The following is a 72,089-nucleotide window of genomic DNA, read 5'->3' as shown; positions in this document are numbered from 1 at the left end:
ATCAGGTATATGATATTTTTGCTTAAAAAATTTATAAAAGAAATCATACTTAATTGATTGAAACAATTTTTATAGAAGCAAATTATTGTTGCCTATAAAATTGACACTCTAAATCAAAAACAAATTTGAAAATCAAAATAAAATTGAATTAATTAATTTAACGTTTTATTAATAAGTATTTATATGAATTACATATATAAGAAAATTAAAAAAAATATATGGATTATACCATATTGAAGAATAAAATTATTAATGAAAGAAAATGTATTATTTTTAAGTAAACAAAATATATTGAAGAATAAGTTAATTATTGAATGAGAGATTATAAAATAATATATTATTTAAAGGTATGTAATTAGCTATGTATAAATTCAATAACTATGGATGCAAAATTATAATTATGGTTAAGAAAATCACCCTCTAAATTAGTTTAATTTAGGTATATTATTTAAAGGTAAATAATTAATTATGTATGAACTCAATAACTATGGATGCAAAATTATAATAATGGTTATGAAAACCACCCTTTAAATAAGTTTAATTAATGTAATCAATAACTTTAGTAGTAGTTTTATTTATTTATTAGAAATTTAGAAAAGTAGATAATTGTCATTTTATTATATATCATTTTGATATTTTTTATTGTATTTATCACATTATTAGTATTTATTATTATTCGTTGTTAAAAAATATATGATATAACATGATATTAGTGTTAATTGTAATTATTAAAAATGGGGCAAAAACAACCAATAAAACAAAGTGGGCGTTGGGCTAGTGGTGATGGACGCTGCAACTTGCATGCATGCACATGATCTTGGAAAAAGTCCACATTAAATTCAAATAATAGCAATTAACAAACCAATTAAAAAGCATAATATGGAAAAAGCAATCAACAAATCACAATTATCTCTCCCCAACTTTTATTTTATCGTCGATTCTTTCTTCCTCTACTGAGTTATGCTTCCAACTCAGCTTCTTTAAAAAAAATTGCTTTTTTTTAAACAACTTTAACAACAAAATACATAAATTATCACTACTAAACTTAATTCAAATGACCAATTTCAATCTATTCTACTAACGTGAGTCTAAGCCCAAAACTCTATGTCATGATTGGTCTAAAATAATAAATTATTAAACTCTATGTCATGATTGGTCTAAAATAATAAATCATTAACTAATTGCGTTATAGCTAATATTTTTAGATAAAAATTTTCTAAAATAATTTTTAGAAGAAAACAATGTGTTCTTTTTTCTTCATTTATACTTTAAAAAAGATGAAAAAAAGTCAAGTAGAATTATCACAAAAACTTTAAAGAAAATAAACACCAATAAATAACAATAAAAGCTCCAGATTATTTATTATTGAGTAAAAAGATTTCATAAATTAAAGAGAAGAAAAATGAACAATGTTTTTAAAGAAAATAAGATTTAATAAAAAAAGCAAGACCTTTTCTTTTTGAAAAAATTAAGTGGTATTAGTTCATTAGCCCATGAGGATATTTTTAAGCCCATTATTAAAACCAACCCTAATTATTCTTTCGTTCCCATTCCTAATTCCCAGTAGCCGCTTCATTTGTGTTATTTACATCTGGTCTTTGATCTACTTTCTTCTTCCCGTACTTACTTTCTTCTTCCAGTACTTACTTTCTTCTTCTCTCATCTTTCCAATACTGTATTTTATGACTTTTTCTCACAAAAACCGCCATCACTTTATTTCTATCCTTACTTTCTACTGTATATCGTAAATGCTGTAAAAAAATTGAGAACTGCACCTGCCAGCTCCTTAGTAGATCCGCCACTAACCTATACTGCTAATGAAAGTCCATCATCAAGAATATCTTTACTGCTACTGGGTTAGCTTTAGATCTAATTTTGTAATCTATTTCTGCAAGTAAAAAATAATACACAAAAGTGAAGCGGAAGAAGCAGAAGAAATAATGGTGGATATAGTGTAAGGTCTTAGGATTACTAAAGCAGACCGTGTGAGAAGAAATAGTGGTAGATGAGAAGAAATATTGGTGGATATAGTGTAAGGTCTTACGATTACTAAAGTAGACCGTGTGAGAAGAAATAGTGGTAGATGAGAAGAAATATTGCAGACTAATTTATAGACGATTGAAAGTTGTGCATAGGAATTGAAAAGGTTTTGATTGTTTAAAAGCAAAATTCAAATTTTTTAAGTTTTCAGAAGACTTACGTTTCCAAGGGTATACCATAAAAGGTGGGCTATGCAAACGTTTATTCCAATACATGGAGTAGTGAAAAACATTAATTAGTATGAAAATAACAGGTTACATTAATGTGCAGATTGGCAAGCCTGAGATTGTAAGCATTGGAACATGGAGAATTGATTTAATTTTTATTTCATTAGTGCAGTTTTTTTCATATTCTAATAAAGTAGTTTTGCATTAAATTGGCTGTTGGAATGTAATCATGATTAGATGTAAAATGACGCTCAGGGGTATGTAAAACCATGTTTAATTGATTGTGATTAGAGTAATTAAGGGAATTTGGTGGTAATTGATTTTTATATATTAAAATAGATGATGGATATCTTTGCATATTTCTCTAAGGCAACAGGGTTAAAAGCCAGTCCAACCAAGTGCATAGTTTATTGTGGAGGTCTGAGTGATGGAGCTAAGGAGCAGTTATTGGCAATTACCGGGTTCACTGCAGGTGATATTTCATTCAAATACCTAGGGGTCCCACTGTCTAGTAGGAAGTTAAATATTCACCAATGTAGGCCACTTGTAGACAAAATTTTGGGAAGAATTAAGCATTGGACTTCAAGACTTCTGAGTTATACTGGCAAGTACCAACTCATTAGAAGTGTTCTATTTGGAGTTACAACTTAGTGGATGAATGTTTTCTCCCTCCCTAAGAGTCTCATAAAACATATTGAGGCAATCTGTTGAAACTTTCTTTGGTGCTGCAAGGAAGGAAAATTGAAGAAATCTCCTATAACATGGAATTCGATTTGTAGCCCCAAGTACACAGGAGGACTTAATGTAGTGTCTCTTAGGGAATGGAATACTGCCACCATGGGGAAGTTATTTAGGAATATTCAATCCAAGGCTGACAAATTGTGGGTCAAGTGGATTAATGTATACTATATGAAAAACCAAGATGCAATGGACTGGAATCAGCACAGAGGATCTTGGATTCTGACAAGTATCATCAAGGCTAAGTTTGGGAGTTTGGAGGGGAGGGAAGGTTTTGAAAAATAGAAAGAATTGGGTGAAAATAGTAAAAACATTTTGGATAGGAGGGTATTGGAGAGTTTGATTTTATTCATAACACCAGAAATCTCATAAAATGGGGGAACTCAAAAATTATATTGAAGGAGGGTTTTGGAGGGCTTACATAAATTTTCCAAATATCTTTTAGTTTGTTATACTATTTTGAAAGTTAAAATTTTTGTAATGATAATGACTCTTTTATCATTCTAAACAAAATCATTTTTTTTAAAAATGTCAAATATTTTTCTATGTTTTTTTTTGTAAAAACTCGTTTTTGGAAGCCTTCTCCTCCCCTCCCCTCCAAACTCCCAAATATAGCCTAAGAGTTGTGATATTATTATAAGTACTGGTGCTTGGGATGAGATAAGTCAATAAGAAGTTTACCATACAACTGATGTGTTATCTACAAAAATAGTGCTAACCTTAGGTCAATGTTTTTATTATGGTTGTGTATGCAGGGGGCCATAATACCAATGATTGGCTTCTGAAATTTGGAATCCAAGTGGACAAGGGTTATGCCTTTTGCAGCGGAGTGAAAACCATGAACCATTTATTCTTTCGTTGCAAAGTCACCTCCAAGATCTGACACGATGTTCTCAATCATATTGGTTATGCGAGAACACCCATGGAGTGGACAAATGAAAAACATTAGATTATTGAGAAAACTAAGAGGAAAGGTTCGAAGAAAAGTGATAGGGATCGAGATAGAGATCGAAAATTAAGTTAAATGAAAAATGTAATATTTATTGAATTAAGAACTATTACAGAAACAAATGCCTATAATCTCAGAGCAAATGCTCCTTAGAGGAGATATGATTCTCTCTCTGCCCAAACCCTAATATGAAAAACAGAAAATAATAATAACCATACTAACTACGGCCCCATACACTCCTATTTATATGGGGAATACTAACTGAACTAACTCCTATTTATTTGGATGATAAAAACTAACTGATCGTACCTGATCAGAAGAATCGTCGTTGGCTGCTCGGACTGGATCTTCTAGGAAGGAGGAGGGGGGTGTACCTGCAAGGTACTCCGATGCCAAAGTGAGTAGACGAGCAAAGGAGTGCAAGTACGAGCTAAAGGTTAGAAAGAAGTGAATACCTGACCCTCTAGTGAAAGAGGGTATTTATAGCCCCCAGCGCTGGGCCATGATCTCGCTACTGGGTTGGATTTCCAAGCCCAACTAGGAGACTTCCAGGTTTCCTGAGCGGAAATATCGGAGGTGCGTGAATGCCCTCTGTCCTGGTTAACCGCTCCGAAGTTTAAGGGAGACGCGGTCTTTTAGGGGCCACGTTGGTTCCGTATTATTCAGAGGGTCGGATATGAAGGAGCCCTGCGAGGAGCAAGGTCCTCGGCAACGAGGGTGCTCGCGGGGAGCACTTGTGCCAGGCGTTGACTGGCTCGCAGGGGAGCAGTCCTGCCGGGCACCATGTGGTTCGTGGAAACGGACTTGCCGAGCATGTTTACGGTGGGCATCCTAGACACAGAGGTGGGCCACGGGGGAACCTAGGCCTCTGAGGTTTACTGGGCCGAAACTATGTTAGGCCTAATCTTGGCCCAGTCCAGAACAGGAGCCCCCCAAGTTGGAGCTTTCTGGTCAAGAAGTTATGACTTTGATGATGCTCGGACCCCATGACCTTGGTGATGCCCGGCGGTATGGATCCTCGTCTACCAGATGTGCTCGGAAGAACGATCTGTGGGTTGGAACGAAAAAGTCTCGCGTGCGCGACACGCGCTGACGTGGCATAGGTAATGATGGCCTAGGGTCTAGGAGGCGGCGCTTGTCAGGGGGCGCGACGTTTCGCCTTTTGAGCCTCTTTCCTATAAAAAGGGGTGAGTCCCCTCATTTAGGCGCTTTTCTCTCTCTGCTCACTCGCTCGGCTCTAGGCAGACGGTCCCCGGAAGCAGTTGTTCGTCCTATTGTTCGTTGTGTTAACCGCCGTTCACCAAAAAGGTTTCTCCTAGCCATCGTCATTATGTCTGCAAGTAAGTTCGCGAACCTCTTCGTTGTTTTATGCTTTTTCCGTAGGGTTTAGGGATCCTGCGATTTCTTACTTTCACGGTCCTCGCCATCAATGTCGGCTGAGTCTTACGCCCAGTCATTACTTCCTCCTCGGGTTATCCAGGCGATGCCCGGGGGTTAGTGTTAGTTTGCGGGATGGATGATGTTCGCGGTTAGGTCGTCGCGCCTGTTCAGATCCGACTTCCGCTGTGATGTCCCTTGTTATTTTTTGTGAGTCCTCGGCTGACGGGCGTCTGTCCTTGATGGGGGTTTAGCCGGGGGCTCTACTGCTCCTGCTCTACCCTTTCGCTTGCATAGCGGTGGAAGGGTGGATTTGGTGAACTGTCGAATTCACTTCTCCCTTCTGCGTGCAGGTGAATCTGATTCGAGTGCCAGTTCGGGGTCCAGTTCGGAATCTGACTCGTGGGCTAGCGGGTCGGAAGATACGACGGCGAGTAGCTCCGACGTTGAAATCGTCGAGATTCAAAATACGCCCTCCCCGACCGAAGATGACCATGCTGATTCCCCTGGTTCGGAGGCCGAGGGAGGGGTTTCCCCAATGCCTTTGTTCAGTTATGACTGCACGGTCGCGCTCGACTGGATAGCCGATGAACCTTTGACGGTCGTTTCTCGGTATACCGAGTCTTTAGATGGGGCTTTCAAAGAAGTTGAGGTTTTAGGAGAGGGCGAAGCGCCGAATTACCAAATAGGTTGCCCGTCCCCAGACGAACGTATATGTTCTCGGTTCAACGGGGACAGCTTTGCGATGTATGAATACGTATTCAAAGAGCTCGGTTTTCGGTTGCCCTTCTCCAGTTTTCAGACTTCGATGATGGCGTTTCTTGCTCTGGCGCCGTCCCAGTTGCATCCGAATGCTTTTGCTTTTATGCGAGCATTCGAGATTGTCTGTGATTATCTGGGTATCGGCGCTACGACCGCTCTGTTCGGCAGGTGTTTTCGTGTCCAAAGGCAGACGGCGGACGGGCGGTATAGTTGGGTCTCGTTCAGAAATGCCGATAGAAAGCTTTTCGGGATGTACACCGACTCGGTGAAAGGTTTCAAGGACCGGTACTTCCTCGTCCGTCCGCGCAGCCAGGCGGCTTATTCTGCGGTGTCTGATATGGTAGTTGTGCGGGACGAGGCCGGGGAGTTAGAGAGGGACGAGGACGGGCAGGTAGTAAGGGAATTCTGCACGGCGTTCCCGTTCTTTTGGTGGAAGGGCCACTTCTTGTCACCCCCGAAAAACTATGCTTGGGAAGACGGAGATCTGGACGAGCAGGATACAGAGTCGTACTCGGCCCTCTGTAAATACGTGGATAGTTTCACTTTGTCTCAGTGGGTGACGAAGAATGGGGATCCTGTTTTGGACGAGAATGGAGTGCCGATTGTGGAGCCGCGGGCTATTAACACTAAGGCCCTGTTGTCTTGTCGGACCCCCGAGGAGACTCGGGCGCTGTTAGGTCGTGTCCATTTACCTTGTTTTGCCCTTTCTGTTTGGTGTTCTTGCTAACCTGTTTGTTTCCCTTTTTCAGATGCCATGCCGGAGAAGGAGGACAAGCTCCTGAAGATGACTCAGGATGCGAAGAAGATTCGTCAGAAGAAGGCTCGGGGAACTGGTGCTGGAGAGAACTCGGCCTCGGCTGGCTCTCCTCGGGTGAACTTGAATGAGAGGTCTCCCAAGAAGCCTTGTCATGAGCCGTCGAATCTGGGCTCCGAGCGTGGCTTCGTACTGCCTCCTTGCTACAAAGATGGGTGTTATTTTGAAAAGTTTCCCCTGGTCACCTCTCCGGATGAAGCCCGCCGGGTCAGCGAGATGGAGCCCCCGGCCCTCCAGAAACAGCTGGCGAGCGATAGCGCCGCCGTGATGAGAGTTTTGGGGATGGCACAAGTGTTGGCCAGCGGTGGCTCGAGTTCGGCCGAGGCTCTGAAGAAGGCGGAGGCGGCTAGGAAGACTGCCGAGGACAAGCTGAAGACCATGGAGGCCGATCGTGAGAAGCTGAAGAAGAAAATTGATGCGGCTCTGAAGCAGAAGGACGGGGAGATTGCAGCGGAGAAGAAGAAGCTTTCCGACCTCCAGCTTGAATGGGCTCCCTCGGCCGACGAGTTACCGGACGTGGCTGCTCTAAAGTCCAGGGCCGAGCTCGTGGAGAAGATAGACAGCCTGAAAATGAGCCTCGCCGACATGGCTGAAGCTGGGTTTGACCGTGCGGTTCGTCAGCTGAAGCTTCTGAACCCTGGCTTGAAGGAGGATAACATTAGGCTTTCTTCGAAGATTGTGGATGGGGTTCTGGTGCCCGAATCTCCCGACGGCGAAGAATAGATAGTTTTATCTTGGGCCTGCGTGCCTGTCTTCTTCGGCCTGTGTGCCAGTTTATGTTTGTTGGGCTATGCCCGGATTATTTTGGGGCCTGCGTGCCCGGCATTTTTTGTAATATCTGGATATCGCCGACCAATTTGGTCGGCAGTTAATGTTTTATAATTTCGTTTACTCATGCCCATTTAGCCTTGTGTGTTCGAAATTTTATTGTTGCATGCTCGTATATTCCGGTGAGTGATCCCAACACTTAGAATATTAGATAATTATTGGTTATGCTCGGCCTAGGTTGATTGCCCGGGCGTGTTGTGTACGGGCCGGGTGCGCAGAGCAGGTGTGCGCTGATAGCGAGCACGAGACCGCGGTTGAGGCCAAGTGCTCGCGGCGTGAACGATCCCATCGCGAGCTGGGGTTCTGCCGTACAGGTACTTCCACGGAGGGTCTAGGTGTAGAATCCGCCGTGTGGTCGGTCCTTCCATTCTGTGGGGGGGTCCGACCGTTGCTGTCGTGGAGCACTCGCGTTCGTACCGATGGCGCGGGTCCATGCCCGGTTACCACCTGTGTTCGATAGAGGTGTCCGGGGGCGTTAGGTTGTGTCTAACTGTAATAACGTCTGAGTTTTTCAGCGTTCCAAGGTCGAGCAAGTTTTTCTCCGAGGAGATTCTCGAGGTAATAGGCGCCATTCTCGGTTTTATCGTAAACTCGGTATGGGCCTTCCCAATTCGGGGATAGTTTGCCCTCGCGCGAGTCTTTCATGTTTCGGCGGAGTACTAGGGCGCCGACTTCGAATTCGCGCTTGATAACTTTGGCGTTGTGGCGGAGGGCTATCTGTTGTTTTAGTTTTGCTTCTCGGAGGGAGGAGCCTGTTCGGATCTCCTCAACAATATCGAGCTCTTCCCGCATAGCCTCGTCATTGAGCTCTTCTTCGAGGGGTGATTCGGTGCGCCGAGAAGGTTCTCGGATTTCCACGGGGATGACGGCTTCGGTGCCGTAGGTTAGTCTAAACGGAGTCTCGCCTGTGCTCAAATGGGGGGTTGTCCTATAAGCCCAAAGTACACTATGTAGTTCTTCGACCCAAGCCTTTTTAGCTTCGCCGAGTCTCCTCTTCAGTCCCCGGAGGATGACTCGATTGGCTGCCTCGGCTTGCCCGTTCGTCTGAGGATGCTCGACTGAGGTGAAATGTTGTTTCGTGCCGAGCTTGGCCACAAACTCTTGGAACTTTCTGTCAGTGAACTGGGTGCCATTGTCGGTGATTATGGCTTGTGGTACCCCGAACCGAGCGAGTATGTTTCGTTTGTAGAAACGGAGCACGTTTTGGGACGGGATCTTGGCGAGCGCTTCGGCTTCTATCCACTTCGTGAAGTAGGCCACAGCGACCACAAGGTATTTATTCTGGTACGACCCGACCGGGAAAGGTCCGAGGAGGTCCATTCCCCAGGTGGAGAAGGGCCAGGGCGAGGAGAGAGATTTAAGCTCGCTCGGGGGAGCTAGATGCATGTTGGCGTGACACTGACATTTGTCGCATTTCCGGACATGTTGTTTGGCGTCCTGCTGCATGGTCGGCCAATAGTAGCCGGCTCTGAGAGCTTTTCTCGCTAGTGATCTGCCGCCGAGGTGTTGGCCGTTGATCCCTTCGTGAAGCTCTTGGAGTATCTCAAGTGCTTGCGAGGCGTCGACGCATTTAAGGAGAGGAATGGAGAAGCCTCGTCGGTATAGTTTGTTTTCGATGATAGTGTATGAGCAGGCTCGCCTCTTAATAGCTGAGGCTTCCTTCGCGTCAGCGGGAAGCTCGTCTTTCGTGAGGAAGTTATATACCGGGGTCATCCAGCAGTGGTCGTCCCCGATAGCGTATACTTGTAGAGCTTGCGCGTTATTGCTTATGCTCGTCCTGGGCAGGATTTCCTGGATTACCGACTTATTTCCTCCTTTCTTTCTTGTGCTCGCAAGTTTGGACAATATGTCGGCTCGTGAGTTATGCTCCCGGGGAATATGCGCGACGTCTGCCTTTGAGAATCTTTTCATTTTTTCTTTGACGAGCGTGAGATACTCGGCTAGTGTGTCGTTTTTGGCTTGGTAATCGCCGCTGACTTGGGATGCGACGAGCTGGGAGTCGGTGTAAATCATGACCTCCCGAGCACCTACGTCTTCGGCGAGATGCAGGCCTGCTAGGAGAGCCTCTTATTCGGCCTGGTTGTTCGACGTGGTGAAAGACAAGACCAAGGATACTTCGATGATGAGCCCCTCGTCGTTTTCTAGGATAATGCCGGCTCCGCTTCCCGAGTTGCTCGATGCGCCATCTACATAGATGGTCCATTTATTTTCGGTGGGAGTCAGGCAGTTGGATATTGAGGTCATCTCGGCCACGAAATCGGCGAGTGCCTGAGCTTTCAGTGCCTTCCTACCCTCGTACTGTATGTCGAACTCGGATAGCTCGAGGGACCATCTTAGCATTCTCCCGACCATGTCTGGTCGGCTGAGAAGTTGTTTGATGGGTTGGTCTGTCCGAACGACAATGGTGTGGGCGAGGAAGTAGTACCTCAGCCTCCTGGAAGCTGTTATTAGGGCCATCGCGACTTTCTCTATCTGTTGATATCGCACCTCGGGCCCTTGTAGGGCTTTGCTTGTGAAGTATATTGGCTTCTGTCCGTCTTCCGCTTCTCGGATTAAGGCCGCGCTGGCCGCCTCGTTTGAGACGGCCAGGTAGAGGTATAGAATCTCGTTGCTATCTGGTCGGGAGAGGACGGGCGGTTTGGAAAGCACTTGTTTGAGATGGGATAGTGCTTGCTCGCACTCCTCGGACCATTCAAAGGTCGCTTCTTTCCGGAGCAACTTGAAAAATGGGAGGGCATGCTGGGCGGATTTTGCGACGAAGCGGGATAGTGCCGTGAGCATTCCATTTAATACTTGGATAGATTTTTTATTGTTAGGGGTAGGAAGTTCAGAGAATGCTCGGCATTTATCGGGGTTGGCTTCTATTCCTCGCTCGGTTAGATAGAAACCGAGGAACTTGCCCGCTCGTACTCCGAAGGTGCACTTCTCTGGGTTGAAACGCATCTTGCAGGATCTGGCTTGCTCGAACACCCGTTCAAGATGTGCTGTGTGATCGGAGTCTTCTCGAGATTTGACGATCATGTCGTCCATATATACCTCGAGGGTGTCGCCGATTTCTCCTCGGAAAACCTTGTTCATCATCCGCTGGTATGTGGCTCCGGCGTTCTTGAGTCCGAAGGGAATTACGTTGTAGTAATAGTTACCCGACTCGGTCATGAATGCAGTGCACTGCTTGTCTCACCTCGCCATGGGGATTTGATTATAACCTGAATAAGCGTCCATAAATGATAACAGTTTATAGCCGGCCGAGTTGTCGACCAGCCTATCAATATTAGGCAATGGATAAGCATCTTTGGGACATGCCCGGTTAACATCGGTATAATCAACACACATTCTCCATTTTCCATTAGATTTTTTGACAAGTACAACGTTTGAGAGCCAAGTTGAATACTTGGCCTCGGAAATAAAATTTGCCTCTAAGAGGTCTTTTACAGCTTTCTCGGCAGCCTCCGCTTTCTCGGGAGACTGTCGGCGCCTACATTGAACTACTGCCTTCACGGCTGGATCAATGGAGAGGTGGTGACAGGCGACCTCAGGGTCGAGTCCGGGCATTTCCGCTGCGCTCCAGGCGAACAAGTCGGCGTTGGCTTGGAGACATGCTACGAGTTGCTTCCTTGGTAGATCTGGGATGTCCTTGCCGATTTTTACCGCTTTGCCGGGGTTGTCGCCCAGCGGGATGAGGTCGAAGTCCCCGTCTGGGACGGGCCGGACGGGGTGAGTCACCTTTGGGCTTGTCTCTTCGCCATTCTTAAGCTCTTCATCTGTGAATCGAGCATCCAGGTCGACTGAGCTGACGTCTGTTGGCGGGTGTTGATCTTCCGGATGATGTTTGTCTTCGGCCCTCGGCTTCTTGTTGGAGTCTGATGGAGGGGCGATCAGTTGCAACCCCTTCACGGAGGCATCGAAGATCCTTCTAGCGGCTTCGATGTCTGCGTTGATAGTGGCCACTCGTCCCCGCTTTGTGTAGAATTTCATCTTCAGGTGCACGGTCGAAGGGACGGCAGTGAGCTCGGCCAGAGTAGGGCGTCCGATGATGCAGTTGTAGAGAGTTTTGCAGTCGATAACTAAGAATCTCGTCTTGACCTGCCTGGATGCTTCCCTTTCCCCGAAGGTGACGATCAGTTCGACGTAACCCCACGGTTTGGTGGTAGCCCCGTTGAAGCCTTGGAGATCAGAACCCACGTAAGGAGTGAGGTGTGAGTCGTCTAGCTGGAGTGTTCGGAAGAGGTGAGAATACATGATGTCGACCGAGCTGCCTTCGTCGACCAGGACTCGACGGACGTCGAAGTTAGCCATTTTGGCTCGGACGAGCAGAGGGATCGTGGCGTTCGGAGCTCCGCCGGGCAGTTCTTCCAAGTAGAATGTGATCGGATCTGATTTTCCTTTGAACTTCCGCAGAGTAGGGGCGAGGTCCGAATTGGCGCTGATCAGCTCATCGAATTTTCTTTTTACTGAGCTGATGGGGAGAGAGCCGGGGTCACCGCCGTTGGAGATGACCATTGCGGTCGGGAAGTGTTCCCAGGTGCTGTAGGCAGTCGTCACACCGACCGAAGGGATGAAGTCTTCCAGTCGAGTTATGGACAGTGCGACTTGAAGCGGTCGGCTGTCTGGTGAATTGCCCTTGTCAGAGTTCCGAGGGGCTTCTCTTCGGGGAGGTTCTCCCTTCTTCGTGTACTTCGACAGGTGGCCCTCTTTAATCAGGGTCTCGATGGCATCTTTGAGATGTATGCATTCGTCGGTCAGATGCCCGTGACTCTTGTGGTACTTGCAGTATTTGGATTTGTCAGTCCCCGGTCTGGTAGGATTCGGCTTCGGGGGCCTGATGCTGGAGTTCTTGAACTCGGTGTTTTGGCAGTCGGCCAGGATTTTTTCGCGCGAGACGTTCAAGGGAGTGTATTCGTTGAACCGACCTGCCGGCCCTCGGCGCTCTTTGGCGTCACGGGACCTATCGTCTCTCCTCTTATCATGTCCTCGACGCGAGCCTGAGTCGTCGAGGTTCGAGCTGCGAGCAGCATCATTGCCCCTCGAAGCTTTGATCGCGGCTGCCTCGCCTTCCTCGAAATCGATGAATGCTTTTGCTTTGCGGAGGAGGGCGTTCATAGTGTGCACCTTCTCGATTTTAATGGCCTTCTTGAAGTCACTGCCGGGGAGAAGTCCTCGTTCTAAGAGGTATCTCTTCATGTAGTCGGCCGTCTGTACTTGGACGGCTTCCTTGTTGAACCTGTCGAGGTAATCCCGAAGGGGTTCGTTGGGTCCTTGTATCACGGCCTCGAGATTGGCTTCCGATTTTGGTTGCCGACGGGAGGCTGTGAAGTGGCTCAAGAAGAGTTCTTTGAGCTCGGTCCAGGAATGGATGGAGTTGGGACAGAGGTTTCTGTACCAAGTCATTGCTCCTTTCCTGAGGGTGGTCGGGAAGATGCGGCATTTGATAGAGCCCTTGACGACGTGATAGTCCATGACAGCTTCGATGCTCCGAATATGGTCGTCGAGGTCAGTGGTTCCGTCGTATTGGTCCAATACTGGTGGTTTCTCCATCCCCCAAGGGAGGCGGGCTCTCCGGATATTTTCGGACAGAGGGCTGCGGAAGTCCTCTTCGTCACTTGGTCCCGGGGAGGTTGAGTGTCTGCCTCGCCGGGGCTTTCTCTGGACATTGTCTGGGCTAGCGCGGTTGTCCCGGGGAGGGGGACGTTCGCGGGGTTTCAGCACAGCTTTTGAAGGGCCTCGGTGATCCCGTTCAGGGGAGAGGCTTCTTTCTTCAGTGGCTTCCGGTCTCTGATTTCTCTTGCTCTTTCGAGGTGGAGAGCGGGAATACGATCTCCGGCGATGGTATCTCCTAGGTGGAGAGCGTGAAGAAGATGGGGAATGCCGACGGTGTCTCCTCGGTGGTGAGCGTGGGGAGGAATAGGAACGCGACCGATAGCGCCTCCGCGGAGGGGAGCGGTGTCGTCGCTTCCTTTCCAGCTCGTGGATACGGTCGTCCTGGATTCGGAGGAGGCTGTTTGTCTTCTGCAGTTCTTTGAGCAGGAGGACAGTGGTGGGGTCGGCATCCTCGGGGATGTTGATTTGCTCTTCCTCTTCTTCGTGACGGACTCTTCGCCTGTCAGAGGTGTGGGTGAACGAGGAGGCAGCATGCCCGTCCCTGGCGTCAGTCTCATTCTCATTTTGGGGATGTTCTGGCCCATTGTGGGTTCGGGCCTGCTCGTCTTCTCCGTTCTGAAGGTGTCCCTCGGGAGGAACTTGTTCGACGTTCTGAACTTGTTGGAGGCCCTGCAGCTGCTGGATGTTCTGGATCTGCCGCCTCCTAGGTTGCGAGGTCTCAAGCCCGGGCCTTCTCTGCCCGGCGGGGGTATGCCGACTTCCTTCCTGCCTACGACGATTCGCCCCCTCGCGGGTGGACTCCTCGATTAGCTGTTGCAGGAGGAAGGGATCAGCGCTTGGGATGTTGTTGTTGTCATCCATGACGATCGTGAAAAGATTAGCTTTGATCTTTGTTTGTTAAAGATAGGGAAGCAAGTTTCCCACGGACTGGATCTTCTAGGAAGGAGGAGGGGGTGTACCTGCAAGGTACTCCGATGCCAAAGTGAGTAGACGAGCAAAGGAGTGCAAGTACGAGCTAAAGGTTAGAAAGAAGTGAATACCTGACCCTTTAGTGAAAGAGGGTATTTATAGCCCCCAGCGCTGGGCCATGATCTCGCTACTGGGTTGGATTTCCAAACCCAACTAGGAGACTGTCAGGTTTCCTGAGCGGAAATATCGGAGGTGCGTGAGTGCCCTCTGTCCTGGTTAACCGCTCCGAAGTTTAAGGGAGACGCGGTCTTTTAGGGGCCACGTTGGTTCCGTATTATTCGAAGGGTCGGATATGAAGGAGCCCTGCGAGGAGCAGGGTCCTCGGCAACGAGGGTGCTCGCGGGGAGCACTCGTGCCGGGCGTTGACTGGCTCGCGGGGGAGCAGTCCTGCCGGGCACCATGTGGTCCGTGGAAACGGACTTGCCGAGCATTGTCGCACCCCAATTTTTGACCTAGTCTTTTTTTTACTATTTTCACAATTCATTTGCATCATTTGTTTTGACTGTGTTCTGAATAATAATTGACTGTTGGTGAAGTCCATTGACATTGTTGGTGAAGTCCATTGACTCAGTCGTTTTGCTAATCTCGTCGCAGCTGAGTTGTGATCGATTTTCGCGCCTTACATATTCGTTTTCCTTGCATCATGTGTTAGTTGAATTAATAGTTAAATTTGTTATTATTGAAATTAATAGTTTCTTTAATAATCAAAATAATTATTAATTAAATTGACATTGTGAAGAATATTTGTATTTTATTTTAGTCAATTTTTGCTTTTTTTATTATAATAAAGTTCTGATTAGTGTGATTTTTTTTAGAGTTAAAAAAAAGAGTATATAATAATACAATTAGTAGTTTATTTTTTCTTTAGTGTTCCAATACAAGTTACTATGTTACAACACAGAAAGAAAAAACAAAAAAAACGGTCCTTCTTCATGTTGCTGCTCTGCATCTTTCTCCAACCACATAATGAGTCCAAATACTCTGCCTAAAGTGCTGTCCCTGCACGCTGCTCACGGTCCACTATGCTGCTCCACAACTCTGCTACACCACCTTGCCTGCTCTAGCCTGCAGCTCATGTCCAAAAATATGCACAAGCCAGTCCAAAGCTTTCACCAAAATGGTTAAACCAAAACCTGCATACAAAAGTAACAATTCAGAGTAACCACAATTGTTCAAATTGAACTCTAATTTTCCCCCCAATTTTGCATTCAAACCCTAATCTCAGTCTATATAAACACATTCATCTCAACAATAAAGGAGGGGCCACCGAAACCTCACAGGGCATAACACTAACAATCAAACCATAAACTACCCTTCAACTCTCAAACCTCACTCATATTCAGAACCTCACTCAATAGCCAATAACAAACAGAAGCATACAACACAATACACAGAAACTTTCAATCCGTGTCTCCATTCACCATTAAACCGAAACTCAATTATAACCCCCACCCTGCAACCAAGCCGCAAACTCAGAGACACAACTCACCACTCAATCCTCACACTCGCACTCAACCTCATCTTAAACCGAACCTCCATCCTGCAAACACACAAAACCGATCCACTCACATTTTCACCCTCGTAAGCATACTCACAGACCACGCACGAGCCACAAAACAACATCTCACAAGCAGAAGAGAGGACGAAGGTGAAAGTGATACGAAGCAAACTGAAGTGTAAGGATTACCTGGAACATTTTGCTGAACTCCAATGTAGATCTTTCGATTCTTTGTATTTTTTTTTCAATCTTCTTTTTTCATTTGTTATTGCTTGTAATCGTAGCCGCTGAAGAACACATTGAATTGGGGCTTTAGGGTTTGTTTGGGGCAGGGGTTGATTTTGTATGATTATATCTGTCGATCGAGAGAGCGAATCCGCGAGAGCGAGAGATCGATTGAGAGAGATCACGGTGAGAATCGAAGGCAAGGAATCGAGAGTGAGAGATCAATCGAGAGTGAGAGATCAATCGAGAGAGGAACGGCTGCGAGAAGTGAGGAGGGAGTATTCACGAGACGCTGTCTTGCCTCTAGGTTTTTTCAATTAACCCAAGTTGTTGGTTTTGCTGGGTTTGGATCCGGGTTTGACCCGGTTCGGCCCAAAGTTCCATTACTTTTTTTCAATTTGTTGTTGGGCTTTACACTCCTGTCTTTACTACACCCCCCATGGCCCAATTAATTTCTTTTCCTTTGAATCTTTATTTTCTCAATTACTTTCAAAGTATTTTGTTCCAAATTTTAAATTCTATTTTAATTAAAAGTTTTTATTTTCTTAAATAGAAAGACAAAGAATATATATTCTTTTGTACATATTGAATTCCTTTCCAAATACTTCAAAATGATACAAAAATAGCTTTTTTTTTAATTAATTGAATCGAGTCTTGAGTTTTAATTGGAGAAGAAGGGTTTGTACGTACCTATACAAATTGTTCTTAAACATTTAGGCGATGGCCGTTAAGCCTTTGTTTGGATGTTTAGACTCCATTAAAGACTCTTTCAAACTCGATTTAATTCACATTTTTTTTACAAAAAACGCTTTTCTTTTAACATTCAAATCATTTTATCTATAATGGAAAGAAGAGTTTGTACGTACTTGTACAATTTGTTCTTTAAACATTTAGGCGATGGCCGTTAAGCCATTGTTCGAATGTTTAAACTCCATTAAAGACTTCTAAAAACCCGATTTAGCAAATACTCTTTCAAGTATCTTAAGCGATGGCCGTTAAGCTTTTGTTTAAATACTTGGATCCAATTAAATGTCTTTCAACTCATCAAATCATCTTCATCACCTACGAGGAGGTTGTACGTACTTGTACAATTTTCTCTTTCAAACATTTGGGCGATGGCCGTTAAGCTTTTGTTTAAATGTTTGATTTCTCTTAACAAACAAACTTTCGATTCATTCACACCCTTTTACATTCTAAAACACTTTTTTTCATAAAACGAGACACTTATTCAATTTCAATACGAACATACTTCCACATGTGAAGATCTAACATCTTCCACTCGAATGCGATGATGGCCAAAATCATGTCTTATCTTGATTTAGTTATCCATTCTTGTAGTGATATCATATCCATGTGCGCGTAGTATTTCCATTTGAAAGCGATCGAGTACCTCTCGCTAAAATCAATCAACAAAACATTCGTAGTTTTAGCCCGAACTACGATTGCTCTGACTTTCCCATTGCACTAGGGAATACGTAGGCACAAGATACAAATGTCTTGGCGAGCACAATAATAAAAAACCTTTTTTTGTCCCTTTCTTTTTTCCAACCTAATAAATAACGCAAGTAGATAATAAGCTAACAATCACAAGATTAACTAAATGGGTCCCATCGAGTACGATGGAGGTGAGGGGTGCTAATACCTTCCCCTTGCTTAACCGACTCCCGAACCTAAATTTGGTTGCGATGACCATCTTATCCATTTCTTTTTTTATTCGTGGGTTTTATCGATATTTTCCCTTTCCTTTTGGAATAAATAAAGTTCGGTGGCGACTCTGTTGTACTTCGAGCGTGCAAACGCGTCGAGTCACATTTTTACCGCTACAGAAAGTGGCGACTCTGCTGGGGAACTACCTTAGAGGGTCAACCCTAGTTTAGTTTTTTTGTATTATTGTTAGCTTTATTTATTTGCTTATTTATTTCCTTTATTGATTTCTTTTCTTATCATATGGTTGGAATCTTTTGATTATTGGCACTTTATGGACGAAGCTCTACGCCCGAGCTCAAGAAACACATAAGATAAGATGGTGGGTTAGTATTAAACTTGCTTGACGTAGTGTCAAGTGGGAGATACTAATACCCCGCCTAGAGTAGGTCCTTTGAGAAGATGTCTTTGGTTAAGTAAGTTATTTACTTGAGCGATGATGTTTTCAATATGGATCGTTAACTCTAGGGACCTTTAGAAAAACCCTTGAACCATGACTTTTTAGGAAATGGTGGTTTCGCACCCAACTTGCGTAACGTAACTATTACCGTGGGTAGGTGCGAAAACCACACTCAGAATAGGCTTCATTTGAAAACATGGTTGTGTGGGAAGTTATTTGCTAGATGATCAAGTTTTCAAAAGTAGCTTGTAACTCTGAGAACCGTGTCTAGAACCTTGTTGGAAAGAACCTTAGAACTATCCTATTGTGTGCCACTTTGTGCCGAGAAATCAGAATCTTTCTGTTCCATATGATTTGAAATCCATTACATGTAAACCATACATGACATGACATGGCATTCATTTTTGCATAAAAAAATAATAAACAAAAAATTTCATACATCCATATTCATACATTCAAGTTGTCAATTCATATCGTCTGTCTTCGTCTTCACACTTGTTTTTCCACTGTCAAACTGGTTCCTCAACACTTGGGACTGGAATTATGTTTTAGTAAACTATGGAAGAGCTTAAACAAGAAGAAGTTCAATCAACTGGGTCAAGAATGACAAGTTACTAGTGTTTCAGACAGGATCGATCTTCCTCGTCACTGATTAGTCACTAGGCCTTGTTTCCTTCTGTTTGCAATTTCCTTATTTTATATTGTGTATTGCATTGAACTTTGTTTGTTCTTAAATGTTAATTTTAATGAAATGAGCATTACATATTTGAGTCAATTCATTTACATCCGTTCTGTTTATCTTTGTGCTTTATCTTTAAAAAAAAAAACAACAAAAACAAAAATATACCTCTTGTTCACTTTCTTCTATCAAACTTTTGTTTATGCAAAGATTGGAGGGAGGATGATGACAACGAAATACCCAAATTGTTGATTTGTATGCTTTCAAATAAAACTTTGTTGATGATGTACAGGCATTGTTTCAATCCCCAAACACTGGAGAAATAAGGAAGTTAATCCCTAGTCATCCCCCTTTGAGCCTTCGAAGTTGGAGTTTCTTTTTAAACAAAAAAACCCGCAATTTTAACCTGGGGCAGGGTAGTTCTCAGTTAATTTGGTTTTGCATTCAATTTCAAGAGAATCATTAAGTACACCTTTCAATAAGGGTTTCAGTCAAAAGTGACCAAGGTGATTATCATTAATCATTATCAAGGCAGTCACTATCTTTCCAATACAAAAAAAAAATTCAAAGAAAAAGCCCGCTAAGTTAAAACCTACGAAGGAGACTTAGGCAAAACTGGTGCATCCCGCTGACTGTAATCTCAAAAAGAAACAGTTCAGGCAAAAGTTAGGGATATAAAGCAAAAAAGAGAAGTCAATAATTTCCTTGAACAACAATAAAGCGTTGTGACTATTAAAAGGAAGAGGTGACTGCCATCTCAAAGATTCCCTTGGTCCTTAAACCATCATCATTATCATAGGTGCAAGTCCAAAAACCTCTTGGAACATGAATGTATAAGCTGATTTAACTGAACCTAGGATTGAAGTTCATCGCGAAGAATGGGGTGGGTACAAATAAATTTTGAGCCTATATCATTTGTTTCATAAACCGTGAACCAAGCCACGCTACAACCTTCAAAAGACCTAATTGAAGTAAGGTTTATTTTGAAAGCATACTACAACAAGGTTGCGTTAACCTGACTCCTAAAGATCTTTGCAAATATTTTGTTTTACCGTACCTTTTGCTTTTATTCATCACTTTGAATGTCTAGACAACTGTGTTTGGACCTTTGATTCATTTTGTTTACATCAATAATATCATTCCAATAATGATCTTGATTTCAAAATATGCTTTAATCATTGCATTAAAATTACCATTTTTTTTAATGAACATTCTATTTGTAAGTACCATCTTTCAAGGAAGTTCAAACAGCCGAGAAACTTGATCAGTGATCCTATCAGGGGCACGTTACTTCAAGATCCTGTTATTCAAGACTTACACTGGGCAAGTATCACCAACATTCATTTCAAGGACTGAAGCAACGATCAATCAACAATCAGCCAGTCAGGGGCAGTCCTCTTCAGCAATCCCCAAGCAATTTATCAGTCCTTCTCAAAGGGATCATCAGTGTGACATAATAGAGTTGGCAATGTTCTCGTGTTGAGGAATCAGAGTTCCAATCTTCCCTCACAAAAGAGTCTACTTCAGTTATCATGACCAATTGCATTGCATTCATCATTCATATATCATGCATCAAAACAAAATCCATACTCATTTACATTCTTTCGAGTCCCGTTGTTATCAACATCTTACCTTGAGATCTAAGTCCAACTCACTTGGCATTCACCCAAAGCAATTTCGTCTTACATTCATCAGTACATTAGCTGATAATGTCATCTCTCTGTTATGTTCATCAGTACATTAGCTGGTGTTGTTCACCTTTTGTCGCTATTATCAGTACATTAACTAAAAATATGCACTTTTGTTCCCCTCATTGATACATTAGCTGATGCAGGACTTTCATCAGTACATTAGCTGATATTAGTTGTCATATGTTTTCTTTCATCAGTACACTAGCCGATGATTGATCATGGTTGTTTTCTCCTTATCAGTACACTAGCTGGTATAGGACTTCTTTTCGTCAGTACATTAGCTGATGATAGTTCCCTCTTGTTTCCCTCATCAGTACATTGGCTGATGCAGGTCGATTTGTTTTACATCATCTGTACATTAACTGATGATATCATCCTTTTTTCCGCTTCAGTACATTAATTGGAGTCGTGTATCCTTTTTGTCTTTAGTCAGTACATTAGCTGATAATATATATCCTTTTGTTCATCAGTACATTAGCTGATGTTAATGTTCTCCTTTGCTTTCATCGGTACACTGACTGATATTGGTCCTTGTTTTTGTCCAATGCTATTCTTGGATGCCACATTCCACTGATTAGTTTGCCTTTTGTGGCACCATACCCCCCACAGAATTCAGAGTGTCTCATATCATATTGCATTCGAAAAAGAATCCATGCATTGCATTCCATTTGCATATGAAGGACAAAAATTGAGTACTTTGTATTTAAGTCTCTTCACATCTCCGATAGAAGAAACTTAAATAGGGGCATCTGTCGCACCCCAATTTTTGACCTAGTCTTTTTTTTACTATTTTCACAATTCATTTGCATCATTTGTTTTGACTGTGTTCTGAATAATAATTGACTGTTGGTGAAGTCCATTGACATTGTTGGTGAAGTCCATTGACTCAGTCGTTTTGCTAATCTCGTCGCAGCTGAGTTGTGATCGATTTTCGCGCCTTACATATTCGTTTTCCTTGCATCATGTGTTAGTTGAATTAATAGTTAAATTTGTTATTATTGAAATTAATAGTTTCTTTAATAATCAAAATAATTATTAATTAAATTGACATTGTGAAGAATATTTGTATTTTATTTTAGTCAATTTTTGCTTTTTTTATTATAATAAAGTTCTGATTAGTGTGATTTTTTTTAGAGTTAAAAAAAAGAGTATATAATAATACAATTAGTAGTTTATTTTTTCTTTAGTGTTCCAATACAAGTTACTATGTTACAACACAGAAAGAAAAAACAAAAAAACGGTCCTTCTTCATGTTGCTGCTCTGCATCTTTCTCCAACCACATAATGAGTCCAAATACTCTGCCTAAAGTGCTGTCCCTGCACGTTGCTCACGGTCCACTATGCTGCTCCACAACTCTGCTACACCACCTTGCCTGCTCTAGCCTGCAGCTCATGTCCAAAAATATGCACAAGCCAGTCCAAAGCTTTCACCAAAATGGTTAAACCAAAACCTGCATACAAAAGTAACAATTCAGAGTAACCACAATTGTTCAAATTGAACTCTAATTTTCCCCCCAATTTTGCATTCAAACCCTAATCTCAGTCTATATAAACACATTCATCTCAACAATAAAGGAGGGGCCACCGAAACCTCACAGGGCATAACACTAACAATCAAACCATAAACTACCCTTCAACTCTCAAACCTCACTCATATTCAGAACCTCACTCAATAGCCAATAACAAACAGAAGCATACAACACAATACACAGAAACTTTCAATCCGTGTCTCCATTCACCATTAAACCGAAACTCAATTATAACCCCCACCCTGCAACCAAGCCGCAAACTCAGAGACACAACTCACCACTCAATCCTCACACTCGCACTCAACCTCATCTTAAACCGAACCTCCATCCTGCAAACACACAAAACCGATCCACTCACATTTTCACCCTCGTAAGCATACTCACAGACCACGCACGAGCCACAAAACAACATCTCACAAGCAGAAGAGAGGACGAAGGTGAAAGTGATACGAAGCAAACTGAAGTGTAAGGATTACCTGGAACATTTTGCTGAACTCCAATGTAGATCTTTCGATTCTTTGTATTTTTTTTTCAATCTTCTTTTTTCATTTGTTATTGCTTGTAATCGTAGCCGCTGAAGAACACATTGAATTGGGGCTTTAGGGTTTGTTTGGGGCAGGGGTTGATTTTGTATGATTATATCTGTCGATCGAGAGAGCGAATCCGCGAGAGCGAGAGATCGATTGAGAGAGATCACGGTGAGAATCGAAGGCAAGGAATCGAGAGTGAGAGATCAATCGAGAGTGAGAGATCAATCGAGAGAGGAACGGCTGCGAGAAGTGAGGAGGGAGTATTCACGAGACGCTGTCTTGCCTCTAGGTTTTTTCAATTAACCCAAGTTGTTGGTTTTGCTGGGTTTGGATCCGGGTTTGACCCGGTTCGGCCCAAAGTTCCATTACTTTTTTTCAATTTGTTGTTGGGCTTTACACTCCTGTCTTTACTACACCCCCCATGGCCCAATTAATTTCTTTTCCTTTGAATCTTTATTTTCTCAATTACTTTCAAAGTATTTTGTTCCAAATTTTAAATTCTATTTTAATTAAAAGTTTTTATTTTCTTAAATAGAAAGACAAAGAATATATATTCTTTTGTACATATTGAATTCCTTTCCAAATACTTCAAAATGATACAAAAATAGCTTTTTTTTTAATTAATTGAATCGAGTCTTGAGTTTTAATTGGAGAAGAAGGGTTTGTACGTACCTATACAAATTGTTCTTAAACATTTAGGCGATGGCCGTTAAGCCTTTGTTTGGATGTTTAGACTCCATTAAAGACTCTTTCAAACTCGATTTAATTCACATTTTTTTTACAAAAAACGCTTTTCTTTTAACATTCAAATCATTTTATCTATAATGGAAAGAAGAGTTTGTACGTACTTGTACAATTTGTTCTTTAAACATTTAGGCGATGGCCGTTAAGCCATTGTTCGAATGTTTAAACTCCATTAAAGACTTCTAAAAACCCGATTTAGCAAATACTCTTTCAAGTATCTTAAGCGATGGCCGTTAAGCTTTTGTTTAAATACTTGGATCCAATTAAATGTCTTTCAACTCATCAAATCATCTTCATCACCTACGAGGAGGTTGTACGTACTTGTACAATTTTCTCTTTCAAACATTTGGGCGATGGCCGTTAAGCTTTTGTTTAAATGTTTGATTTCTCTTAACAAACAAACTTTCGATTCATTCACACCCTTTTACATTCTAAAACACTTTTTTTCATAAAACGAGACACTTATTCAATTTCAATACGAACATACTTCCACATGTGAAGATCTAACATCTTCCACTCGAATGCGATGATGGCCAAAATCATGTCTTATCTTGATTTAGTTATCCATTCTTGTAGTGATATCATATCCATGTGCGCGTAGTATTTCCATTTGAAAGCGATCGAGTACCTCTCGCTAAAATCAATCAACAAAACATTCGTAGTTTTAGCCCGAACTACGATTGCTCTGACTTTCCCATTGCACTAGGGAATACGTAGGCACAAGATACAAATGTCTTGGCGAGCACAATAATAAAAAACCTTTTTTTGTCCCTTTCTTTTTTCCAACCTAATAAATAACGCAAGTAGATAATAAGCTAACAATCACAAGATTAACTAAATGGGTCCCATCGAGTACGATGGAGGTGAGGGGTGCTAATACCTTCCCCTTGCTTAACCGACTCCCGAACCTAAATTTGGTTGCGATGACCATCTTATCCATTTCTTTTTTTATTCGTGGGTTTTATCGATATTTTCCCTTTCCTTTTGGAATAAATAAAGTTCGGTGGCGACTCTGTTGTACTTCGAGCGTGCAAACGCGTCGAGTCACATTTTTACCGCTACAAGCATGTTTACGGTGGGCATCCTAGACACAGAGGTGGGTCACGGGGGAACCTGGGCCTCTGAGGTTTACTGGGCTGAAACTATGTTGGGCCTAATCTTGGCCCAGTCCAGAACAGGCAGAACACTAACCTACTAAACCACTCCTAATTATTTGCGGAATAAAAACTAACTAATTGAACCAACTCCTAATTATTGTCTTTGGAGAATACTAATTAACTGGGCCAATTACCCAATTACCCAATTACTTCAGTTTCTTATTCTTTCTCCCATACACCCTCTATTGTTTAGGCCCAACATTGTCATTGTTGACTAACACATCTCCATCATCACTTGTGGGGTCCTATTCATTCCTATCAAAAAGCCTTTTGAAAATAGCACTTGCTGAAAGTGTTTATGACATTTGGTACCAGCGGGACAAGAAAGTGTTCAACCATGAAGAAATAAATCCTAATGTAGTGAAGTCCATCTTGCATAATATTCTGATAAGAGCTAGCATGAGTAAAAATATTAGAGGCCACTTGATTATGGATTCGTTTACTCCTTAGTTTGTTTGGATGAGTGACTCATCTCTTTGATCGATTAATCGGATGTAATTAATTGTTTTTGAAAATAAAAAGTTTATTTATTCCAAAAAAAAAGCATAAATAGTAAATAACTAAATATCTATTTAATAAATAATTTTGGCTATTTTGTAAACAAAATAAATTAAATTTAAATTTTATTATATGTTAATGTAATTTATTTTTTCCAAGAAATTAGTAAATAAACAAGTTTAAATTAAATAAAATTTACAATTGCAACGTATAAATATATTTTAACCCGTGTGTCCGTACCTTATAAAATAAAAATTTAACTGAAATATGCCGTTAGTGAGTCACAACCACTAATTTATTAAAAGTGTTTGACGTTTATTTTAATTTTTTTAAAAATAATATATAATTGAATGGTTGTGATGCATTGATAATATAAATTTTTTTACACTTACGGTACCTAGCAATTAAACTCATAAAAGAATTAAAAATAAAATATTTCTTATACATAATGTTAAATATGTGTAGCTTGTTAAGATAAATGTGTAAGCAACTCATAAGGAGGAAATAAAAGGCTTTTTGATAGGATGGGTTTTCTTTTTTGTGAAATAAAAGGCTTAGAGTCCGGGCCTTAGAGTCCGGGCCCGGATGGGTTTTCTTTTTTGTTTATTAAGAAATGTTGGAGTTTCATCAAGGAGGATTTCTTGAATTACTTTCATTATTTTCATTCCGGTGGCTTTATCTCTAAGGCGGTAACTTCTTCCTTTTTGACTTTGATTCCAAAATCTTCTTCTCCGGTTTCTTTGGATGATTATAGGCCCATTTGTTTGGTGGGTTGTATGTACAAGGTGGTCTCCAAGATTTTGGCGGGTAGATTGAAAAAGGTTCTTCATTCCATTATTTCTTCTTGTCAAAGTGCTTTCGTCCCGAATAGGTTTCTTCTTGACGGGGTGATGATTGCTAATGAAGTGGTGGATTTTGCGAAGAAAGAGGGTAGAGGTTGTCTTCTTTTTAAGGTGGATTTTGAGAAGGCTTACGACAAGGTTTCTTGGAATTTTCTTAGATATATGTTAAAAAGAATGGGGTTCGGTGAAAAGTGGAGGAGGTGGATGGAAAGGTTAGTTTTTAATAGCAATATGTCCGTTTTGGTTAATGGGTGCCCGACGAAGGAATTTTGTGTTGAGAGAGGATTAAGACAAGGAGATCCTTTATCTCCCTTTCTCTTTGTTATTATTGCCGAAGGTCTTTCGGGTCTTGTTCGGAAGTCGGTTGCTAATGGGGATTTTAAAGGTGTGGATTTTGGTGGGAATTGTGGTGTCGATATCCTTCAATTTGCGGATGATACTTTATTAGTTGGTGAGGGAAGTTGGAATCAAGTTTGGGCGATTAAAGTGGTTTTGAAGGCGTTTGAGATGGTTTCGGGCCTTGGGATCAATTACCACAAGAGTAAGTTGATAGGGCTTAATGTGACGAGCAATTTTCTTCAAGCCGCCGCATATGTGCTTTCTTGCAAAGTGGAGGATAGTTCGTTTCTTTTCCTTGGGATTAATATTGGTTGTAATCCAAGGAAATACACTTCTTGGATGCCTCTCTTAACTAAGATTAAGAAGCGTCTTGCGGGGTGGAAGAACCGTTTTCTTAGCTTAGGGGGAAGAATAACCCTTTTAAGATCTATTTTAGGATCTCTTGCAATTTTCACCATGTCTTTTTACAAGATGCCTTTAAGGGTTGTCAAAGAGATTTCTCGCTTACAAAGTAATTTTCTATGGGGAGGAGTGGTGGAGGACAATAAAAGGCGTATCCATTGGGTTAGTTGGAGGAATGTTTGTTTACCGGTAGATTATGGTGGTCTTGCGTTAAAAAATATCTCCGACTTCAATTTGGCTCTTCTTAGCAAATGGAGGTGGAGAATACTAAAGGGAGAGAATTCGCTTTGGTATAACTTGTTGAAAGCGCGTTACGGGGATGTATCCTTGAAGACCTTTTGTGGAGGTAAGTCTCTTTTTCGTTCTCCTCTTAATTCTTCTCTGTTTTCTTCTTCTTCGTCTTCTTCTTCTTCTTCTTTTTGGTGGCAAGATTTACTTTCTATTGGTGATATTGGGGGGGAGGATCCTTTTTCCGCCCATTGTGTGTTTAAATTGGGAAATGGGTTTTCGACTCCGTTTTGGGAGGCTATATGGAGGAATGACAAGAGCTTAAAAGAGGAGTTCCCGGAATTATTTTCTCTCTCATCTTTGAAAAATGTTTCCGTAGCGTGTATGGGAGGGTGCCATAACAGTAATTGGGAATGGGGAGATTGTGGCATCTTGGATAATCATTTATCTAGTATTTTTTTGAGATCGAAGTGAGATTCTTTCCGGAATTCTTTGGTGGGGTTCGGCCCTCTTTCGGTTGGAAAGGATGAAGTCGGGTGGAAGTATTCGGGGGACGGTTTGTTTTCCGTGGCTTCTTGTTACCGGTTCTTTGTTAGTAAGTGGCTTCCTTTTGGACCTTTTGAGAAGTTTAATGAGGTGCTAACGTTAATTTGGAAGTTGGAAGTGCCGTTCAAAATCAAAGCTTTTGGATGGAGATTTTTTGTGAATAGGCTTCCTTTTAAGGATTTACTTTTGGTTAGAGGTATAGTTTTGTCTCCGGATAATTTAAAATGTGTTTTTTGTGGAATCGATCCGGAAAATCGGGAACACTCTTTTTTGAATTGCAAAGTGGTGGAGGTGGTTTGGAGGGATATTTCGGTTTGGATTGGGAAGCCTTGGAAGGTAATGGAAGAAGAGTGCAAAATGTGTTTCATGGATTGGTTTGTTTTTTGTAAAAAGAACAAAGTTAAAGCGGGTAAATTAGGAGTTGTGTGGTTAGCTACTTTGTGGATTCTTTGGATTAGTAGGAATGGAATTTGTTTCCGTAATGAAGTTTGGGATGTGAATAATACTATATGGAAGATTAAATCTTTGATTTGGAAATGGTCGTATATTGGAGAGATTACCCACCCCATTTGTAGCTTTTACGAGTTTAACAAGGATCCGTTGTTATTTCTCTCGTAAGTCTAAATGGTCTGTAATTTCTTTTTGGCGGGGTTTTCCCGTTTATGTGTAATCAGATATTGAGAACATTTAGTTCTCCGTTTTAATGAAATCTTGCTTACACAAAAAAAAAAAAAAACTCATAGCATAAAAAACAATCCTTACCACTGTTAGGGATTTAAAAATGAATATAAGTTTTTTTTGACAAAAAATAGATATAATTTATGAAAAATATTTAAACACAATTATTAATTAAAAAATAAAAATAAAATTATCTCTCCCCTCACAACCACCTATACTTTCAATTTAAAAATAAAATAAAATTTTAAATAAATTTAAATTCTTTCTCATCTTAGTATTTCTCTTAAATTATTTATTGGAGTAGTTCCTAAAATTATGGATTTATATTCATATTTATGCAAATATTTCTCATAAATTGTTTATTAAATTATTTTTAAAAAAATAGGTTATTTGATTCATAAGGAATCGTAGAATGATAAAAAAACAGAAAAGTTTAACCGGAATAAATTTATAAAGCGGTTACTCTGAAACTCAGTTGCCTAGCCTTCTTCTCTTTAGGATTTTGATACGACCGTCATGATGGCCAAAAAGACGCCGCCGCTTCTACGGAGGAAACAACCTCAACCAACCCTAACTTCACTGCATCTTCCGTTCCATCTGGTGGAACAAGAAATACTGTGTAAACTCCCTGTCAAACACCTCCTTCGACTCCGCTGCGTCTGTAAATCATGGAATTCTCTCATCTCCCGAGATTCCAACTTCGCCAACAACCACCTCCGCTTGTCAACCTCCCGCCATGACCGCCACCACCTCATCCTATCTTCACCTGAGTTCGTTCTATTTCATTCTCCAATCTCCTCTTTCTTCAGCTCCGCACACATTACTATGTCCATCTACTCTCTACGTGAGTCTCTTAACAAAAGAATACTATATGCTAATAGAGCTTCCACTTGTGACGGCATCATATGTTTTAAGATAGATAATTCTTCGGCTCTCTTGTGTAATCCTTCTATTCGAAAATTCAAAATATTGCCTCCTTTAGCATTTTCAGATGAAGGATACTTTCAAACCTTATATACCTTAGTGTATGATCGTTTCACAAATAATTATAAGATTATTGCGGTTTATACTAGTAGTAGAAAAAAAGAAGTCCATGTTCATACTTTGGGTACTGATTATTGGACAAGGATTCAAGACTATCCAGGTCCTAACCTCATTCGTGGGTCTAGATCGGGAACATTTGTGAATGACTCTCTTAATTGGTTGACACATGAATCTGATAGTTGCGCACAATACATTGTTTCTCTTGATTTGGAGAAAGAGTCCTATCAAAAGCTTTTGCTGCCCGTCTTTGATGTGCATTTCACAACTTCTTGTGTTGCTACCTTAGGGATATTGAGGGGTTGTTTGTCTCTCTTCTGTTACAGGGACATGTTTTGTGATGTTTGGATTATGAAGGAATATGGTAATCAAAAGTCTTGGACTAAATTGTTAACGGTTCCTCCCATGAGAGACTATCATTATTATAGCTATTCCGAGGTGTTTTATATTTCAAAGGATGATCAAGTGCTGATGGAGGTTATGAAGAGTGGGTACTTTACTTTGGTGGTTTATGATTCCATAAATAATATTTTTAAGATTCCTAATTTTCAAAATTATGCGATGACACCAGACGTCTATGTTGAGAGTTTGATATCACCTTTGTAGATGCTGTTCTATATGACGTAGATTACAGACTCGGCTGCAACCTTTAAGTTAACACATCATCCTGTTATTTATTTTAAGCTTAGTTTGATTACTAGTGACTTTATGGATTACTCTTAATTTATGGTGTATGGAGCATGTAACTTGAAAAATTGTTTTGTTATTTTTCATTTATTTGTTTGTTAGAGCTGTTAGTTTTGTCGCCGACCTTTACATTTTAATATAGTTAACAATCATTTAAATCTTCCGCCACATATAACAAATTTCTCTTATTATTTACTTACTATTCTCAATTTTATTTTCTATATCATCTGTTGATTTCTATATTTTGCTGCAAGAATCACATTATGTTTTGCCTCCTTTGTCTCAAACAAGCTTCATTCAGTATTTAGATAGATATGGAATATTTTGTGACAACAACTAAATCAATTTTGTTTTCTATATCATTTGTTGGTTTTTATATAATTATTTTCCAGCGACAATGCTTAGAGCGCAGTAATGTCACAAATGATAAATAATCCATGAATGAAGATAAAGAATATGACAGGTATAAGATGGATGACGTAGAAATGATTTGGCATTCAATTTTTCTCAAACTAAAGTTTGTGTTACCTTACTGCCCCCACAACATGATACTCATATAGCCGGCCTAAAATATGACAGGGTTCCTTAGCTGACAAGTTATTTCTCATATCTTACATAAACACAATTTCATGTCCCATAACTTTATCCCTGTCACCATGTTCACTTTATGATACATACTTTGTCAGGTAAAACTAGAAATTCAAGACGTCGTAAAAACAGATTCATTTGGAAAATACAATAATAGTGAATATGGACTGATGGATGCACATGGGAATGATTTAGTGATTCCCAATTCCAAAAACATTGGCGCCATCTTTTGAAATGCAATGTTTAGTGGTCCTCCCAATTTCTTCAAATTAAACAACACACAGTAAAAGCTATGATATCTATTCTAATCCAAACAGCAAATGGCCATGTCAGTCACACATGTGTTGATTGCAAACACTGATAGCCAAATGGGAATGTATATAGTGCTCTATCACTATGTTATGTTGTATAGAGTATAGTAATATTAATATCTCTTTACTTTTTGTTACATTTTCAAAAGAGAAAAGTTAAACAAGGTTGACATCACAAAGTTAAAAATAGCATCAGAAAAGCTTCATTCCACCTCACAATGCTTTAATTGAACAAACCTTGTTTTGTCATCAACCATGTAGCATTGTCCAATAGAACCATACTATCATTATTTAATTCCACCCATTTTTTAGAAATATGTCCAGATAAATGCATAGACATAAAAGCTAACACAAATCCTTCAACTAAACATGCAATCCTCAACTTTTGAATTATTTTCCTTTAGTCTTCTTCATGATGATTCCTAGCTGACTCGTCCTTTTAAAGCTAAACTTTCATCTTATTTTCTTTTAACCATATATATACCCCTTTACAATACAAGGATTCATCTACCAAAATTTACAAGAGCTTTCCAATACTTCTCACAAGCTAGTAGTCCTTTTCAAAGGCAAGAAACATCAAACAAAAATGAAAACCTCATTTCTTAATGAGTTACTTAATGGAATTTATATCTCCTCTATTTACCCAACCGGGAAGTCGTCAACAAGATACTTGCTTGATTCTTCTAGCATATACAACAAATCCATCACAAAATCAAAGCAAGGTATGAACAAACACACAGATAATAACAAATCAAAACTATATTTCAATAATGCTTCTTTCAAATTTAATTTCATTGATTCATTTTGATATTTTCAGGTAAATTCAATTCTGTTATGACAAAAATGAACATATTTGGGAGAAAGAGTGATGGTTTTGCACATGGAGTCCGAGAGCATGGTATGTACCCTTAGAAGACTGCAAATATTCTGTCATTCATAACAAAATTTGGCATGATTGGAAAATAGAATAAAGCTTCTTTAACTCTTCTTTCTCTTCTTTTTACGAGTGGTACAAGTTACCGCTTATTTGCTTTCCGAATTTGTAATTTGTTCGATTGGGTTGCACCCCTAGTGCGATTTCGTAATCAATTGCTTATTTAAAAAAAAAAAACTTATTGCTTGAAATTGTTTTCGTAAATTGCAGTAAGACTTGGACCAAAGATAACAGAAACGGTAAAAGGGAAATTAAAGTTGGGAGTAAGAATTCTTCAGGTTGGTGGAGTAGAGAAAGTGTTTATGCAACTTTTTAGTGTTAAAGATGGAGAGAAGCTATTGAAAGCTTCGCATTGCTACATATCAACCACATCAGGTCCTATAGCTGGCCTTCTCTACATATCAACTCACAAAGTTGCTTTTTGTAGTGACAAATCCATCAAGACCACTTCTCCCAAAGGAGAATTAATAAGAGTCCAATATAAGGTGATTTTCTTACTTTTTGTCGTACTTTCATGTCAATGCTCTCAATTTCGTTTACCTTTTCTTCACACTTTGTAAGTATGTAAGCTTTACTAACCTTAATTTGTTTACTACTTCAGGTCTCTATTCCACATGAAAAGATAGAGCAGGTCAACCAAAGTCAAAATGTGATGAAACCTTCAGAAAAGTACATAGAAATAGTCACCGTGGATGGTTTCGACTTTTGGTTTATGGGATTTTTTAATTACCGGAAAGCTTTAAGATATCTCCAGCAGGCTATCTCTCAATCTCATAGAGAGAAGTTGTAGAAATAGTCAAATTGTTTATCCTTACTGCTTCATCAATTATTTTTTGAAGTTGCAGAGGTTCCAAATATGCACAAATGTTCTACATCATTTTGTTAATAGAAAAAGATATCTGTTTTTTAAACTTTTGGTTCCATTCCACATTCTAACAGACAAAGTTGTTAAACTCAGCTTTAACAAAGTTAAACATCAGATACGTTTCGGGTAAATCTTCAATTACATTTAATATCATATGACAGAAACTAATTCGACTATGATTCATTTTAATAAATAATAGGGAGCTCCATTGGTCTCGTCTGTTACTTATTTTTCTATTAGCCATGTTAAGTGTTGTATTATATAGATTAAGGATAGATACTAAAAGTGATGGGGCTAATTTTAATTAGCATTTCTGTTGCTTCTGTATTAAGTTATCTGCTAATTAATTGTAATCTAGCTCAAACAGCTTATAGTATATAAGAACACCTCCCTAACTCTGCTAGGTGGGAGTTTTTTGCCGCAATTATTTTGGCTTGACCAATAAGTCTTATGTCCTCCATGTCGCTCGGCATTTTAAAGAAAAAACTTTTTCTGCAATTTATGCTTTTCTACAATACCTGATACTGATATTGCAGGGACTAACTATATTGGTCTCGTCTATTACTTCTTTATCTATCAACAATGATAAGATATTATGATAAAAAATATCTATTACAAGTGGTATAAGCTAGTGTGATTCACAATATGTTGTAATTGTTGGAACATATACTCACACAAATGGTAAACAATAAAGGTTCGAGTATGTGAAGAAGGAGAAAGTAAGAAAGAAGAGAGTTATATATATATATATATATATATATATATATATATATATATATATATATATATATATATATATATATATATATATATATATATATATATATATATATATATATATATATTTGAGGGTAAGAAATTATAATTTCATTCATTCTACATTACAAACATACTCTCATGGTATTTATACAACAACTGGTATAGAAAAGCATCAAGTCAAAAGCCAGAAAAGTAAAAAATTCGGGGCTGTAACCGATTAACACAAACTTGTAACCGGTTACAACAGACACAAAACGAAAAAATACTATCAGGTCTAACCGGTTACAGCAAACTCAAAAGCATTTCTTGTGCAACTTATTTGACTAATTTGATACAATTGTAACCAGCTACACTTCCGTGTTAACCGGTTACAGCACTTGAAATACTTAAAATTCTCTTAACACCTCACATTATTTCAAGTACTCCAAATCTTCCATGCCCATGCTCATCTTCAATCTTTTGAGCACATCATTTGTGACTCCCTTAGTCAACAAATCATCCAGAGCCTTTCAAGCCACTCTTTTTAATTAGAGATAATAGCTATTTTGCTTATCAGAATTATTTTTAATTATGTTTATTTTTTATTATTATTTTTAATGACGTGGTTGGCTTAGGTGATATTTTTTATTTTTTTATTTATTCTAATTCCATGTGAAAATTTTTATTATTATTTTATTGTTTGGTTGTTAAAATGTTAAATATGAAAGCTAAAATTTTTGTCTTTCATGAAAATTGAACACAAGACGTAATGGTTGCAAGGGGAGACACCTACCACTAACCTACTTACTTCTGTTGTTTAAAGTCTTTCATTAAATATATATTACAATAATTTCGGAAAAAAAAATTTACTAAATATTTATTACATATATAGCTATTATCCCATAAATATTTCAATACTTTATATTTATTTACTACTTAAACTATTTTTTTTCAATAGGCAATGGGATTAAAAGAGAGTATAAGGGATACTCTACCCAATAAAACGGAGAACCTCAACTACTCAAAACAAATGAGAGGATGAGTGCTCCACACAAAAAAACTACAATTGTTCACTAGTTTATAGCTAGCACATAACCAATTCCAAGAATTGAGAATGATCTCCGACATACATTCCGAAAAACTAAAGGACTCATTATTGAAAATTATCGCATTTCGCCTCTTCCAAATACACCACACTGTAGCTAACCAAATGACCGCTACAATATCCATTCGGACTAAGATTGTCACCTTCTCAACGGCAAAAGGAAAAACCTCTAACTCATCCAAAATAACCCCGCGACGGGTCCTATCCACTCTAAAACCTTTTTAGCATAAAAATTAGGCTACATTTGTACATTCTAACAACATGCAAGACATTGATTTCTCATCAAATCCCCAAAACCCCAATTTCATACAATTTTCCCAAAACCCAAAGTTATCTAACTAAGGACTCACCTTAGAAGGAGATGAAGATGATGATGGGACTGAGAGCAGAATAGAAGATGATCAGAGAATCAGGCTTGAACAGGTTCAGATGCATGCAAGGTTGAGTTGAGTTTGGACCAAGTTTTGGAGGCTTTTTCTTCTCTTCCTCTCTTCCCACGTTTTGTTCTTCTTCCTCTACTACAAATTCTGGTTTTTGGAAAGAAGGGAATGAGCAATCAAACATGTCCCAATTTCTATTTAAGAGTGAAAGTACCATAATTCCCCCCATTGTTACTAATTAGCCTAACTATTACATAAAGCCTACTAATAAAAGGTGTATTATATTTGTCTCACTAATCACATCACATTATCTTAGTGATAATAATTCGGACAATATAATATCGGGTATTACAAAGTGGATATAAATCTTAAGAAAATCTGATGAAACTTGAAGTAATTATAAATCTTAAAAAAATCTAATGAAATTTCAAGTGATTAGTCTTCAGAAAATCTAATGAAATTTGAAGTGAATATAAGTCTTAAGAAAATTGGTGAAAATTAAAGTGAATGTAATTCTTAACATAATCACATGAAATTTGAAGTGAATATAAATCTTAAGAAAATTTGATGAAATTTGAAGTAAATATAAATCATTAAAAAACTAATGAAATTTGAAGTGAACAGTCTTCAGAAAATCAAATGAAATTTGAAGTGAATATAAGTCTTAAGAAAACTGGTGAAAATTGAAGTGATCGTAATTCTTAAGATAATCACATGAAATATAAAGTGAATTTTTAAGTCTTCACAAAATCTGAAGAAATTTGAAGTGAATATAAATTTTAAAAAAATCTGATGAAATTTGAAGTGAATAGTCTTCAGAAAATCTGATGAAATTTGAAGTGAATATAAGTCTTAAGAAAACTGGTGAAAATGTAAGTGAACGTAATTCTTAACATAATCACATGAAATTTAAAGTGAATTGAAGTTTTCAAAAAATCTGAAGAAATTTGAAGTGAATATAAATCTTTAAAAAATCTGATGAAATTTGAAGTGAATAGTCTTTAGAAAATCTGATGAAATTTGAAGTTAATATAAGTCTTCAGAAAACTGGTGAAAATTGAAGTGAACGTAATTCTTAACATAATCACATGTGACACCATCTCCTATTTGAATACGTGAATTTACTTTACTCTGATTGGATCACATGATTATTTGTGGGGTATTTAGATAGAGGGTGTTACAATACGTCCCCAGGTTTGAAGGCTTCTCCAACCCGACAGGTATGGAAGTTTCCATGATTTTTTTTGACAATGGACCATAGAGCTCATCGTCCTCACTCTAGTATAATGATGAGGGAGAGTAATAGTTTCTTCCTCGTCGAGGACTATTGTCTCGATGGGGGATGTGTTCCTCGGGCGACCATTAGGTTTGAGTGAGGGAGAGTGACGGTTTCCTGGGCGATGATTGCCTCTGGTCTTCTTCGTGACCAAAGAAAGTCAATCTCTGCGAGGAGGAGTGCATTTGTGTTTCTTGATCAATGGAGTTCCTAGTTTTGCCGGAGCAAAACGACGGGTGAGATGTCAGGAAGAAGGGTTATGAGACTTTCCTCGTTGGTATCTCCGTAGAAGAGATCTCTACTAGGGTCATTTTCAAAGGCTTTAGTCTTGTTGTTCTACTGGAGGATCAGGGTGTTGGTTTGGTTAAGTGTTGCGAGCAGCGCAACCATAACAGGGTCAGTGTTTATCGGAATTGGAAGACTGCTGGTGCTTCTCGGATTATCTTGGATTTGCTTGTTCCCAAGAATTGGACGTCATCTTCCTCGGCTTCTATAGAGGAGGAAGACGTTGTGTAGCTGTCTCTATTCAATGGGATGCCTTCAAGGGGAGGAACCATTTTGTCATCTCCAGCCTTTTGAACACGGGAAATAATGATTTTGCCAGCAAAGTAGTTGTCGTTTTTATCAACCATTGTTGGGATCTTGGAATGTTGCTTTGATCTTTAAGTTTCGAGGAAAGATAGATGAGGAAAATAATTTTCCACAGACGGCGCCATTGATCTTAGTGATCAGAACTTGTAATATACTGATATATGCGTCTGTATGGTTGGAATCAAGGAGGAAGAAGGGTGTAATTGCAAGTCACTTCGATGCTCAAGTAAGTAAGGGTGCAAAGAGATACCAGGGAGAGTTTAGGGTTTTAGAAGTGGATATTGAATACCTGACTCTCACGAGTGTAAGGGTTTTATAATGCTCTCTTCGCTTGGCCATTGGTACTTTTTTTGAGCTTGGGTATTAGGTCCCCCAAAATAGGTAACTGTCTGGATTTCTGCGTGAAAGAAAGAACTGGGAGAGAGTGCTTGTTGTCCTGGGGAGGATGTCCACAACTAACTGTTGCAACAAACATAGGTGCACGAAACTAGCTGTTGTGACGGACAGAGACGGGGTCACGGGCAGTTGTGGACCTGTCGTTTCTAGGTTTATACATCCATGTGGCCAAAGCTGTCAAGCAGAAGGAAAGTGTGGCTTCTGCTGGTCGTGAGCTGATCGTGCCAACACCTTTGGGCCGCTTTAAAGCATGAGTAAATTGAGCCTTGCTTAGTCATTGGGTCAGTCCGAAATATTTACTATATATGCTGAATATTATCTTATCTGATCTTTTACATTTGTCCTCGTATTGCATCTTTATCTTGTCAAATATTTATTTTTTATTTTTTATTTTCATAATTGTCTTCATCAAAACAACATCTATCACGTGCAATTAGAATTTTGATATTAATAGATGAATTTAATTGAATGCTTTTATTGTTTTTTAGAGGAAATAACTAACATATAATAACTACTCTTTCCAGATATTTATATTAGCAAAAGCTCTTTTAAAAAATTCTTTTTAGTGTATCGAAATCATGTCAAATCTAAAAATATTAAAAATTTATCACATTTAGTTTTTTTCTAAATTCATTATATAATTACTATTTTTTGTTATGAAATAATTACTATATTTTACAATATATACCTTTTACTATAAAACTAAATGCATGCATTCAATGAATTTAAATTTTATAAAAAAGAGTTTTGAATAAAAAGTTTTAAACTATGTAACCTACTCAGATGAATATTGTAAGAAAAGTTATAAAGTATTGCTGCCCACTTCACATAACTGAAAATATGAAGCAGTAATATTTAAAACCCAGCTGATATTTTATTTGACTCATTTTCTCAAATTCAAAAATTTTGATTCATTCTGCCATTAACAATGCTCCAAAAGAAACAAGTTTATAACCCCTTCCTCACTCCTCAGCTATATCATTTTCTCTCTTAGCTTCAGTTTCATCTTCCTTTGTATCATCTTTCTTCTCAGCCTCAGTTTTGCTTTCCTCTTTATCATCATCATCATACTTGTTTTTGCCTTTTGCATGTGGACAGTGCAGTATGAGGGAGTCGTGGATCTCACTATAGGTATGTTGCATGTTACCGATCCAGCCGCTGACCTGCAAACATTAAAACAGTGAAACAAAGGAATCTATTATTGATCTCTAGGATTACATAAGATCCATTGGCACATGATTTTAATGACATATTTATATTTATATTTATATATACCTTGCGATAACGAAAGTGCAAGGCTTATAAAGCACTTGTTTTGAATCAGAGAGAATATGTGGAAAGCAAAATGAAGTGCAAGGCATAGGCTTGGACATGCAACCATCGAAAGTACATATGTTAGTGTATTTATCAACGACAACATCAGGTTCATCCTCGAATGGACTAAGACCAGTTTCAGTAACATATTGTATATGTTTGATCCTGACTTCTTCCATGAGATCCCAATACATACGTCTGTATTGTTTGGTAAGACGTTTGATGTTGCGAAGACGACGGCAGAGAAGCTCACGATGGGTAAGATGAGAGGCAGCAGTGGAGAGTGAGTCAGAGGTTCTGTTGACTATTGGATTTGGAGCATTGGGAGGAGACATTCTGCTGAGTGATTGAGTGCGCCGCAGCAGGCAGACACGAGAGAAAAGAGAGGGCACCAAGTAGGAGTTAGGCATGAAATGAATACTACAATCAAGCGCCTTTAAATACTTCAACTCATTATAATTCCGTGTCTATCTTTTTTTTTTTAATTACTATTTATCTCCTAGTAGATAAACTTAGAGAATGTGTGGGCCTCATGGGCCGGGTCACTAGCAATCAAACTAGGGTTTTCTAGAAATATTTTATTTTCACAAAAAATACACCATTTTGAGTAGTATATTTTTGTTACAAATATTAGTTATCTGTTGAGAGTTGTCCTAGTTTATACCAAGTTTAGATGAAGTCGATAGATGTGGGCTATGCAGCCAGATTATTAGGACTTATGGTTAGTTTAATTACACACTTTGTGTTGTTCTTAAATTGTGATCCTACAGTTTTTGAAGAAGATGTTAAAGAACCAAAGTAGAAAACATAAATGAATGAGCGATTGAGAAAAACAACACATGTGAGTTGCTTGATCTTTCACAAGAGCAAACAACTATTGGTCATAAGTGGATTTACAAGACAAAATTGAAAGAAGATGGATAAAGTGGCAAGTATAAAGCAAGGTTAGTTGCTAAAGGCTACAAGTAAGAGTTTGGGGTGGATTATACTGGAGTATTTATTACAATCATGGTTAAGGTTTTGACGAGTGCAAGGAAGAAGAAAGACTAATGGCGGGAAAACAAATTTGAATGAGTGTAATACAAATTCTCATTCTTGAATTGAAGAAATCAGATTACAATATATATAAATGAGATAAGTGGGCCTAATAAGAATACAAACCCGATAAGGCCCAAAAAGGCTAATTATTCTATAGTCTTAGTATCTAATACCCCCATAAGCTTGGAGGTAAATAGAATGAATGACAAGCTTAAGTAAATTTGAATGAAAAGGTGTTTTGTCCTTTTTATTCTTGATAAATAGGATTTCATTGATCAATCGAGATTATGATAAAAAGTTCCTTGATGCACTAATATTTTGTCCTTTTTATTCTTGATTTTCCGGGCTATCGAAGACTTGACGACGATTCAAGTTTTATTTAAATATGTTTGGAATGTAATAGTTAAATAGGATTTTTTTTAATTTCCGTCTTTACTTTCCGCATACCCCCTACAGGTGTTTATTGTAAATCCCCCATCCCTACACTTGTAATAGCGTAGGTCTTTACTTTCCGCACTTTAATTCCTGCACGATATATTGCGTGGTTAGTAAATAGGGAGTGGCAAGATCAAAATTAAATGTAGATCATTAACTCAAGATTAAATATCTGAATCTAACACATGATTGCTGCACACATTCACCTTTAGGGTACCCCTCTTGTTGCCTGTTGCCTTCGATTTCGATCAAATAGTCAAGTCCCTTCGAGCGTGGGGATACCTTAGCCTGCTGCCTACGAATTAAAATCACCATGTCCCTCCGATAAAATATCATAGTCCCTTGAGTTGCTTACGTTAAATATGATCTCGTCCCTCGATTAAATGGTTATAGTCCCTTCAGATGCTAAGGTATCCTTACTATTGCATAAATGACTATTATATCCTTCCCTTAGACTACCAACCCTCTTTATGGCAAGGGACAGTCTTATGGCAAACGATATCTCGATGACCCTTAACATCCAATTGAAAGACTTCCTGCCCTCTCATGGTATGGATAGACCCTTTCGCCCGAAAGACTTAAAGAACAAGAAAGACGAACTTAGGGTAGGTAGTTCTTAATTGCTTGCTCCATTCAAATCAAAATCAAATGCTTTTCACACCTCTCTTTCCAAAATAAATTCAAAACAAGGCTACGCTTATTTACAAGCTAAAGTCCTTAACGAAATCTTTTTACTATTCACACACGACACTTCAAACTTTTCAAACAAACAAACAAGTGAGCTAAGCAATTAAGAGCCCATGGATAACTGTAGCAACCTGCCTAAAAATTTCGATTTAGAGTCGCCACCTATTCTGAAGGGCGAATAGGAAACCCTACGCAGATAAGAGATTGAGGGTAAGTTATTATAATCAGGCTGAGGGAAGGTGTTAGGCACCCTCAGCCCTTTCCTAAAGGCTAATATATCAAAGATTAGGGTTGCATGGCAGGGTTTGTAAAGAAATGTGGCAAACAAGATTATAAGGACATGATTGAGATTTTGAAGAGGGGGACTCGCCTTGTTGCCAAGTGCCTACGTACCTCCTTAGGGAGGATCAGAGTCTACGTAGTTCGGGAAGGGTTGTACGCCATTTAGAGTTTGAATTTGATTTGATATGGTTTTTTAGAGGCTTTTTAGTTAGCCTATCGCAGTTTGTTTTGTCTTGTAATTTGAATGGATTTTAGAATTATTAGGGTTTGGGCGTACAACCCTGATTTGGCACAATTAACCGCAATGATCAATAGGTTTGATCACCATAGTTAAAAGATTAAGGATTTGCGTTGTTACCAATTCAAATCGATTAATTCGATTATCACTAATAACAACTTATTGTATTTTATAACTTTATGAATTTTATTTTTTATACTGCTACCTCTCATAATCGATTAGCACGACTACAAATAATAACAAGTTAAATTAAATAATGAGGCGAGATTAATCATCACAATCAATAAGATGATTGCAACCATTTAATCGAATTTAGTTTGATTTTTATTTTAATTAAATAGTATTTTAATTAAAATCATTGTTAACCATAGCGATCAATCGATTTAATCGGCACGAATAACAAATTGAGAATTTTTAATATAATCATTACATATTTATTTTATATAAAAAAATAATTATCATATAATTAATATATATTAAAAATAAGTATTTTAATTAAAATAAAACAAATGATTAAAATTTATTTTAGTTTTATTAAGGTTTTTTATTCAGTGTGGTAACCTTGAGGGTTTATGTTATAGGGGATCAGATCTTGAGCATTAGATCTGAGTTGATAGTGGCTGAAGGGTCAAATTTTGAGGGTGCATGGTGGAGTTTAAGATCCAAGACGCACTGGATCGTGAGTAGCACATATTAGAAAAAATATATGGGGAAGCTGGGTGTTGAACCCGCGCCCCCAGGGTCATTCAACGCTCTTACCAACCCAACCAGGATGTTCACGCGTTTAGAAAACGCCTTTATCACAACAAATACAAAAATCAAGAAAATAAATGGAAAAGCTCGCGCGCAGATTCAAACTACCCAGTAGTACAGAGACACGTCATCGTCTTCTCCACTTACCCTGCAAATTTCAGAAAAAAACAACTACGAAATAGCTACGGTTTTGGGTTCGTAGCAACTGCACTGAAAAATAGCGAATAGCTCACACATGAATATAAATCTTTCGCGACTCTATCATTCCCTTCGTCCCAATCACACGAGTTTGATGATACCCTCAATTAAATCTAATTTAGCCCCTAAGCAAAACCCCCAATTTGCAAACCCTAGAACTCGCGACGGTCATCAATGGCTAAACATGCATCAGGCGCGCAAAGTTCAAACAACCAACCCAGAAACGATCATAACAACCATATAAAGCATAATACACAAACAATTCAGCCTATAAATGCCACAATGATGCAAATCGATCGAAAGTTCAGAACAACTTACTTTGACAAATTGGAGATTGTTCTGGGGTTGTTGGTGTCGTGTAAGTATCCCAACAGCTTCAGAATGATCCAAGGAAACTATAGCAATGCTTGAATCCCTTTGAAAACCGCCCAATCTTTGAAATCGAATTTCACTTTTCTTGAAGATTTTTGTGTTCTTGCAAGTCTGCCTCTCTCTCAATTTTTCGTCCCCAACCCTTATGCCTCAGCCTCTATACTTATAGTGAATCAGATTAGGTTTAGAAAAGAGTCTCAAAAGCCTTTAAATCCAATCTTTCTTCTTTGAGAATTTTGATTTGTTTCTTGAATAAAAAGCTACTATTTTGGCCAAGATTTGATTTTATCCTTCCCTAATCCAATTACCACGAAATTAGTAATATATTTTGTCATTAACATTGATTGGAAATCAACAAAATATATTTCTAACAAAATATTTAATTTTCTTACTTATTTAAATCATAAAAATCAATTTTTAATGAAATAAATATATTAAAAATTAAATAATATGTTTAAATTTCGTGGCATCCTATTGTGGGCATGTTAATAACTTGTGGACCAAGTTTGCATAAAAATACTATGGGCCCTTTTGCAAAGTTTCTCCATTTGAACCCTCCTTTTTCATATTTGGTCCCTAAAAATTTCCTAACTTTGATCAAGCATATTTCCTTCAATATTTGAGCTATGAAGGAGTTCTAATACTTTTTATAAACCTCAAGAGGTCCTCTATAAGCCACTTTGGAACATATTTTTCATTTGAAGCTCTTATCTTAGTCATATTCTCTTTGGGAAAAAACTGCTTTTTGAAGGATGCCTGAAAATGACCTGTAATCTTTTGCTTTGTATCTCTTAAATGAAGCATTTCTAGCCTTGGCTTGTGAGACACAAAGTTATAGAGAATTCAATTTCCTTCAAAATAGGCTTTGAGTGGGGAATTTCTGATGTTCCATGTGAAAGTTATGCCCAGTCAAAGTTGGGTTGACTTTCTCCTAAGAAACCCTAATTTGAACCTTTTCATGTTTGTTCATTTCTGAGTTTCTGTTAATGGAATCATGATCAGTTCTTGATCAAATGATGGTTATGCACCCCATACTTGATGTTTACCCAATGGTTAAAGTTTGGATCATACCTTGATTATGATTGACCTTTCAATTTGGATCAGTTGACTGTGAATTATCTGAATTATGTGAATGAGCCATGCCTTGAGATTTGAACCTTGTTTTTTGTTGTAAGAAAAGTGTGGGAGGTAAATTTTGGGGTATGACAGCTGCCCCTATTTAATTACCTTGGATTGGGTGACAAGAGGGTGTGTAGACCTCGCGTCGTTCCGATCGAAGAGTTATTAAATACTGGAAGACCCTTAAATTTACCTTGAGTTTGGGTATGGATGAAGAGAAATGTCCTGCTAAAGCCTGAGTCTTACATAGCGAGGACCTTTGTTGGTTGTGTAATTGGCTTGCTATGGTCAGCAAGCCTCCGCAGTTTGTGAACCCCCACTTACTATAGTTCTAGTAAGTTTCCGTAGTTTGTGGACCCCAATAGGATTGCTTGCTATAATTCTAGCAAGTTCACCTGCACCGACAGGGTTATCTGCGAATGTTATCGCAGAATTTACCTGTACCACCAATAGGGTTATTCGCGAGAGTTATCGCGAAATTTACCTATGTTATCAGGGTTATCTACGAATGCTATCGCAGAATTTACCTGTACCACCAATAGGGTTATTCACGAGTGTCGTCGCGAAATTTACCTATATTATCAGGGTTATCTACGAATGCTATCGCAGAATTTACCTGTACCACCAATAGGGTTATTCACGAGTGTCGTCGCGAAATTTACCTATATTATCAGGGTTATCTACGAATGCTATCGCAGAATTTACCTGTACCACCAATAGGGTTATTCACGAATGTTATCGCGAAATTTACCTATATTATCAGGGTTATCTACGAATGCTATCGCAGAATTTACCTGTACCACCAATAGGGTTATTCACGACTGTCGTCGCGAAATTTACCTATATTATCAGGGTTATCTACGAATGCTATCGCAGAATTTACCTGTACCACCAATAGGGTTATTCACGACTGTCGTCGCGAAATTTACCTACATAGAATTTTGTTTTGCAAATGCGCATGCATCATGCTTATGTGTTATGCACATGCCCCTGTCGATTGTATAATGCGTATGTGTGAATGCTTACACATGTATATGTTGTATGTATACTGATGAATGTATGCGATGATGTATGTATGATAAACTCTGACACCGCATGTCCTTATCACTCATCTCCTTATCACCCATTGCCTTTGTTTAACCCCTTTTGAATTGTTTGTGAACTCTGGCTCAGTTCGTATTCGGATGACTTGCCGACCCCCCTTTTTTTTTGTGAAAGGATCAACCTGGGGTAACACCAATGCAAAGTGTGTGTAGCCTTCCGGAGATTTTGTCTTTTTGCTTTTGTGTTGCAAGTTTGCAAGTTTCTCATGTTAAATCCATGTTAAAGTTTATAAAAATAAATTACCCTTTGCAAATGGTACTGAAATTAGAAATGAAGCATAGTATGCAAAAAAGGAAATTTTATTGATATTGCCTTGAATTGGCGAGTGTACAGAAATGCGAAGAAAGAAAATGACAAATAGAAATGATATTAATACTGCCGTTGCTCTTTTTGTTTTCGAGGACCCCAATAATCCTTTGACTTCAGAAGTAGATGATTGCACGACCCCTTATCCTTCGTAGTTTGCCTTCGGCTTATGTCCGGTAATCCTGCTTTTGCTAGGCATAGTACTTCTTGACCGCGTCTGAGTTGATTGGGTGCGGTAGCTCATCCCCATCCATTGTAGTGAGGACTAATGCCCCTCCTGAGAACACCGTTTTTACAATGTAGGGACCTTCGTAGTTAGGTGTCCATTTTCCACGGGCGTCGAGTCGAGGTAACAGTATCTTCTTAAGGACAATGTCACCTTCTTTGTAGGTTCGAGGTCGGACCTTCTTATCGAACGCTTTTTTCATCCTTTTCTGATAGAGTTGTCCATGACACAAAGCTGTCAGTCGCTTTTCTTCAATGAGATTAAGCTGATCAAAACGAGTTTTTACCCATTCCGATTCTTCTAACTTTGTGTCAGCTATGACTCTTAGTGACGGGATCTCCACCTCGATTGGGAGGACAGCTTCCATACCGTAGACTAGGGAGAAGGGGGTTGCCCCTGTAGATGTACGCACCGAGGTTCTGTAACCGTGTAGGGCGAAGGGAAGCATTTCGTGCCAATCCTTGTATGTTTTCACCATCTTTTGTATTATTTTTTTGATATTTTTGTTTGCAGCTTCGACAGCGCCGTTCATTTTGGGCCTGTATGGTGAAGAATTGTGGTGTTCAATCTTGAACTCCTCGCACAGCTCCCTCATCATGTTATTGTTCAGATTCGACCCATTATCGGTGATAATCCTGCTTGGAACCCCATACCGACATATGATATTATGCTTGATGAACCGAGTGACTACTTGTCTCGTTACGTTGGTGTAAGAGGCAGCTTCGACCCATTTGGTGAAGTAGTCTATGGCAACCAATATAAATCGGTGTCCATTCGAAGCTTTAGGTTCTATCATCCCTATCATGTCGATTCCCCACATTGCAAATGGCCATGGTGAACTCAGAACGTTCAACGGGTTTGGTGGTACGTGCACCTTGTCAGCGTAGATCTGGCACTTGTGACAGGTCCTTGCATATTGGAAACAGTCGGCCTCCATTGTTAACCAGTAATACCCTGCTCGCAGTATTTTTCTAGCCATTGAATGTCCATTTGCATGAGTTCCGAAGGTTCCCTCATGTACCTCCCTGATAATCTCCTTGGCCTCGTTTTTATCTACACACCTCAACAACACTGAATCATAGTTCCTTTTGTACAGGATGCTTCCACTTAAGAAGAACTTGGATGCAAGTCTCCTCAATGTCTTTTTATCAATTGTCGAGGCATTCTCCGGGTATTCTTGTTTTTCCAAGTACTTTTTAATGTCGTGGTACCATGGTTTGTTGTCAGACTGCTCCTCAATCGTGAGACAATAGGCAGGTTCGTCAAAGTGTCTAACAGTTATCCGTGGTTCATGGTTTGGCCAGGTCACCTTGAACATAGAGGAGAGCGTTGCTAGCGCGTCGGCTATTTGATTTTCTTCCCTCGGGATATGAGTAAAAGTGATAGTATCAAATTCAGCCGTCAACTCCAGTATAAGGTCTCGGTATGGGATTAGTTTTGCATCTCGAGTGTCCCATTCTTTGTTGACTTGATGAATTACCAATGCTGAATCTCCGTATACATCAAGTAATTTAATCCTCAGATCGATCGCAGCTTCTAACCCCAATATACACGCTTCGTATTCTGCAATGTTGTTGGTGCAGTCGAAACATAGTCTTGCAGTGAAGGGTATGTGCCGGTCATCGGGGGATGTCAATACTGCCCCTATGCCATGTCCTAGTGCATTTGAGGCACCGTCGAACATGAGTTTCCATACCAAACCCGGTTCGGGTCCCTCGTCGGGTCCTGGTATTTCATAATCTCTTACTAGCATAATATCCTCATCGGGGAAGTCGAACTTCATAGACTGGTATTCGTCGAGGGGTTGGTGAGCAAGGTGCTCCGCCAGTACACTCCCTTTTATTGCTTTTTGAGTTACATACTGTATGTCGTATTCAGACAACAACATTTGCCACCTTGCAATTCTACCCGTGAGTGCCTGCTTTTCGAACACGTATTTTAAAGGATCCATCCTCGATATTAGCCATGTGGAATGGTTTAGCATATATTGCCTTAGACGTTTGGAGGCCCATGCTAGGGCACAACATGTCTTTTCCAATGGTGAATACCGAGATTCGCAATCCGTGAATTTCTTACTGAGGTAGTAGATAGCGTGTTCTTTCCTGCCTGTTTCATCTTGTTGCCCCAGTACACACCCCATAGACCTTTCGAGTACTGTGAGGTACATGATTAGTGGCCTTCCGGGTACGGGAGGTAAGAGTATAGGTGGTTCTTGCAAGTAGTTCTTTATGGTTTCGAAGGCTACTTGACAATCATCATTCCACTTGATAGGTTGATCCTTCCTGAGTAGTTTGAATATAGGCTCGCATGTAGCTGTTAGATGTGAAATGAACCTTGAGATGTAATTCAATCGGCCCAGGAAACCTCGCACCTCTTTTTCTGTTTTTGGAACGGGCATCGCTTGTATGGCTTTTACTTTATCAGGATCAACCTCTATACCTCGTTGGCTTACAATGAATCCCAACAGCTTTCCCGATCTTACACCAAACGTACACTTGTTCGGGTTTAACCTTAGCTTGTACTTCTTTAGACGTTCAAATAGCTTATGTAGATTTGTAATATGCTCTTCTTCTGTGCGAGACTTGGTAATCATATCATCTACATATACTTCGATCTCCTTATGAATCATATCATGAAAAAGTGTGACCATGGCTCTTTGATATGTTGCCCCTGCGTTTCGTAACCCAAAAGGCATTACTTTGTAGCAGAAAGTGCCCCAGGATGTCATGAAGGTTGTCTTTTCCATATCTTCGGGAGCCATCTTGATCTGATTATACCCAGAGAACCCATCCATGAAGGAAAACCACGAAGCTTGTGCTGTATTATCCACCAAGATATCTATATGCGGTAGTGGAAAATCGTCCTTTGGACTTGCTTTGTTCAGATCTCTGTAATCTACACACATGCGTACTTTCCCGTCTTTCTTAGGAACTGGCACTATGTTGGCAATCCAGGGTGGATAGTCAACTACAGCGAGAAACCCGGCGTCAAATTGTTTGAGCACCTCTTCCCTAATCTTACTATCCATATCTGGTCGAACCCTTCTGCGCTTTTGCCTGACCGGCGCACATCCTTCTTTGAGAGGTAACCTGTGTACCACGATATCCGTATCCAAACCCGGCATGTCACGGTATGACCAAGCAAAAATCTCTGCATACTCGTGGAGGAGCTTGATTAGCGTTGCTTTTACGTCCTTACCTAGCGTTGCCCCAATCTTAATGTTCTTGGGTTCTTTATCTGTTCCCAGGTTTATGATTTCAATGGCCTCTTGTGGAGGGAGCATGCTCTTGGATTCATTATCCACCAACCTTGACAACTCTTCCGGAGGTTCATCGTCTTCCTCATCCCCTTCTTCAACCTGATTAGCGAGAGCCTCGAGTTTGTATAGAGTCTCAGCAGTATTATTATCGGTGGTGTCAGAAGGTGATCTGCACATGTTTTATGTTTTGTTTTATTTTAGTATGCGGATGTGAACGTGCTTTGTTTGTGCAAGAAATTTATTTGTCGTTTTCAGAAATGGAAAAGGAATAAATGCAAGAAAAGACAATATTTTCAATACCAAAATGCAAAGACAATTTTATTAATAAACTTCGAACTTGAAAGTAAATGGGGCCCTTACAAACTCGCTCTATGCTTCGGGCGAGGCATGAGCGTTATTGTTTTTCTTTATTTAAAAAAGGGAAATAAAACACACAAAAGCAAATTACTTTGAAATGAAAACTATCTCCGGTATCTCCATGCTCGTCCAATTATGTAGTTGTTCCCCTGGTCTGATTTCTCGGATGAAGTTGGATGTCCCTTCTCGAGAATCCTTGTTGGACACCATAGCTACATGTTCATATCCGCCAGTTACAAAAGTTTGCATTATTGGGGGGAATGGTCGTTCCTCTTTCTTAATGCTTGTGACCTTGGTGAGTTGGTATCCTAACCCTGAGCGGTCTTTCTTCTCTGACACCTCTGGTAGCTTGCCCCATCCTTTAGCATCTGTGTCTTGCAGATCCTTCCATGATGTTACCGCCCTTCTTATCTTCTCCACTGGTAGTGTGATAGCAGTTGCAATTTCTAGAGCTTGAAATGCGGTACCCAATGCTTCGTCTCCAGCCTCAATGTATCTGTATGAGTTTAGATTGCTGACAAATATATCCTCCTCTCCATTGATAGTCACTATGGAGTTCCCATTCACAAACTTTAGTTTCTGATGGAGGGTGGACGTGACTGCCCCAGCTGCGTGAATCCAAGGACGTCCTAGTAGGCAGGTATAAGCTGGCTCAATTTCCATCACTTGGAAGTTGATGCAGAAGGTGTGAGGACCGATTATGACAGGAAGGTCTACTTCTCCAAACACCGGACTCTGTGATCCATCGAAAGCCTTAACCACCAGACGACTAGGTCTAACCACAAGTCCTTCCAAGGCTATCTTGTCAAGTGTTGCTTTTGGCATCACGTTTAAGGATGACCCTGTGTCAATCAGCACTCTAGCCAAATGAGCCTTCCCGCATTGCATGGAGATATGCAAGGCTTTGTTGTGTGACTTTCCTTGTAGGGGTAGCTCATTGTCATTGAAACCCAGGCATGCCCCAGCAGTTAGATTGGCCACCATTCCGTCAAATTGATTGACTGTGATGTCCTTAGTTACATGGGCAGCGTTTAGGATCTTCATCAAAGCGTCTCGATGTTTCTCAGAGTGTATCAATAGTGATAAGAGCGATATCTTAGATGGTGTCTGTTGCAATTGATCCACCACTCTATAATCACTCTTCTTAATCAGAGCGAGAAACTCCTCAGCATCTTTATTAGAAGTTTCTTTATCCTTAGGTTCAGCCTCGTCAATTGGTCTTGTGACAACTTGTTCTCCAGATTGTGTCAAGTTTCCACTAGACGTTGGTTGTACTTGCGCAGTTTTGAATATGCGCCCACTACGGGTCATACCTCCAGGTCCAACGATGCTTGATACTGCAGTATTAGTATCGGTCTCATATTCCCATGGTACCGCTTTCATCTTGTCCAAAGGATATGGTCCTCTGATTGGGATGATCTTGGTGCGTTCTTGCGTAGGTATCATTACTGGCGGTCTAGAGCATGGGATAATCAATGGTTTCCTTGCCCCTTGTGCAGGTATCATTAAAGGCTCGTTTCTTTCCACCATCGCCACATATTCCTCTTCGGGGTGTTCCTCCAATTGGATCAATCCTTGATCCATGAGTCTTTGCAAAGTGTCTTTGAAAGCTTCGTTATGTTCTAGGATAAACCCCTTTATAAGAAGATACCTCTTAAGTGCATCTATGGGGGAGTTCCGTTGTTGAACCAACTCTTGCTCATTGACAACTTCTATTGTATTGACTGCGCCTTCATGGTGTGGCATCGGATTTGTTTTCACATTGGGTTTGTCAAAGGCGATTGCCCCTGACTCAATCAGATCTTGGACTATGTGTCTAAAAGCCCAACATTTCTCCAGGGTATGTCCAGGAGAATTGGCGTGAAATTCACACCTTTCATTTGGCTTGTAGTTGGGTGTAACCTTGCCTGGAGGAAGAGGTGGCAGTGGCCTAACTTCTACCAAGGATTCATTTATTAAATATTTCAGAATTTCTTTCTTGGAAGTAGGTAGCGGATCGAATCTCCTTTGTCCTCCCTGAAATCGGTTTTGTTGTGGTGGATACGACATGGGAGGTCTGCTCTCCTGATGCCCTACAGCATTAGTCTCTCCTTCCTTCTTCTTTGTGAAGTTAGGGGTAGGCCTCTTCGCCTGATAGGAGTTAGATGATGCCCCTTGTATTTTCCCGCTCTTAATTCCGTCTTCTATTCTTTCACCAATAACCACTAAATCTGAAAACCCTGAGGACACACTCCCTACCATTTTGTCGTAGTATGGCCCTTGTAATGTAGCCATAAACATTTTTACGAGTTCTTTTTCCAACAGGGGAGGTTGGACTCGGGAGGCCATTTCCCTCCACCTCTGTGCATATTCCTTGAACGATTCCTCTTTCTTTTGTGACAAATTTTGGAGTTGCATCCGATCGGGTGCCATGTCCAAATTGTATTTATATTGCTTTAGGAACGTATTAGCAAGGTCGGTCCAGCTTCGGATGTGAGACTTCTCTAATTGCATATACCAGTCAACTGATGCTCCACTCAAGCTATCTTGGAAAAAATGCATCATCAACTTTTGATCATGAGCATAAGCAGCCATTTTTCGTACATACATGCGCAAGTGACTCTTCGGACAAGAGAGTCCCTTGTACTTTTCAAAGTCGGGTATCTTGAATTTATGAGGAATAGTCAAATCCGGCACCAAGCTCATTTCATAGGTATCCACATCAAAGACATCATATCCTTCCATTGCTTTCATCCTTTCTTCCAGCGCCTTGATTTGTTCACTCTCCTTGGAATTCTCCCCAGAATCAGCAGAGGTCAGCTTTGGTTGAGGGACTTGATCTGTGTCATTAGTGTCCCCATACTGTAGATCCAAGTAGTCCTCATCCCTAAGCGGATTGTTGATTGGAATGCGAACTGTGCGAGACGTCCCTTCTTTCTGAGTAGTAGGGATAAATCCTTCTTGAGAGGCCTCTCCCTCTTCATGGGTCGTAGTAACCCTTTTTGAGGAGTGAGCTTTTGCCTTGTGAGGGTCATGACCCTTAACATATCCTAACAATGGGTTGCCATCTTTAGGTATCTCTTCATACTGATCATGAACTTCCTTCGCTTTGTCTTGCTTATCTTTGAGGTCTTTCATGAAGCTCAGCACTTGGGCCATTCCTCCTTGGAGGTCTTCAACAGTACCTTTCAGCTGGGTCATTTCCTCACGAAGGGCGGCTTGATTCTGCTCTAGCTGTTCCATTGCTTTCTTCTTCTGAGCTCTGGTCTTGATTTGTGGTTGAGTTGCAATGGTGTGACTGGAGATGAAGATAGTTTTTTTTTGCTTTAATGTTTTGAAAAATAAATATGATATGCATGCTATGAATGATATGGTTATGCAATGCTTATGTCTTATCCACACTATTATAATACACACATATATATTTATATATTATTTTTGTTCCTCTTTTTTTTTATATATACATGTACATTTTTCTCTCTTTTTTTGCATATGTATTATGTATATATTTTTTTGCATATGTATTTACTATTATTTTTTCTTTTTGTACACGTATATACACATATGTTTTCTTTTTCTTTCTTTTTTTTTTAGAGAGGTAAATAAGGTTGGTGAATATTTATAGAAACAATGAGTAACGAAAAAGAAACACACTTTATTGAAAAGAAAATACTAATCCATTGTTGGTTCACAAAGAGGAAATTGAAATTAAACAAAAATACTCAAAATAAATTAAGTTAAAAGTACTTGAAACAAAAGCAACAAGGAAATAACATAAAGCTAAGAACGCCTTTGGATGTCTTCTTTGAACTTGTCCACCATGTTCCTACAAAGCTCCATAAACTCTTTGACGACTTTCGGAAGGATGATGGGAGATGATTCTGCTTTTTCCAAACTCTTTGGAATATCTTGAATTAAATCATTACACAAGAAGACTAGCTTATCATAATCATCGCGACATTTCTCATAGTCTTCAAGCATCTTAGGAACCATGCTCACATGCTCGTAAGCTGTAGAAACAATTGTGTATTGTCTTTTCCAATGGTCTCTTTCGTTCAAGGCCGCCTCGTGTATCTCTTTTTCTCTCATGAACACTTCCCGAAGTGATACCATAGCTTGAAATGCTCTTTCGTACTCACCGGTACGCTGTAAGAGTTCTTCTTCCGTGGTTAATCTTCTTGCGTGCTCTTGTTGTCCAGCATTGAGGGCTTCTTGAAGATCATATTTGAGATTCCTTATTTCATCCTCTTGATCTTTAGTCCTATCAGTTAATTCAAAGATTACAGCTTCCAGATTTTTCTCAGATTCTGCTTTGTCATGGGAAGCCTTCTCATAACGCCTTCTCCACCTTGCAATTTCCGTATTAGCTTGCTCCAACCTCTCATCATGAGCCTCTAAATTAAAGTTAGCACTTAAATACCCTTCAGTTGCACGCTTTCTTTTACTTCTTTGCCTATCATTTTCTTCTTTCATCGCTTGGAGTTCTTGATTTTTCTCTTTAAGGTCAAAGCGTAGTTGGCTCCTTTCATTAGTAAGTTGATGCAAATCAAGTTCTAATTTCTCTTTCTCCTTTCGGGACGCCTCTAGGGCAGCCCTAATTCCTTCTATCTCTTCGATGGATAAAGGAACAGGATCAGGAGGATCAGGCTTGTAGGCGGGATCCACAACAAAAGGGAGCAATACTTTCTTAACTCTTTCTCGAACCCATGTGGTGTAAGGTTCCTTTGCAATCGCATTCTTTGGCCCAAAATCTCTTCTATGAACACTACTCCAAGCTTGAATTACCTTCTTCCATGTCCTTGGTTCACCTTTCCCATTATCATGCAAAATCAATTCTTTTGTACGTTGCTCGGAAGGTTCTTTATCCATGGAATGACCCAATTGACGTAGTGCTAAATTAGGATTATAATTAATACAACCAAGAGTTCCTATTAATGGCACATTGTTGAATTCTCCACATTTATAAATAATCTTGTCTGAATTCAATTTTCTTGCATACCATAGAATAGAGTCCGCTTTAAGAGCCCTTAATTTTTGAGACCAATCGTTCCTAGTTAATTCTTTGATAAAGCAACTAGCTTTGTAGAGATGGGAAGTCAACCAAGAATAAAGCAAATGAACGCAACAAACTAGCACTCCTCTCTTTCTTTCATACCTCATATGAATAGCATAGTAAATGTTAGCGAGGATAGTCGGAGTTGGATCTTTGTCAAAAAGCCTAAAAGAAGTGAAAGCATGAATAGCGGTAGGATCAACATAGTCAATATTCTTTGGCAATAAAACAACACCAAAAACCAAGAGAGCTAACACATGTCCACAAATGTCCCATTGTTTCTTTTGAGCAAACATTAATGCTTGATTTTCTAAATAAGATCTTTTGAACCCATGCACTTCTCCCTCAGTTTTATAATGAACTTTTAGTTCTGCAGCGGACATTCCCAAAGCTTTCTCTAAATCTGAAAAGTCAACTTCTTTACCCACACCAGTATAGAATTCCTTTTTTATTTTTGAGAAACCCAATATAGCATCCATCTCTTCTATGGTAGGTGCTAACTGAAAATCCTGGAAAGTAAAACATCTCAAAGGCGGATCATAGAATTGTACCAAGGCGGTGATAGCTTCTTCTTGCACTTTTACCCTTAGCAAATCCAAGATATTACCATAGCGAATCTCAAACCTATCCAAAGCACCGGATGGCAATTTTTCTTTGATGATCTTCAATTTCTTAATGTCTGGAGTAGAAACAGTAAAGTGCACGATTGTCTTCTTCGTACTCATCCTTCCTACACATTCACCAACAAAATACATTTTACCAAATATATATACATATATATGTGTATTATTGTTTTTATTTGTGGATAAGACATGATGAAAAATGCAAATGATTAGATGATGCATGCAAACACATAACAACAAAAAAAATAAAAAAAAAATAATTAAGCAAAAAAACATGATATTTCAAAGAACCCAAGTTCATAGGTTCGACGTAGGGGGCTCTTGGGAGCCAACCTTTATATGGGGATTCTAAAAGGTCTCATGGGGTCGTTCGTAGCCTCCGAGACTTTTTCGTCTCTTCGGATTTTGGAACAACTCATTTTATCCATGAGGTTCGAATTTTTGGGTAGGTTCCCGGAGAGATCAGCTAAGTATCCAGTCCAGCCCTCCACAAAGTCTAGCTTCGTTTCGGACCTTTCCAAACACCTAACCCACTCCGAGTGGAGTTATCAGTGAGATTCGTAAGGCGATTCATGTCCCCTTTTGGTCTCAAAGTTAACTCCCACGCTTAAGGTTTAACCGACATAAAAATAGAGCAAATATATAAAAATAAAAGCAGATATTTTCAGGCAGATAAAAAACATAAAACAAATAAACACATAAATAATTTAATGTTTATTAAAAGATAAACCTCCCCCCAAACCCTAAATGTGGCAATTTGCCAACCCTAAAATGCGCCACAAACCCTAAACCACAAACCACGAGCCATAAACCTAAACCCACTCAAGCCTTAGGAGCATAATAATTCACTAAAAGTGTGTCCCCAGCAGAGTCGCCAGCTGTAGCAACCTGCCTAAAAATTTCGATTTAGAGTCGCCACCTATTCTGAAGGGCGAATAGGAAACCCTACGCAGATAAGAGATTGAGGGTAAGTTATTATAATCAGGCTGAGGGAAGGTGTTAGGCACCCTCAGCCCTTTCCTAAAGGCTAATATATCAAAGATTAGGGTTGCATGGCAGGGTTTGTAAAGAAATGTGGCAAACAAGATTATAAGGACATGATTGAGATTTTGAAGAGGGGGACTCGCCTTGTTGCCAAGTGCCTACGTACCTCCTTAGGGAGGATCAGAGTCTACGTAGTTCGGGAAGGGTTGTACGCCATTTAGAGTTTGAATTTGATTTGATATGGTTTTTTAGAGGCTTTTTAGTTAGCCTATCGCAGTTTGTTTTGTCTTGTAATTTGAATGGATTTTAGAATTATTAGGGTTTGGGCGTACAACCCTGATTTGGCACAATTAACCGCAATGATCAATAGGTTTGATCACCATAGTTAAAAGATTAAGGATTTGCGTTGTTACCAATTCAAATCGATTAATTCGATTATCACTAATAACAACTTATTGTATTTTATAACTTTATGAATTTTATTTTTTATACTGCTACCTCTCATAATCGATTAGCACGACTACAAATAATAACAAGTTAAATTAAATAATGAGGCGAGATTAATCATCACAATCAATAAGATGATTGCAACCATTTAATCGAATTTAGTTTGATTTTTATTTTAATTAAATAGTATTTTAATTAAAATCATTGTTAACCATAGCGATCAATCGATTTAATCGGCACGAATAACAAATTGAGAATTTTTAATATAATCATTACATATTTATTTTATATAAAAAAATAATTATCATATAATTAATATATATTAAAAATAAGTATTTTAATTAAAATAAAACAAATGATTAAAATTTATTTTAGTTTTATTAAGGTTTTTTATTCAGTGTGGTAACCTTGAGGGTTTATGTTATAGGGGATCAGATCTTGAGCATTAGATCTGAGTTGATAGTGGCTGAAGGGTCAAATTTTGAGGGTGCATGGTGGAGTTTAAGATCCAAGACGCACTGGATCGTGAGTAGCACATATTAGAAAAAATATATGGGGAAGCTGGGTGTTGAACCCGCGCCCCCAGGGTCATTCAACGCTCTTACCAACCCAACCAGGATGTTCACGCGTTTAGAAAACGCCTTTATCACAACAAATACAAAAATCAAGAAAATAAATGGAAAAGCTCGCGCGCAGATTCAAACTACCCAGTAGTACAGAGACACGTCATCGTCTTCTCCACTTACCCTGCAAATTTCAGAAAAAAACAACTACGAAATAGCTACGGTTTTGGGTTCGTAGCAACTGCACTGAAAAATAGCGAATAGCTCACACATGAATATAAATCTTTCGCGACTCTATCATTCCCTTCGTCCCAATCACACGAGTTTGATGATACCCTCAATTAAATCTAATTTAGCCCCTAAGCAAAACCCCCAATTTGCAAACCCTAGAACTCGCGACGGTCATCAATGGCTAAACATGCATCAGGCGCGCAAAGTTCAAACAACCAACCCAGAAACGATCATAACAACCATATAAAGCATAATACACAAACAATTCAGCCTATAAATGCCACAATGATGCAAATCGATCGAAAGTTCAGAACAACTTACTTTGACAAATTGGAGATTGTTCTGGGGTTGTTGGTGTCGTGTAAGTATCCCAACAGCTTCAGAATGATCCAAGGAAACTATAGCAATGCTTGAATCCCTTTGAAAACCGCCCAATCTTTGAAACCGAATTTCACTTTTCTTGAAGATTTTTGTGTTCTTGCAAGTCTGCCTCTCTCTCAATTTTTCGTCCCCAACCCTTATGCCTCAGCCTCTATACTTATAGTGAATCAGATTAGGTTTAGAAAAGAGTCTCAAAAGCCTTTAAATCCAATCTTTCTTCTTTGAGAATTTTGATTTGTTTCTTGAATAAAAAGCTACTATTTTGGCCAAGATTTGATTTTATCCTTCCCTAATCCAATTACCACGAAATTAGTAATATATTTTGTCATTAACATTGATTGGAAATCAACAAAATATATTTCTAACAAAATATTTAATTTTCTTACTTATTTAAATCATAAAAATCAATTTTTAATGAAATAAATATATTAAAAATTAAATAATATGTTTAAATTTCGTGGCATCCTATTGTGGGCATGTTAATAACTTGTGGACCAAGTTTGCATAAAAATACTATGGGCCCTTTTGCAAAGTTTCTCCATTTGAACCCTCCTTTTTCATATTTGGTCCCTAAAAATTTCCTAACTTTGATCAAGCATATTTCCTTCAATATTTGAGCTATGAAGGAGTTCTAATACTTTTTATAAACCTCAAGAGGTCCTCTATAAGCCACTTTGGAACATATTTTTCATTTGAAGCTCTTATCTTAGTCATATTCTCTTTGGGAAAAAACTGCTTTTTGAAGGATGCCTGAAAATGACCTGTAATCTTTTGCTTTGTATCTCTTAAATGAAGCATTTCTAGCCTTGGCTTGTGAGACACAAAGTTATAGAGAATTCAATTTCCTTCAAAATAGGCTTTGAGTGGGGAATTTCTGATGTTCCATGTGAAAGTTATGCCCAGTCAAAGTTGGGTTGACTTTCTCCTAAGAAACCCTAATTTGAACCTTTTCATGTTTGTTCATTTCTGAGTTTCTGTTAATGGAATCATGATCAGTTCTTGATCAAATGATGGTTATGCACCCCATACTTGATGTTTACCCAATGGTTAAAGTTTGGATCATACCTTGATTATGATTGACCTTTCAATTTGGATCAGTTGACTGTGAATTATCTGAATTATGTGAATGAGCCATGCCTTGAGATTTGAACCTTGTTTTTTGTTGTAAGAAAAGTGTGGGAGGTAAATTTTGGGGTATGACAATAACCATGGATGCAAAGGGTGCTTTACACCTTCCCTTTGTATAACCTACCCCCCGAACTCAAAATCTTACAAAGGTCTTTCCTGTTCTTTTAGCCTTTCCTAATTGGATAAAATAAAAGTCGGTGGCGACTCTTGCTATCCGCAACATTTCTTTAAAAGTCTGTTCACCGTATTACAGAACTGGCGACTCTGCTGGGGATGCTTTCGAATAAAAGAGGGGTTACCTTAGAGCTAGGATCACTTTAAATTTGTTTGACTTGTTTGCTTTATCTTTAAAGGCCGTTTTGGGTATTCTGCTGTGTGAAAGATCCTACACCCGGATCTAGTGTACCTTAGGTATGTGGCAAGAGACTAGGGAGGCTGTACGACATGTATCATTATGGTTGAACTGGTGGCCACCGTTAGTGCGACGCTTTGGTTTGTCCTGATGGCCCTTGAATATGATCGAGGAGACATTTGGCTACCACGAGGTGTCATAAGCACTAATTCGCCCTTAGAACCTTAGTTGAACTTGACTTTGGCCTATAGGAAGTAGAGAGATAGCTGGATTTGGATTCCTGACTGAAGCCGGTTGATACTCGATGCTACACTAATTAAGATTGGACTCTAGGGATGCTTTTGGCTGGCCGATCGAGTGCCATGTTGAGACAATGCCCGCGAGAAAGATCAGGGATATGAGCACCATAGAACCCGGTTATTATCCTAGGAAAGGTTGAACCAAATAAACTTCAGTGGGGAGGGTACTTACCTACGAACTTCATGCAAGCCCCTAAACCTAAGGACACTTGTGTGACTTGCTTGTGTGTGTTACTAACCCTTTGGTTTTTTTGCAGGATTTCCTTGCAAGACTTGTTTGTCCTTATCACCTTACGTTTTTCCTGATGCATTGCATCCGCATTGAAGGATAGAAAAACACTTAGAAAGGGGGGGTTTGAATAAGTGTAGCTTTAAAAACTTGACAGATAAAAATAAATTGCACAGTTATTTTTATCCTGGTTCGTTGTTAACTAAACTACTCCAGTCCACCCCCGCAGAGATGATTTACCTCAACTGAGGATTTAATCCACTAATCGCACGGATTACAATGGTTCTCCACTTAGTCAGCAACTAAGTCTTCCAGAGTCTTCTGATCACACACTGATCACTCCAGGAACAACTGCTTAGATACCCTCTAAGACTTTCTAGAGTATTCTGATCCACACGATCACTCTAGTTACAACCTGCTTAGATAACCTCTAAGACTTCCTAGAGTATTCTGATCCACACGATCACTCTAGTTCCTTACAACTTAATGTAATCAATTCTAAGAGTATTACAATTGCTTCTTAAAAGCTATAATCACAAACTGTGATATTTCTCTTAACGTTTAAGCTTAATCTCACTAATATATTACAACAGCAATGTAGTGAGCTTTGATGAAGATGAAGATTCTGAGCTTTGAATAGAACAGAGTTTCAGCAAGTTAATATGAGTTGTTTTGTTCAGGATCGTTAACCTTGCTTCTCATCAGAACTTCATATTTATAGGCGTTGGAGAAGATGACCGTTGAGTGCATTTAATGCTTTGCGTGTTCCGTACAGCATCGCATTTAATGTTATGCGCTTTTGTCAACTACCTCGAGCCTTGTTCACGCTGTGTCTACTGACGTTGCCTATAATAGCTTTTAACGTTCCTTTTGTCAGTCAGCGTAGCTTGCCACTTGTACTTCCTTCTGATCTGATGTTTGTGAATACAACGTTTGAATATCATCAGAGTCAAACAGCTTGGTGCAAAGCATCTTCTGATCTTCTGACCTTGAAGTGCTTCTGAGCGTGATACCATCAGAACTTCAGTGCTTCTGATCTCATGTTCTTCTGATGCTTCCATAGACCCATGTTCTGATTCTGCTTCGACCATCTTCTGATGTCTTGCCAGACCATGTTCTGATGTTGCATGCTGAACCCTTTGAGACAAAGCTTCTGAGCGCTGAATTATGCATACTCTTTATATATTTCCTGAAAAGGAAATTGCATTGGATTAGAGTACCATATTATCTTAAGCAAAATTCATATTATTGTTATCATCAAAACTAAGATAATTGATCAGAACAAATCTTGTTCTAACAATCTCCCCCTTTTTGATGATGACAAAAACATATATAAATGATATGAATTTGCGATCAGAAAGAGCAGACGGCAAAAGACAAATTACACAGCTATAGCATAAGCATATGAATATGTCTCCCCCTGAGATTAACAATCTCCCCCTGAGATAAATACTCGAAGAACTTTAATAAAAGACTTCCCTGATTATTTCGGTAGAGACGATCACATAAGCTTCTGTCTTCAGAGAATTCATAGCTTCTGACTTCTGCTTCCATTGGACAGCTTCAGAACTAGAATTTCTTTAGATCCCTAGAACACTCACAGCTTCTGATTCCTGCTTCCATCTAGGACAGCTTCAGAACTTGAATTTCTTTGATCTTCAGAACATTCACAGCTTCTGATTTCTGCTTCCATTTAGGACAGCTTCAGAACTTGAATTTCTTTGATCTTCAGAACATTCACAGCTTCTGATTTCTGCTTCCATTTAGGACAGCTTCAGAACTTGAGTTTTCTAGATCTTTAGAACATTCACAGCTTCTGATTTCTGCTTCCCTCAGATAGCTTCAGAGCTTGAATTTCTACCAACATCACTTCATGCTAGATTTGTATCAGAACATTGTTGAATGTACCAGAGCATCATCAGAGCATCTCTACATCCTAAAATGTTACAGAACAAAAACTAAACGACAAAAGTCAGCATGAACGAGTCAGAACATAAAATGTATATTCGAACACATGATATGTATTAGAGCCATATAGGCTAAAATAATGTATCAGAGCAAATAGAATTTTGTCAGAGCAAATAGACAATTATGGATCAAATTCTATTATCAGTGCTTCTGATTTCTGAAGCTTGACAGCACTCAGCTTGCTTCAGTTTCCATGAGTTTATTCTTTTTACAGAATAACACTTCTTATGGTTTTGCTTCTTGTGTTTGCTTTGAAGATTCTCTTCACTTCTTTATACCTGCAAAACACTTAAACCATATAGAACTTGCAGTTCTTGTTAGTAAAAGCAACTGATTAAATCAAATCATTTATCATATATTTCTCCCCTTTTTTGTCATATCATCAAAAAACAAAAAAGATTCAGAGACAAACCAAACGAAACACACGGAGGAAGAAGATGATTTCATTGAAGTTGAAACAGCAGGTACAGAAGTACATGAAGATAAGTAAGATCAGATGCACAAAGACAGATGCAACGAAAAGAAAGAAACAACACAGACTCAATCTAAGATGGCCCTAGCCTTGACAAGATCTTGGCCAGCATCTCTTGAACCTCATTGTTGTGTCCATCTTGCCTCACCATGAAAGCTCTATACTCAGCATTGAGTGAGCTTTGCTCATCCTGTCTCTTCTGAATTTCTTCCAGAGTCCTTGCAAGACGAGAAGATTCATCAGAAGAAGCTTCAACGCTTTCAACCACAGGAATAGCAACTTGATCTGTAGCTTCCATGGATAGATCATTTGCAGGGATTTCCTCAACAGGATCTGATTCAGCAACATGATCTTCAGCATCTGCTTCTTGCATAGAAGCATCTCCATATTCTGCAGCAGGAATTTCCGAGTCTCCATTCTCAAGTGCCTGAAGAATGGCAGCTAGATTCCTGGGAGCAGAAGGACCTTCAACTTCTGGTGGGTCAACAACTTCTGGAATGACCAAGCTTGGGTCTTTCTCAGAAGGGTTTTCCCTCAGATAGTCAAAGAGAGTCTTGAAGTCTCCGAGCATAACAGGATAATCAGGAATAAAGATAACAATATCCCTGCATGGATTTGCTTCCATTTCAGCAGCCAGTCTTAATTGTTCCATCTCATCCAAGAAGGGCTTCTCTTCCAACAGATGTCTTCCTTTGAGACTAGCAAACCAGAAGTCTTCATAATTCCTTAGAATTCCACGAGGTCGTGGGGCAGCAGCTACACAAGCTTCCTGAAGTTCTAAAAACAGAGCATCTGATTCTCTGCGAAAGATCCTCCAGTAGTTCCGCATAGCAACATCATTCAATCCAGAACTTTCAGCAATTCTGAGAGTATCAAAGATACTTCTGAGATTCCTCTTTATGTTTTCAAAAACTACACCAATAGGATATACAGGGCGGAATTTTATTTGGGTTTTTGAAAAGGCAGGGTTGGAAGTGAAGTACGGATGAGGTTCTCTATCCAACCTATAAGAAGATTCTGCTTCAGTATCAGAATCTAACACTACCACTTCAGCTTCAGGACGAGGCTTGGGAGTGTAGTTGCAATCACGGAGCACCTGCTCATGTGATGCAGAGGTTGGAAGAGGAGAATCACAAAGATTGTTTTGAGAGGTGGAGGGAGTATGTTCAAGGGTGGCATTGAGAGAAGGTTGAGATGGAAAGAGAGTTTGAAGGGGTGGTATATCCAGAACAGGATTTATGGTAGGTGGAGAGGAAGGAATGGTTATAGGAGAAGATGGAGGTGTAAGAACATGGACAAAGACAGGTGATTCTGATGTGGCTTTTTCTGGTTCAGGTGTAGGGACAACCTCTATTGGTGCAACTTCTGAACGAACAGCAGGAACAGAATCAGGTTCAGAAATGCATATACCTTTGGAACCTCTCAGAAAAGCTTTGGCCACATCCTCAGTCTTCTTCTGCTTCTTACTCTTCGGCTCTTCAATAATCTTTGCTTTGCCGCTAGCGATTTCTTTCCTTCTGACATATGCCAGAACTTCTGGTTGATTCTCAGCCTCTTGAGAGACATTTTCTTCATCAGACTCTTGAAGAATCATCTTCCTTTTTCTTGTTTTCTTCTTCTCAACAGCTTCTTTCCCTTTCTTCTCAAACTCATCAGAGACAGACTTAGCAACCTTTGCAATGACCTCTTTAGAAACATCTTGTTTCTTAGAGACAGCAGAAGGATAATCGTGCTTTCTTTTAGTCCTTTCTTCCTTCTTCTTATTTATTTTCATTGGAGCACCCTTCTCTTGATTTTTGAGATATTTATTTTCTTCTTGTGATAACAGATACCTAGTTTTGACTACAGGTACCTCACAGTTGAAGAAAGTTTCAAACTCAGCAAGAACAGGTGCTCTTCTGATTCTTGTATCAGTAAGAGGTTGAGGAGTCTTACTGATAGTCTTAATTACTTTCATCTTCTTCAAAGTGAATGCATTCAGACAAGCCCCAGATGTGACAGCAAGGTCTTTCACAATACCTTAAGATTCCAAACTTTCAACAATCTTTGAATGCACCAAAAGATTTGAAATAATCCTTCCAAAAGGAATGATTGTTCCACCTTTTTCTCTGAAAGCGTTTCTGGAATCCTTTACTGCTTTCCACAAGTGGTTGAAGATGATGTAGATCGCATCAACCTTCTTCCTAGTGGCAATGCAATAAAGAATATACTTTTGCTCATTACTGATGAAATCCGAAGCATGTGTTGCTTTCCTATGGTAGAAACACCCAAGAATGATCTTTGTCCAGATTTTGTAGACATCTCTCAAATCCTTGACGCTTTTTGTTTTCTTGACATTTGGATAGAGAGTGGATAGAACATCTTCCCAAACTGCCCTTTGATCAATCTCAAAAGCCCCTTCAGGGTTTTTCAGATCAAACATCACTCTTAGGATGTTTTCAGTAATAACAACAAACTTTCCATGGACGAAAGAAAGTATTGATTTTGGAGCAACCACAGCATGTGCCCAGAACTCCTTGACAAGATCCGGATAAACTGGGCCAACGAACTCAGCAAACAACGAGGTCCATCCTTGAAAGATGATGTCTTCTTTAAGATGAAATCCATGTTCTTCAAGGTTGTCAAAATCAACAATAAGTTCACATAGAACTTCTAATTTGTCCTTGGGAATAGAACATGCAACAACAGGAGTAAGTTGCAAAGTTTCTTCTTGGAGATGGTGAGGAACAGATGAATCAGCATTTTGGGATGAGAAGGCAGCCATGGATGCAGAATGAACAAAACGAACAAGAGAAGCGAACTGGGTTTTTGATTAGGGTTTTAGAAAACGGCTAAGAACTTTTCAAACGAGAGAATGCAAGAAGAAAAAGAGACAAGGGAGCGAAAAAGATGTATGATATGATTTGAAAATAATATAAGGAGACGAATATAAAATAGAGAATGAAAAAGAATAAATAAACAAAATGAATAGTTTCAGAATTAAAAGAAATCATTTTCATTAAATGACGAGTGACGTGAGGAGAGAGATCGTGGTAAAAGAAATGATTTAAAACAGTTACCTAGGTCGGCGTCTTTTCAACTGCACGCTTCGTACTGACCGTAGAGACACGTGTTCATCATCAGATAATGGATGACAGGTGTGAAATATTCAATAGGCTTTACGCCTTCTGATTCCAATCACTGCTTCTGAATTGATCAGGTTTCTCTTCTGGAAACACTCCTTCTGAAGTGTGCTGATATAAATCTGAATGATCTTCTGATCCATTACTTCTGATATACACAGCTTCTGGAGATTCACTTCTTTGTTCTGCAGCTTCTGATGAGACAAAACTGTATCTGCAGAAATTCTTAAGCTGCTTTGTTTCATCAGAAACAAGTTTATCATCAAACCAGATATTTATTGATTCGTCCACAATCAATGTTTCAATATTGTATATTCTGTAGCATTTAGAGCATTCAGAATACTCAAGAACGAAACATCATTGCTATAGAAACAAACAAAACATATGGTTCCAAGACTAATAAACTTTCTTTTCTGATCTCCTACGAACATAGTTTCTTCAACAGATTTAAGTACCAGAACTTGGAAGACAGTCCTTCTTCCCTTCAAGTGTTGAGACCAACTTGAGTCCAGGTGACATGTCATGTTGACTTTTATCTTCTTTGTCGCCAAGAGAATCTGCAAAAGAAATAGTCTTTTTCTTTGGTACCCACATCTTCTTGGGTCCTTTCTTGTTAGATTTTCTCAAGTTCTGATTGAACTTGGGTTTAACATTGTAAGCAATAGGAGGAACAACATGATAATTTTTAATGTGAGTTTCATGATATTTCCTAGGTTGTGTCACATGCTTTTTGGTGTGTGTTATGTGAAAACTTTGAGCATGTGAAGTGTTCCTAATATCATGGGAGTGGCCATACTTGAACTGATCATACAATGGCTTGTATGTGAATTTCATTTCATCAACAGGTTCAAGTTTGTATGGGGTTTTACCCTCAAAACCAATGCCGACTCTTTTGTTTCCAGACACAGCATATATCATAGAAGCTAGCTGACTTCTGCCAATACTTCTAGATAAGAACTTCCTGAAACTTAAATCATATTCTTTCAGAATATGGTTTAGACTAGGAGTGGATTTTTCTGAATCAGAAGGAGATCCAACATTATTGGATAATTTTAAAAGTTTTTCTTTTAATTCAGAATTCTCCAACTCAAGCTTCTTTGTTTCAAATTCAAATAGCTTTTTCAGCTCTTTGTATTTGAGACTAATCTGAGACTTGAATTCCAGAAGTTCAGTTAGACCGGAAACTAACTCATCTCTAGTAAGTTCAGAAAATACCTCTTCAGAATCTGATTCTGATGTAGATTCTGATCCGTCATCTTCTGTCGCCATCAGCGCACAGTTAGCCTGCTCATCTTCAGAGTCTGAATCATCTTCTGACTCATCCCCGGTTGCCATAAGACCTTTCTTCTTATGAAACTTCTTCTTGGGATTTTCCTTCTGAAGTTTTGGACATTCATTCTTGAAGTGTCCAGGCTCATTGCATTCATAGCACATGACCTTCTTCTTGTCAAATCTTCTGTCATCAGAAGATTCTCCACGTTCAAATTTCTTTGAACTTTTGACGCCTCTGAACTTCCTTTGCTTGTTCTTCCAGAGTTGATTTAGCCTTCTGGAGATCAAGGACAGTTCATCTTCTTCTTCAGATTCTGATTCTTCAGGATCTTCTTCTCTAGCCTGAAAAGCGTTAGTGCATTTCTTGATATTGGATTTTAATGCAATAGACTTACCTTTCTTTTGAGGCTCATTTGCGTCCAGCTCTATTTCATGGCTTCTCAAGGCACTGATAAGCTCTTCTAGAGAAACTTCATTCAGATTCTTTGCAATCTTGAATGCAGTCACCATAGGACCCCATCTTCTGGGTAAGCTTCTGATGATCTTCTTTACGTGATCAGCCTTGGTGTATCCCTTGTCAAGAACTCTCAATCCAGCAGTAAGAGTTTGAAATCTTGAAAACATCTTTTCAATGTCTTCATCATCCTCCATCTTGAAGGCTTCATACTTCTGGATTAAAGCGAGAGCTTTAGTCTCCTTGACTTGAGCATTTCCTTCATGAGTCATTTTCAAGGACTCATATATGTCATAGGCCGTTTCCCTGTTAGATATCTTCTCATACTCAGCATGAGAGATAGCATTCAGCAAAACAGTTCTGCATTTATGATGATTCCTGAAAAGCTTCTTCTGATCATCATTCATTTCTTGCCTTGTCAGCTTTACGCCACTGGCATTTACTGGATGTTTGTAACCATCCATCAGAAGATCCCATAGATCACCATCTAGACCAAGAAAGTAACTTTCCAGTTTATCTTTCCAGTATTCAAAGTTTTCACCATCAAATACCGGCAGTCTAGTATAACCATTGTTACCGTTGTGTTGCTCAGCAGAGCCAGATGTAGATGCAGGTGTAGACTTTGCAGTTTCATCAGCCATCTTTTACTGAAGCGTTTTTCTCTTCCTGAATCTTTTCTAAACACGGTTAAGTGCTTGCACCTTAGAACCGGCGCTCTGATACCAATTGAAGGATAGAAAAACACTTAGAAAGGGGGGGTTTGAATAAGTGTAGCTTTAAAAACTTGACAGATAAAAATAAATTGCACAGTTATTTTTATCCTGGTTCGTTGTTAACTAAACTACTCCAGTCCACCCCCGCAGAGATGATTTACCTCAACTGAGGATTTAATCCACTAATCGCACGGATTACAATGGTTCTCCACTTAGTCAGCAACTAAGTCTTCCAGAGTCTTCTGATCACACACTGATCACTCCAGGAACAACTGCTTAGATACCCTCTAAGACTTTCTAGAGTATTCTAATCCACACGATCACTCTAGTTACAACCTGCTTAGATAACCTCTAAGACTTCCTAGAGTATTCTGATCCACACGATCACTCTAGTTCCTTACAACTTAATGTAATCAATTCTAAGAGTATTACAATTGCTTCTTAAAAGCTATAATCACAAACTGTGATATTTCTCTTAACGTTTAAGCTTAATCTCACTAATATATTACAACAGCAATGTAGTGAGCTTTGATGAAGATGAAGATTCTGAGCTTTTAATAGAACAGAGTTTCAGCAAGTTAATATGAGTTGTTTTGTTCAGGATCGTTAACCTTGCTTCTCATCAGAACTTCATATTTATAGGCGTTGGAGAAGATGACCGTTGAGTGCATTTAATGCTTTGCGTGTTCCGTACAGCATCGCATTTAATGTTATGCGCTTTTGTCAACTACCTCGAGCCTTGTTCACGCTGTGTCTACTGACGTTGCCTATAATAGCTTTTAACGTTCCTTTTGTCAGTCAGCGTAGCTTGCCACTTGTACTTCCTTCTGATCTGATGTTTGTGAATACAACGTTTGAATATCATCAGAGTCAAACAGCTTGGTGCAAAGCATCTTCTGATCTTCTGACCTTGAAGTGCTTCTGAGCGTGATACCATCAGAACTTCAGTGCTTCTGATCTCATGTTCTTCTGATGCTTCCATAGACCCATGTTCTGATTCTGCTTCGACCATCTTCTGATGTCTTGCCAGACCATGTTCTGATGTTGCATGCTGAACCCTTTGAGACAAAGCTTCTGAGCGCTGAATTATGCATACTCTTTATATATTTCCTGAAAAGGAAATTGCATTGGATTAGAGTACCATATTATCTTAAGCAAAATTCATATTATTGTTATCATCAAAACTAAGATAATTGATCAGAACAAATCTTGTTCTAACACGCATAACATCATGACATCATGACATCATAACATTGCACGCTTACTAACCCTTTCAAGGATCTTAGAGATTTAGGACGCACAATTTCAGGTACTTTTATCAAGGACCGAATTCCTAATCAAGGGGAAAGAGGATTTATTTTCCTCCGGCCACATACCTTCCAGATTCAGAGACTCAGTACCTATCAAGGGGCAAGAGGATTTATTTTCCTCTAGCCATATACCTTCAGATTCAGAAGTATCCCGAATCAGAGGCGACGAACCACTCGATATGGTGAGCTTGATTCTCAAAGAAGGACGTTCAAGGACGAAAGCCAAGATCCTTCAGACGAAGTTGTGACTGATTCAATGTCTAAATGTCGCAAACTAAATTTCCTAAAGATCCTTGAAAACATTGCATCTGCATTCATAACATCGCATAACAGGTTTCCATAACAGATCTCTCATCTTCTCTCGGTGTTTATTTCAGCACAAATGGATCTCGAGCAATCAGTCAAAGACCTTCAGGCGCAGAACGCCCAATTCCAAGCTTTGATTATGAATTTTTCCAAGGGGCAAGACGAGCTGAAAACCCTGTTGACCAAGAAGGAGAAGAAGTCAAGAAGATCTGTGGGTGTCCTTAATATGGGAAGAAGATTCCGAGGCCCACTTAAGAAAGTTGAAGAAGTCAAGGTTTCCAAAGAGGATGACGATGAACAAAAGGACGATGCTAGTGTCAAAACTGATGCGAAAAGCAACCACGATTCTGTCAAGCACTCTGAGGAAGAAGAGGACTACTACTATGAGGACGAACATCTTGATGAAAAATACAAGCTGCTGGAAGAACGTATGAAAGCCATGGAAATCCGGAAGGTACCTGGGTTAGATTTTGAGGAACTATGACTCATCTCTGGAGTTGTTATCCCTCCGAAGTTCAAGACTCCCACCTTTGCTAAATACGATGGGGTCTCTTGTCCTAAACTGCACTTGAAATCCTATGTGAGGAAGATTCAGCCTCATACTGCTGATAAGAAGTTGTGGATCCACTTCTTCCAAGAGAGCTTATCTGGAACTCAACTCGAATGGTACTATCAACTGGGGAACATGTCGAGAATGGCATCCGAAGCGGTAAGATTCAAGCTGCTATGCTGACGATGTACAGGCATTGTTTCAATTCCTAAACAGTGGAGATATAAGGATGTTAATCCCTTGCCAACCCCTTTGAGCCTATGAAGTAGAAGTTTTCTTTCTCATACAGATTAAAACCCTTAATCATAACCTGGGGCAGGGTAGTTACTCAGTTAACTCAATTATACTAGCCGTTGTTTACGCAAATAATGATGGGTTACCGTGATAATTAAGTCAGGCAGTCAATATCTATCAAAAAGAAAAAGAAAAATTGTTAAGTCAAAACCTATGAAGGAGACTTATCAAAGGTCAAAACATCCCGCTGACTTTAATCTCAAAATAAACAGTTCAGGCAAAAATTAGGGATAAAAAAATAAGGTCAAAAAGAGATTGCTAAAAATCCTCGACAAAAGAAAATATTACAAAAATAAAATATTACAAAAAGGGATGACCGCCTGTCCAAATAAACTGTCGGTGCTTTAATCATCATCAAATGGCAATGTTACGACTTCAAGCTCTGCTAAAGCTTAAACGCAAAGTTAACTGAGCATATGATCGAAGAACATCACGAAGATTAGGATGGGTATAAATAAAATTTTGAGCCTAAAAATCCTTTTTTCTAAAAACCATGAACCAAGCCACGTTACAACCCTTGAAAGTCCTAACTGAAGCGTGGTTAGTTCGAAAGCATACTGTCACACAAAAGGTATCCCGACTCCTTAAGGTCTGCCATAAATGCTAAGTTGATATCTTGTTTTTACAAACATCACGTTTTTACAAATATCACGCTTTTACGTCTCAGGTTTTAATGTTTTTCAAAAACTCAAGACAGACATACGCACTGCATCTCATGAATTCATTATTAAACATATTTTGCTACATAATTTCGAATGTCAGCATCAGGAAGAATTTGCACATGGTACAACTAATGACTGAAAGTTATCCCGACGGACAAAACCACTTCAGAAGCAATGACTCTTATGAATACAAGGGGCATGACATGGTTTACCCAATCAACCTGGGGCAGTCAGGTCAAGATACCAAGAATCTCTCAAGATTCCAAGAATCTCTCAAGATTCCAAACAACCAGGGGCATACACCCAAGTGGATCTGCAATTACTTCCTAATCAGCATGGGGCATCATCCTAAGTCTATGATTACTGCGGGCATGTCACCCATGGTACACATCTCATAAAGTCCCTGCGAGGTAAATCTTTCCAAAAGTCCCTACTAGCAGGGGAAAATCTATGCAAGTCCAGTTTGACATCTTGATCAATACTCAGTGGTGTGTCCTAATCAATATAAGTCCAGGAATAGCAAGAGCTATAAATCACTGGGGGCGATATTCGAAGCATTCATGCCTTCCCACAAAGCCGGTTTCACGGGAACATATCCCCACAGAGTAATCATAAAGAAGACATCTTCAAATGTTCTCGTCCCAACAAAGACTTAGTTCCCCAACGGAGTTTACATCTTCGACATTGTCGGTTCCCTGACACTTTTTCTCTTCTCCAAACAGGGTTATTCATCTCTCTTATCCCCAGTCAGAGTACATCAAGATCAATCATTCAAATCGCTTTCATCCCTAAGCAAAAATCATAAATCTCCAGTTGAGCATCTTCAAGACAAGATCAGACAACAAAATCACAAGGACATAGAGATTTATTTTCTCAAGCAAGACAACATAAATCATATTCACATATCATATGTCATAAACATATTCATACATTGCATACATTACCTCATAATGAATTCATACATAACACGCAAGTTTCTCAATTATTTTGAGAGACTCGTCGCATAATACATGCATCATGACATTACATAAAGACTAACTTTACCTTTTTCAGGATACAAGTACAAGCAGATGAACAAAATCTCCAATTTTCAAAGATCTAATTCAGTTACTACGAACGGTACTGACACGGTCAACTCTCAAAGATCTAACTCCATCATCACGAACGGTGTAGACACGATCATCCTTCCAAGACACGGTCATCTTCTGAGATCTAATTCAGTTACTACGAACGGTGCTGACACGATCAAAGAAAGAGACAGATTTAATCATGACACTCAATTCAGAAAAGACCACGACAATGGAGTCACCGTGAATGATCATGACAACTGAGTCACGACAATGAAGTCACGACAACTGAGTCACGATAATGGAATCACGACAACTGAGTCACGATAATGGAATCACGACAACGAAGTCACGACAACTGAGTCACGATAATGGAATCACGACAACTGAGTTACGATAATGGAATCACGACAACTGAGTCACGATAATGGAATCACGACAACGAAGTCACGACAATCGAGTCACGATAATGGAATCACGACAACTGAGTCACGATAATGGAATCACGACAACTGAGTCACGATAATGGAATCACGAAAATGAAGTCACGACAATGAAGTCACGACAATTGAGTCACATATCTAATCTCGGCATTCAATTCAGAAACAATCATGGCAATGAAGTCACGATGATGAAGTCACGGCAATCGAGTCACGACAATACGACAATGGAGTCATGACAATAGAGTCACTACAATTAATTCACTTCACACTCCTAACATCCAGATGGCATCTGTAAGCCCATCTCCGATAAACTTCCTGTCAACGCCCAGAGGGCATCTTTAAACCCATCTCCAACACACACTTCTCAATACTTCAAGCTCAGATATAGTCTAACGTACGACTTATTCTGACTTTCGTATTTATCCAGATCAAATGGCGTCTTTAAGCCCATATCCGAAAAGTCCCTTCATCATCAGCACGGGCAAATTTCTTGGTATTCTAGTGTTCAATCCTCTTCTACCTTCAGATTCCGACAGGCACACAAGCCAATCTACATCCTCAGGTATAAGAAGATTGAACAGGGGAAGCTGTCATACCCCAACATTTGCCCATCACATTTCAAAATATCTTGACTCAAGCAGTCTCCTCAGGATCA

At 39.3% G+C, this 72,089-nt stretch overlaps 3 protein-coding genes across 3 annotated transcripts; 2 read left to right on the top strand and 1 right to left on the bottom strand.

Annotated features, from left to right (window-relative positions):
- Positions 1-28,451: 28,451 nt before the first annotated feature.
- On the top strand, positions 28,452-29,579 carry LOC131628081 (F-box/kelch-repeat protein At3g23880-like). Its single transcript, XM_058898939.1, has one exon. It carries the CDS (start codon positions 28,452-28,454, stop codon positions 29,577-29,579), a length of 1,128 nt encoding a protein of 375 aa, XP_058754922.1.
- Positions 29,580-30,919: 1,340 nt separating this feature from the next.
- LOC131628046 (putative GEM-like protein 8) lies at positions 30,920-32,781 on the top strand. Its single transcript, XM_058898906.1, has 4 exons — positions 30,920-31,281; positions 31,377-31,457; positions 31,704-31,978; positions 32,095-32,781. Exons 1-4 carry the CDS (start codon positions 31,146-31,148, stop codon positions 32,281-32,283), a joined length of 681 nt encoding a protein of 226 aa, XP_058754889.1. The 5' UTR covers positions 30,920-31,145; the 3' UTR covers positions 32,284-32,781.
- Positions 32,782-37,806: 5,025 nt separating this feature from the next.
- On the bottom strand, positions 37,807-38,493 carry LOC131628080 (uncharacterized). Its single transcript, XM_058898938.1, has 2 exons — positions 38,120-38,493; positions 37,807-38,002 (listed from the first exon to the last, which is right to left on the bottom strand). Exons 1-2 carry the CDS (start codon positions 38,491-38,493, stop codon positions 37,807-37,809), a joined length of 570 nt encoding a protein of 189 aa, XP_058754921.1.
- Between the last annotated feature and the right edge of the window lie 33,596 nt (positions 38,494-72,089).

Source organism: Vicia villosa, unplaced genomic scaffold (assembly GCF_029867415.1).
Source record: "Vicia villosa cultivar HV-30 ecotype Madison, WI unplaced genomic scaffold, Vvil1.0 ctg.000422F_1_1, whole genome shotgun sequence".
NCBI classification, from domain to species: Eukaryota; Viridiplantae; Streptophyta; class Magnoliopsida; order Fabales; family Fabaceae; genus Vicia; species Vicia villosa.
The sequence above is the reverse complement of the archived record's forward strand: the minus strand, read 5'-3'. Positions and strand labels throughout refer to the sequence as shown.

What these genes read in the sequence shown, in the direction of transcription:
- LOC131628081 (XM_058898939.1), top strand. Translation starts at nt 28,452, where the DNA reads ATGGCCAAAAAGACGCCGCCGCTTCTACGGAGGAAACAACCTCAACCA.
- LOC131628046 (XM_058898906.1), top strand. Translation starts at nt 31,146, where the DNA reads ATGAAAACCTCATTTCTTAATGAGTTACTTAATGGAATTTATATCTCC. An exon ending in CATCACAAAATCAAAGCAAG is followed by an intron (nt 31,282 to 31,376) that starts GTATGAACAAAC and finishes TGATATTTTCAG; the next exon opens with GTAAATTCAATTCTGTTATG. An exon ending in TAATAAGAGTCCAATATAAG is followed by an intron (nt 31,979 to 32,094) that starts GTGATTTTCTTA and finishes TTACTACTTCAG; the next exon opens with GTCTCTATTCCACATGAAAA.
- LOC131628080 (XM_058898938.1), bottom strand. Translation starts at nt 38,493, where the DNA reads ATGTCTCCTCCCAATGCTCCAAATCCAATAGTCAACAGAACCTCTGAC. An exon ending in TGCACTTTCGTTATCGCAAG is followed by an intron (nt 38,003 to 38,119) that starts GTATATATAAAT and finishes TTTGCAGGTCAG; the next exon opens with CGGCTGGATCGGTAACATGC.